Source organism: Mizuhopecten yessoensis, unplaced genomic scaffold (assembly GCF_002113885.1).
Source record: "Mizuhopecten yessoensis strain PY_sf001 unplaced genomic scaffold, ASM211388v2 scaffold9023, whole genome shotgun sequence".
Lineage (NCBI taxonomy): Eukaryota > Metazoa > Mollusca > Bivalvia > Pectinida > Pectinidae > Mizuhopecten > Mizuhopecten yessoensis.
This window is the reverse complement of record NW_018407840.1, coordinates 1,339,388-1,411,476: the sequence shown is the minus strand read 5'-3', so window position 1 is coordinate 1,411,476 and position 72,089 is coordinate 1,339,388. Positions and strand designations below refer to the sequence as shown.

Below are 72,089 nucleotides of genomic sequence, written 5' to 3'. Positions count from 1 at the left end.
ACCCAAAGTTTACCCCAAATATTGATTTTTTTTAAGAGTCATTATTTAGTTGTTCAGATGCTAAAAAGGACGTATCATCTCGGTCCAATGCCTTGCTTATATCACAAAACACAACTCTTACTTCTTTTCCCGAGTCAATGGCCCTTTCCAAATCATTTGTAATAGCCAATAATCGATTTATTGTGGAATCACCAGGGCGAAATCCAGAGTGGCATTTTGTAACTAAATTATACTCATGTACAAAATTCTTTTTGTCCTTTTTATGTACAGGAAAAAACGTTAGCTATTTTCCGAAAGTCTGGACATATGCCAGTTTATTAGATAAGTTGAAAAGGGTGCAAAAAGTCAAAGCTAATTTGTGTGCGCCCTCTTTTAATAGGCGTGAATTCATCTGGTCTACTGGACCAGTAGCTTTCAAGGTATCGAGAGATAATAAAGCATCGCAAACATCCTCAACTGTTATAATGATATTGTCTAATTTATGAAATGGATTTTGGTTAGCTGGGAGATGAGAGTGGGTGTCGTCAACAGTAGACTGGAAAGAAAAATAATCATTGAACAGTTTGGCTTTTTCACCCGTTGTTTTGAATTGGGAGCCAGCATGTACTAGAGTTGGAATTGAGTTTTGATTTATCAGAGTTGCCGATAAATGATTTTATAGTATTCCAACAAGATTTGTTGTTGGGCTATTCGTGTCACGTAAGCTAGAGGTAATTTGTTTTCTTTTTAACAATTCTACAAGCATTAGCACATCTGTTGGGTAACCGTCTGAAATTAAGCCAGTCAAAAGGGGTATTTGAAGATGGAGCAATTTTATGTGTTCTTTTTCGTTTAGGAATCAGTCTACGAGTTTTATTACACAGCCATGACGGATCACAGGGTCTAATTATTGCATACTTGATAGGTATACATTCTTTAGCAACAGTCATATATTTTTAGTAAATTTTACTAAGATTCCTCAGGGTCTTCCGATATAAAAATATCGTTCCAATGAACCTTTGTACGTTTTATGCGGTACGAATCATAGTCACCATTTTTGAACAACCAGGTGTTTCTTTTGTTTCAATTAGCACGATGGTTTGTTGTTCAATAAGTAGGCTTTAAACTTGAGGTTTTTGAAGTAAAACCAATTTTCATGATGTAATACTTACCATAACTTTAGTATGCATATACAATACCTACACCCATCGTTGTAGCCCAAAAACAAAAGATTCAAATATCCCTACCTCCCTACCGTGACGTAACCTCTATCTCGATGACAGAGCCACGGAGTGATCTCCCTTCCTCAAACCCCCTTTTATGGAGCCTAAAGGCAGCCAGGATGAGGAGGCAAGGGGAGGAATACAGGGTGGGACTCCATAAAGTTATGGTAAGTATTACATCATGAAAATTGGTTTTACTTCAAAAACCTCAATTTCATTTCAGTAATAATTACCATAACTTTAGTATGCGAATTCGTCTTACCGTAGTGGAGGCTTCGAATCCAGGCAGACCAGGCTGACGGAACAAACTCGAGACATGCTCAAGGTAGGGAAAAGGTTCAAGGAACCCCCCTAATAAAGCCCCGAAAGTAATTAAAAAATGGAAAACCTCCCCGTGAAACGAGCAGGTGTACCACCGTGGTGCCTGATAGCATACTATTTAAAATCACTGAATTACTGTGGAGGAACAGCCACAGACTGTGCAACCACCACCGGTCCAAGGGAATACAATCCATCAGAATGAGAGGCCAAGGACCGGAGATAAAAATCCGTGAAGGTAGTCTGTCCGCGCCAGAAAGCTGCGGACATGACCTCCTGAAAGGGGGACCCATTGAGGAGGGCCCATGACGCAGCAAGGGCCCTGATCTCATGAGCTCTCACCTTATACAACGCCCGAACCTGATCATCCGAGTGGTCGTAACCGTATAGTGGTTCTTGACAGATCCATCTAGACACTGACTGAGAAGAGATATCCTGTTGACCCTGCTTAATGGGCAAAAACAGACGAGATCGACCTGAGGCCAGGGCAATAAGGAATACCACCTTGTAGGTAACAAACTTCAAGGAGTCAGACGCTAAAGGCTCATAAGGTGCCCGCATCAGCGATTCGAGCACCAGTGGCAAATTCCACTGCGGAGCCAACTGCCGAACCCCCTAATCAAGGCTGAAAAAGAGGAGGACGAGCCTACCTCCGACCTACCATGAACAGAGAGAACACTAGCAATGGCCGTGCGATAACCAGCGATAGTGCCAGGGGCAAGATTGCGGTCCCTAAACAGCCAAAGAAGGAAGTCCGCAATCACCTGGACAGTAGCCTTGATCGGATCAACCTTCCTGCCGACACACCAATCACAGTAAATCTTCCATCGTGACTGGTAGACGGCAGATGAGGAAGCCCTAATTGATCGAGCGATGCGATCTGACACGTCCCTAGAAAAGCCCGCCTGAGCGAGGCCTCCTGAGATAGCTTCCACGCGTGAAGGTGGAGGATCTCCGGACGAGAGTGCATCGTCCTGGAACGAGGCTGGCGAAGGAGGTTCGCTCTGAGAGGAAGAGCCAGGGGCTCTTCCACCAGAAGCGACAAAAGCTCCGGAAACCAAGGCTGCCTCGGCCACAGGGGCGCTATCAGGAGGAGGGAACACTGATGCTCCCGAAACTTCTGCAGCACCCTGCCCACCATGTTGAAGGGTGGGAATGCATATGCATGCATTCCCTCCCAATCCAGAGACAGAGCGTCCACGGCCCAAGCCCTTGGATCTGGTACCGGAGAGACAAACGTTGGCAACTGATTGTTCAGTGAAGTGGCGAACAGGTCTATGTGAGGCCTGTCCCACACCTGACAAATTCCCACGAAAATCGAGGGATTCAGTTGCCACTCTGTCAAAACCGGCTGGCGGCGCCTGGAAAGAGTATCCGCCAGAACATTCAACCTGCCTGGCAGATGCTTGACACAAATTGTCAACTGCATTTCCTGACATAGAAGCAGAATGCGGATAGCGAGGGCACACAGGGTGTGAGACCTGGTTCCCCCCTGTCTCTCCAGATACGCGACAACCGTAGTGTTGTCCGTAGCCACACAAACCACCTTGGAATGCAGGATCTCCCGAAAAGACTGCAGAGCCAACAGAACAGCCCTCATCTCGAGCACATTGCTGTGCTCCGAGAGCTGTTCCCCAGACCACTCCCCCGACTGGCAACGCCCGTCGAGATAAGCTCCCCACCCTGTCATGGATGCATCCGTGTACAGGGTCATAGTGGGAACTGGCTTGGACAAAGGAACCCCTCGGAGAACATTGTCCTGATGAGTCCACCAGCGTGCGTACTCCTTGACCGACTGGTTCAGAGGAAGCAAGGCTTCCCAATCCCTTGAAGAAGGGACCCAGTTGGCAAGGAGAAACATCTGGAGAGGCCTGATGTGAAGTCTCCCTAAGGGGACCACATCGGCCAGGGCGTTGAGATATCCCAGAAAACTGAGAAACCAACGTACCTGGACTTGAGACCGGCCGATAAAGGTCAGAGCAAAAGCCCTGGCCTTCTCGAACTTCTCCATCGGTGGAAGGGCGATGCCCTGAACCGTATTGAAACGGTTCCCCAGAAAAACAAAATCCTGAGATGGGGAAACCTCCGACTTTTCTCTGGAAGGAATGAAGCCGACCTTGAGTAAGAGTTTCAGAACCAACCGGGTGACCTGTACCAGAGACTCTCTCACTAGGTGGAGCATGAGGGAGTCGTCGAAATAGATGTGAACATCTATTCCTCGAGAGTGCAGGAATCCCACGACCACCTGCAGCAGCTTGGTGAAAACCAAAGGTGCAGTCGTGAGCCCGAACGGCATGGCCCGGAACTGGAAGACCTTTCCGTTGCAAGTAAAACGGAGGTACTTCCGTGCCGACTTCTTGATGGGGATGTGGAAGTAGGCGTCCTTTAGATCTACTGAAGTCGCCCACATTCCCTCTCTCACGGAGGCGATAATACCCCGAGGAGTCTCCATCTTGAAGTGAGGAGAATCTACGTGCTTGTTGAAGGCACTTAGATCTATGATGGGACGCCACGCCCCGGACTTCTTCCGAACCAGAAACATTCTGGAGTAGAACCCGGGAGTGCATCCCGACATAGGAACCTCCTCGACCGCGCCCTTGGAAAGCATGGTCCTTACTTCCTCCTGGAGCGCCAGAGCCTTTTCCGGATCCCCCGGTGGAGGAAAAAAGATTGGCTCTGACGCTAAGGGCGGATCCCGCACTAGCGGAATGCCTAACCCCTCCTTGATCACAGACAAGGTCCATGCGTCTTCCGTAATTTCCTTCCACTCTGGAAGGAAAGCAGAAAGACGACCCCCCACAGGAAGATCTGGTCGAGGCAGATCGAGACCTTGCCAGGCAAGAGAATCGTCTGCTGACCCGAAGCCTAATCCTGCGGGAGAAGGACCTAAGCTTGAGCCGAGAGGACTGCATTCCTCCCGGCCAAACTCGTCGTCTGACACGACCAAGGAGGGAAGAAAAGAGTCAGGAACCCTTCTTCTTACCCCCAGGAGGGTTCTTACCCTTCTTACCCTTCCATTTGTTGCCCTTGAAGGGAGGCTTATACTTGGGCTGCGCAGAGGACTGCGAAGCCGAAGGTTTAGCCTTCTTCTTAGGAGGCGCTGACCCCTGCGAGGTACTGGCCTTCTCAGCCTGAATCCTCTTCACCAGAAGTGCAGAGGCGACCGAGTCCTCCTTCAAATCCTTCTGAACAGAAGGAAGGGCCCCTCCAAAAAGAGTGGACCCTGAGAAGGGGGCAGTCAACAGTCTGGAACGGTAAGGCTCATCGACCGGGCGATTTTTCAAAACTGAAAACCGCCTAGCCAACAAGACATTGACGAGGGATGACACCTGTAAAGCTGCCAGCGCTCTCAATGCCCCGTTCAGGGCAGAGGTCACTCTGTCCTGGATGTCGGCCTGCTCTGTCTCGGTAATCCGACCCTCAGGCAAGTCGGATACCCTATATAGACAAACCGTCAAGTAGTCTATATACGACAGAATCTGGATGGAGAGACGCAGCAGTCTCTCCATCTTGTGGTGTTCTTTGGGACCGAACACCACCTGGTCCACCGATTTACCGGGCCAAGCTGCAAGTTCCCTCGATTCCAGCTTAGCTGGTTGAGGGGCAAGCAGACCATCATGTGTGGCATAGTCAGTGGCGTGCACCTCTGACAAATCGCCAACACTGAGCTGCAACCCAGCATACCCAGGACTACGGGTTGAAGAAGAATTCTTCCCTAAAACCCGAGACTGGGCGGTGGCCAGAGCTGAAGACACAATGGTGCCTTCTGGCAGAGAGCGGTCCGACCGAGCGGACACCCGAGGAGCCACCAAAGAACCCAAAAGGGTGGTGGACTCGGGGACAGATGATGCCGAAGGTGGTGGGCAAACCTCCTCCCCAAGAATCCGGGAAACGTCAGCCCTAAGGCCCCGCATACCGGATAACACATGCTGGGCCTCAACCTCAGCAGCCTCAGGGTCTCCCTCATCCTGGAAGTCCTCCTCTGAGGGCAAGCCCTCCTGAGGACTGTCGTCAGACGACTCGGAAAGACCAGCGTCTATATCCGAACAACCAGGTGAAAGATGAACAACATCATTGTCCTCTGCCATACCCGCGCCCTCAACGTCCATAGCCTCCACACCATCCAGACCAGAAGCCTGGGGCGGAGGAAATGGGCCAGCCAGAGGGGCCAACCCGAGAGAAGGCTCCCCGTACCGGCGTTTAGGTGCAGTGCGCCTAACGGCCGTGGCTGTAGGTTTAGGCTTAGTAGCCAAAACCCTACCCTTGGACCCAGAGACCAACGAGCCTGCCCGAGAGGCAGAAGTCCTAAAGGTCCGACACACCTTCTTAGGACCGGCCGATAAGGCCCCATATCCTGGAGGATAGGGAAAAGGTCCCGCGGGCTGGGAGTGCGGGCCAGGTTCCCAGAAGAATGAAACTCGGGACCAGACCTAATAGGACCGGGTCCGGGTAACTGACCGGGAGTGTATGCCTGACCAGCATTGATGCCGGGATTAGTGAGCTGCGCGTCACTAATCCCGGTAGACACCGACAATCCCGAAAGAACAGGCCCGGCACCAAGACTGTCCCCAACGACAGCACCACCTGTAATGCCGGGATCACTGAAAGAGTCAGTGACCGGCGGCCGGTAGTCCCTACCCGAAGGCAAGCGCGAAAGCTTACGGGCGTTCCCGGCCAATTCGACCCTTGGCTGTGCCAAGCCAGGGTCAGGCTGCCCCTCCCCTACTCCAGGGAGTTCCTGGACAGGAAGGGCCACCCCCTGCTCACGAGAGGGACTTGCCGAAGCAAGACCCCCCGAGACAGGAACAGAGACAGTACCACCAGACCCCAGAGAGCTGGTGGCACGACCCCTACCTCTCTGCTTCCCTCGCTTACCGGAAGAAACAGACGAATCTGTCTTACGGTAAGTTGAGGGTAGCTTTGGAACAATGAAGTCCTTGCCCTGAGATTTTGACTGTGAACAAAGTTCACAAGGCGAAACCTCACTGCAAGGACGACACCTGGGACAGGCATCATGAGGNCCTGCTGGTTGGATATTTAGGTGGCAGAAGTTTCAAAAAATGTATGTGTGGGTTGAGCAATATATATAGATGTAATATGCATAAAAAATTAACAAATTTCAAGTCTGCTTTTGTCTGGATGAGTTTATTATGTGTGTAATTTGCTGACAATTTTGGTCGATTTTTAGGTCACCTGAGCTTTAGCTCAAGTGACCTATTGCTATCCGTTTTCGTCCGTCGTCCGTCGTCCGTTAACATTTTACATTTCAAACTTTAAGTCAAGTTCTGCTGGGCCGATTGAACTGAAAGTTGGTAGGAATGATCGCCTCATGGTCCTGACATAGTGTTGTTATTTTTCGGGTCGATCAGAAATCCAATATGGCCGNCTGAGCGTAAGCAGGAGTAGAAACTGCCATTTTTAAAGACTTTGGTATGTCTCGGCCAGGGGACAGAACCCAAAGCCTTCCTCACAGGGGCAAACGCTCAACAAATGGCCAAAAGTGAGGCATTGTCAAGGGAGACATTAGTAAAAAGAAAGTTATTTAGAAAGGAGAGAAGAGATAAGGTCCCAAATTTAGTCGCCTCTTACGATCATGCAATTGGGGGCAGCAGGTACAATTCTTACGCCCTACCTGCAGGGCAGTCGCTGTCCCGACCGAGAGATACGTGTGCCGGTGGTGTGCCACGGTCCGCCATTATCGTGGGTTAATTTCCGACCTCTGTTTATTTCGGTGACGGTTGTTTGTTTCTGCAAACGTTATTTATTTTAACCGTTTTCTTATTTATATTACTCGCTGTCCCGACCGAGAGATACCCTCCAAAGCGAACGTAAACAAAAAATGTACAAGCAGATAAAACGGGAAAATAAGGTTAAAATACGATAGTACAAAGTACGCAACGTAGAAAGAATTTCACCCGTAATATAAATCAGAAAACGGTTAAAATAAATAACGTTTGTAGAAACAAACAACCGTCACTGAAATAAACAGAGGTCGGAAATTAACCCACGATAATGGCGGACCGTGGCACACCACCGGCACACGTTGAGTAAAATAACCGGCCGTAAAAGGCACAAAAATAATTTTCAACAACAATTAGTTATATCAATAAGGGCAGATGGGTAAAAGGCACACAAACTGCGCAAAAATGAGTTGACACTCAAACCAAACCGACAAAACCTCCGTGCGTCAGCATGCAGCAGGCGCCATAAAAGGAAGAGGAAGGGAGATCACTCCGTGGCTCTGTCATCGAGATAGAGGTTACGTCACGGTAGGGAGGTAGGGATATTTGAATGTTTTGTTTTTGGGCTACAAAGATGGGTGTAGGTATTGTATATGCATACTAAAGTTATGGTAATTATTACTGAAATGAAAAGGGTAATACTAGCGCGTATTCTGTTCTGTTCAATAGAAGCATTGCTTACTAATACTGTATCTTATAGACTAGAGTTTTGTTTCAGTATGATGGCTGCCTGTCGGCCATGTTGTTTATCTAATCAGTCTCAAAAGTTGCCCTGTACAGCCAAAATATAAGGTCCAAAGGGAAGATCCCTTCGGTACTTCTTGAGAAATACCGTTAACAGGGTGATTTAAATAGCCCACCATCATCTGATGGTGGGCTAATAATACCAAAACCAGATAATTCAGTGAAGAGAAGTTTGAGTTTAGGTCGCAGCCTCTGTACATTCAGATGAACGAATGATACGTTATAATAGTTAAGCAACTCGTCAGAAAGTAGCGACGAGAAGCTAAATGTATCACTGATAGAGCTGGACTGATCGGAATTTGAGGGGCCAGGATTAGTAGCAATAACAATGAGAAGGATAGTATGACGGTGACAATAGCCTTTTCTCTTACAAAACTTAAACTACTGGAAAGTATCAAAAAGTCTGATGAGTTGAATTATTGCACACACTCTAAATATTGCACATTGTTAGCGGGTCATAAATAGATATCGACCATAAGGAACATAAAGGGATCACGGAACCAAATCAAAAATAGATAGTGGGTTTTTCCCTTTTGGGCAGAAGATTTAATAGGAAGGTGAATGNCAGAATTTTTAAATGTTTTATTTACAGTTGTGTGAGATGATATTCTTTAAAATCAGGGCAGGTAAACCAGTGTGGATAACCCCATATTTAAACAGGACAGTGGTAAACGTTAACACTATCGTCTATGGAAAATCATTTGGTTCTGCGATCCCTAAAGATATGATAACACAATATGCCAAATATTATACCAAGAAGAAGAAAAGGCGAATTTGGTGATTATAAGTTAATGTATTTTAAGGTTAGAGACATAAATCGACCTATACTTGCACGGTAAAGTTCAGTACACATAGACATTATGTAATGCTGGGACAGAACATAAAATAAGGCCGTGCAAGAATATTGTCAAACATACAAGCAACTACGTATTACATGCATAAACATATAGGTGGTAAAATATATGGTCCAACCAGGAAAAACGCAATGAGATTCAACATTATAAGAAATACAGACCCGTACACGTTCGCTGTTCCACCTTGGACGGAAACGGTACGGAAGTGCTACGCAAACGGTACGGAAGTGCTACGGAAATGGTACGCAACTGCTACGCAAACGGTACGGAAATGGTACGCAAGTGCTACGCAAACGGTACGGAAGTGTTACGTAAACGGTACGGAAGTGCTACGGATGACGCTTACAAACGGTGATTTATAAAGATAAAGGTCGATCAAATATTGGTACATGTAATATATCCACCACAAAGACCTGACGTACGCTAACAGATCAACGCGACACACCGATAATAATAGGTTATGGTCAGAAGTATTTCCACCTGCTTACCTAATAAACGACTAATTAATATTGACATTAAGTAAACATGTTACGGTTTTTTTAACGAGAAACGTAATAATTAATAAGCCTAATAATAATAGAAAATGATATAATTTCAGACTCCTGTGTTAAGGATCCAGTACCTCTATTTCTATTTTTTATATCGTCTTTTATACTTCCATACACTTTTAGATTTTTCGTAGGATTTGGAGGCCGATAATGTGCTTAATTATTAGTACATGCAAATACATGCATCGGAGATTTGAAATGTATACATGTTATACCATGTCTATTAATTAAATTTCAGTCACAGATAAACAGTTTCTTTTGTTATACATCTTTTACTTTATTATGAAAATCAGGGATGTGTAGTGGTCCACTACACATCCCTGATTGTACGTGTATTGATACGGGAGTTATTATATATATTTTTTTCAGTTTGAAAGGCAAGCTCGTGCATGTAGGAAACTATTATGAATAAGAAAAATAATATGTACTTAATATATGTAATTTTTACATTCATGATATGTACCTCTAGTATTAATAAGAATATAGGTGTTTTTTTATCGATCATAAAAATGTAGGTATCTATACTGACTTTTCTACAGGTAAATCTTACCTGGCTAAATCCTGGTAATGGAGAAACTATGACTGTCTGGCACACCCTGAGGGGTGTGTACTACAGAGGGTATAGGGGTCTGATGTCAGATAACATAGGGACTTGAGGCCAAGTCAAACTTCAATATATCTACAATATGTACATGTACGTTTGTACCTAAACAGGCGTGGATCAAGGAGGGTGTGTGCTTAGGGCGATAGGTTCCTGATGAGGGTCCAGGGGCAATTAGTCTTGGTAGAGTAGAGCAAAGTAAAAGGGTGTGGGTAGGGGCAGGGGTTTATTTAATAGATACATTTATCACTCATTTATAACATTTTTCCCTTGGGGGGAGGGGGGAGGTATACGTGCATATCTATGTGAGGATGCTCACAATCTCTTGTCTCTAGTTCCACATGAAAACGTTATGGCGTTGAGGGAAGATGATGACATTTTCCTGAAATTTCAAGTTAACGAGTCTCCATAATTAAGTAATTTTTCGTGAAACTGGTGATGGGGAATGGTACCGCACACAAAATCAAGTGAAAATGTTTGCTTTAAAGTATACGTCTCTGACCGTTGTCAGACTTTTTATAGACAACGCCACAATAGATGAGTGGCAAACAACATAACATTTTGTTTGTCTGTGCTCAATACATGTAAGTGTAAGTGCTACAATATTTCATATTTTGTCATACATGTACGTAGCCTCATCGCCTGGTTCAAGTTCAAGTTCTTGATTACTTTGAGTCGTTCGACTCACCAGTTACAAAGTAACAAAATTTGTGATATTAACTGTGCAAAATACAAAATAACATTACACAACATTACACACACTCACAACACAATTACAAGTGCAACTATACCTATTTATAATAATTAGGTTCCTCTCGATTTTGCAAATTTTATATATATCCCTAAGTTCGTTATTTCTTTTGTATTAATCACACTCAATAATCCTTTCAATTTAAATATGCTTGGCTTTTTAATAAGTTTTCAAAATAATTGCTCGCAAATCAGAATGACATGATCTTCAACATCATCTAAATTACAAACATGGCACACTCGCCTATTCAATGTTTTGATATCGCCCTTTTTCTAATTTTTAGTTATGAGGAGATTTTTTTTTTGATTTCTTTCAGATATTCTTTTTGTATGGGTTAATAAGCAGGTAGTTTTGTAGATCAAAATGATCGTAAATATATCTATAAAAAATTGCTTTGAGAATATTCTATTTTTTTCTGCACACTCTTCTCTAAAAATATCGATAAACCTTTCTTTAATTAATTAATAAATCTTGTTGTTAATATAATATTTCCAAATATACCCTAGATCAGGTTAATCCCAGCCTCTTATAAAAGGCGCTAAGTGGTACTAATTGGTCAGCTGTAAAAGGTCAATTATCTTTTTCATTGAAACATGTAAGTTCATAGGTACACTAGCCCGGAACCGCTTGACTGATTTTTGACACCTTTATAATTACCACACACAGAGAGGGCACTCCGGTAACAAACTTACAATAGACATAGACGTATCGTAATATATACGTCTCTGCTATAGACAACAAGGAATCACACTCTATTTCCTCAGGAACTCAGTCACATAATGACAATAAAGTTATCTTCAAAATGATTTTTTTTAATGATTACTTAAAACAATATCATCATTTTCAATAATCTGATATGAAAAGTTTGTTACAGACGTATTACGGTTAGTATTCAACCTTACTCGCTGTTAACAGAACTCGTGATAGATTATTTAAAACAAATAGATTAGTTTTAAAACAAATCATCTACGTGAGAAGTTAAATATCCTAATAAGGGACATATTTTTATTATTAAATTAGGAATAGGCACTGTTGTGAAATGAAATTGTGCCTGGGGCTGTCATTTCCTGATCGAGGGGCAGCCAAAGATTAATTGACATGGACTTGTTAATTGCCTTGAAATCACAGAATGTGACCTTGATCAGGTAAAGCACATCAGAATCCAATGTGACCACAGGTGAATGGTCAATCCATTATCACTGCCTAGATTCTCAGGTACATGTATGTAGATATCATATTGAAAGAAATGTATCAGTCAGCGGGTGGTCATGTTGCCCTAACAACCTTTATAACGGACACTTAAGTTGTCTATACCTTAAACAAGGGACAGGTCATTACCACAAGGCCAGCTGTATGCCTGTTATTTAAATACCCCTAAGGCCTAGCTGTTGGTGTTGGGAACACACAGTAGGCCCATGGGAGAAGAGCTGTTACGTACATGTATGTGTAAACCGTCATTTTTGTGGGTTTTTTTCCTTCAGACTATTATGATAGTTGTAATATTTTTCACGTAATGTGGTTTATAATGATTTTTTTTTTTACAATTCGTTTCGACAAATATATATTCCGTAAAATTTTCGACCGAACGTTTCACAAACGTTTTTTAAATGGAAAGATGTAGACCCAAGTGCTACGGAAACGATACGGAAGTGCTACGGAAACGCTACGGTAATGGTACGCAAGTGATACGCAAGTGCTACGCAAACGGTACGGAAATGCTACGCAAACGGTACGCTGAAAGTGGAACAGCGAACGTGTACGGGTCTGTATATACAATTACCAGAAGTGCATCATATACGGTGCACATCATTGGTACTTAATAAGTGATTAATGAGGTTTTCGTGCAAAAGAAAAAGAGTTGATTTACAATCGTTTCTTGCTCAACAACTTTATATCTAGTACGTATATCTGCAATAAGTAAAATCAAGATTTGATGTGACCGACTGACCAGGTCTCATCACACAACCCACCATAACCAGCTCCCGAGAATGAGGGAGACTATTATTATGTTAAAACTCAACGCAGATAGGGACACTAATGAAAATAAGTTTTAAGTATAACAATCCCCCATTCTGCCAAGACCCAGTCGACAAGGAGACATTCGAAAAATAGTCCGTCAGACACCGTCTATATATATACAGGTATACGTTTTACATAGTTAGATTGAGTTATTAAAAATTTGACATACAAAGAGGAATTAGATGACTATTGATAGCTCAAAAAGTAGCTTATGTGCGTAAGAGAATGTTTGTCGGTGACGTTTCATCGGTAGTACAATGCAGAAGAAGATATTAAAGCGACACAAAACATGTGACATTAGGGGAGTAATTTGTCTGTACAACTTATAACATTTATATCATGAAAATTTGGAATTCTGGTTCAAAGTAACATTTCGTTTTCATAAACACAATAGTTGAGGGAAAATACAAACAGAACAAAAACGAGAAAAAGGAAGTATACTGTTGTCTAATGTAAATATACAGGAATACGGTTCTCCAACAAAATTATCTAAGAATATATATATGAATTGAATTACCCTGTTAGCCAACCTCCTGCTTAGCACGGTTTAAAATAATAAAGGGAAGTATCATGGCGTGATTAGGTTCGGTTTATTTGAGCAATAATCTGACCTAACAAAATGATCAGAGCACAGGGTGATCTTTCGTTTTATCGAGCCTTACCCACAAACCCTACAAGTACTGCACCAGGCCTGCCAATATCAATTGATGTCATCTGTAATGTTCATATTTATGATCTCCCCAACGAAATTGCAGGAAAAAACTAGAAATGCTGATTTATAATTTATGCATTTGTAAATTAAGAATCTAGTGAATTTACCCGTGTGATTGTTGTATGAGGACGTCTAAAGAAAAAAAAAAAGTTTGGAAACACAAAACTAAGGAAGATAACTTTTATACAAAAATAGCCAGATATAAGTACTGAGCCGGCGTATCATTGTTTATCATTCTAATTACCAACGCTAAAGCACATTCTTATATAGTTGTAAGGAGACACAACGCCTTTGATAATTACATTTGGCATCAATAGATTCGGCCTGTTTACGCTGTAATCCGGTCTAGTCAGTGTGAGGTACGGATAGTGTGCTGGATGGTATTTTGTGATATATCAGGCCTTAACAATGGTCAGTGCTCTCAAAATGGCAAGCCAAATGTACCAATATCAAAGGATATCTCCGTAAATATATAATGTTGTATAATATTATTAGCATATGTATGTGCATGAAAAGAAAACAAGTTTGACAATAAGAGAGATAACTCGTATACAAATCGCCAGATCAGAACCCGGCATATCATTGTTGATCCTTCTTGTCATTCCATGTATAATAGATTAACAATAAGTTTTTAAAGCATGCAATAGTACTGTGGCACATCGGCTATAGAACAATGAATATAATTTTTTAAGCATCACATTTCCGGTTCCGGTATCGGACCCACATAACAAGTAATAAATGACTTACACTCGTTTTAATCATCGTTTAAAATGTCTTTATCACCAATCCTACATTTTTATCGGATTCACTCAATATCAGGTAGCTCGGGCTGAATATCTTACTACTCTAGTTGGCAGTCGCGGAACCGGGGATATATAATAAAAGTATGAAGGAGTACATTGGGTAATTAACGATAAATAAAATAATTCAGATGATAAATAAATGATATACCAATACAGGGAAGTCCGTTAATTACTCGGTTTGAAGCTCAGTGACATCAATGGGTTCGGCCGGTTTACTCAACAATCCTGACAAAACAGTGTTCAATACGGAAGGAATGCTAATTAATATTGTGCATCATTTGAAACCTTAGCCACACATTCAGCCAATAGTCTTAGCTCACAAAATCTTGGGCCAAACATACCAACTTCAAGTAACAAAATCGGTGAAGTCTAGATTTATAAAACTTCAACTGAAACTCAGATGCTAAATGACAATATATACATTTTGAAAAAGAGGATTGTATCATATAGTCAAGTATATTTACCCGTATAAACATTGTACAAAACATATGCACAAATGAGGACTTGTAATCTTAATATTAAAGGATGAAAAAAAAAACAGTGGCAATAGGGGAGTTAACTCTTATACAAATCGCAAAAAATACGTAAGCCGGCTTTTTAGTTACTTATGTATATCTATCGTTCTGCCTTAATATAGTTATGACAAGACAATTTTAATAACGTTTTATACAGCACATTTAGGTTAAGAGTAGTAGATATGTTTTTTCTCCTTTAAACAAATTTATTCGAGGTGAATAATGGAGCTGCTCTGTTAATCATTAACACATTTCTGTCGGTGTAAATATGAATATAAATATTTATAGCAGCGATTTTCTGGTTCCGGTACTCGAGCCATCATTACTAGTAAACGCTAACCTCACACTTATTACACTCGTCTTCCAGAATGTCACTACATCTTTTGTATATCTCCAATACAACACTATCATTGGAATCGCTCAATAACAAACAGGTAGCTCCGACCTAGTATCTTGCAACACTAGTTGGCGGTCAGTCACGGTGTTCGGTAGAGATACAGAAATAGGGAACAAATTAATTACATAATAATTGTCAGCACATTAATCACTTCGTCCGTACCTGACTTGAGATAAGAAAGTTTTTCTCACCCCTCTAATGGTCTTCATAATATTTACTGTTTCTTTAGGCATCGTACTATTCGATACAATTAGTCGATAATCAAAGTCCGGCTAGACGTAGTGCAACATGTACGACATACATATATATATCAGGTGTTATTCAAACTTATTTAATTCAACATTCTTGGAGATATATTTAGGATTTAGAGCATATAAGGAGATATACAAAACTACATTCGAATAACGTGACCGATTTGGCACAAGCCTTCTTCTCTATAGATAATATGGTCTCGATCGCGGACGTCCCTCACGCTGATTTTACCATTTGTAGTCCAAGCTTTTTATAAGTGTTTGCCTTGTGAGCTGACGTGCATGGTCTCGCAACTTGGTCAAATCTTCATTGGCTTGTAATGCCTCAAAAAATGAATAAATATGAATAATTATAAGCGTACAGTTACATTTATATGCAACAATCATAAATACATTGTTTCAATATTCAAGTTTCAAATTTAGTTTTAGTTTAGATTGTCACTTTTAACAAAACACGTAATTGAAGGAAGAAAGCAATTGATTTGAAAAATATGTATGTGTATATTTTACCATAATCTGAAACATATCGAGCGCTCACTTGTTCAACTTGATAATGTTTATATGATTGAAAGATATCATTTTTTTTCTAGAGGAATTTTATGTGAAAAATGCTTATATGTTCCAGGCATCAATAGTATGTCTTATATGTCTGTTTGAGCATTCTTCAATGGATCGTTTCTCTAAGGTTTTAAAGCCGCCATCAGAGTCATCATCACCTTTTCTAGGAGCAGACCGGATGTGCGCTGGTGTTATAGTGCAATGGACAGAAAAGATGAGAGTGGAAAGGAGAACAGCTGATGAGGACTGGGTACAACAGGACAAGGTTGGGCGGCAGACGACACAGCTGCTGACACCGTCTGAGTGATGGTTGCTTGGTTGTGGTTGGCAACATCTCCAGACTCGAAATTAGGTCTCCTGTGTCTGCCACAAGAGGTTACTTGAAACTCTTTTATCATTTATGCATGCAAAACTGAAGTAAAAAGTCTCAATTGATCGATAACAGTCTACAGATGAATGGAAATGATTTATATTTGGTGACTCCAACTTTACCATCACGATATCTGACATGTCGCAGTCGCCATCCTACATCGTCTGTCTAGTAACAAAATAACAATATTTGTTTCTTTCAGATGTACGCAGAAAAAAGGCTATTTCGTGGATATTTTAATGGTACAATTTAAAAGTTTCAATTAAGATTAAATGCATACCGGTCTTTGTTGGCTTCATATGCGAGAAGTTCCTCTCATTAAAACAGGTTGGTGGTAGACTCAATAAGAGGTCTAGCAAGTACAGTGCGAAACCGACACATTAGTCCTTCACTGCCCTACTGATATTCTCAACAGACAAATAATGAAACTTGTCTCAATCTGAAAAAGAAATGTAATTGAAATGTTTTGTACCTATATCGTTTCTTAAACAAGTATGACTACCGTATACTTTAATCAGCTTTATGTAAATTATGTGACACATCACATCCTGTATAGTAGGCTTTTCAACATCCTCCATCCCTGCAATTATATCAGGATCATCAAATCTGCTGGGAAAGTGACTAGTCCAGACCAATACCATGTCCTCTCCAAATAACTTCCCAATTTACTTAAATATGGTAGGTTTGGTCAACGTATGTGAAATAACATGGACTTTATGCTCCGGACAAACTTCGGTATTAAAATTAAACAAAAGGCCATAACTCTGTATATAGTGAAACACGAGACCTAATTATAATGCAATGCACACCTTCTGTGGGTGATGCAGATATACTTCAAGTTTGATCAAAATATCTTTAACGGTTTAAAATTTACCGGCCGGACAAGAGTTTACTGAAAATGTTGCACTTATTTGGCCTTTGACCTTGAGGTGCAGGTCATAGTGATGCACGCACACCTAAAGTTTAATAAAGATATCTTTAACCGTTTAAAAGTTATGGCCCGGAGAAGTTGCTATTAGTAGAATCAGAAGAAGAAGAAAAAGAACAAGAAGAAGAACCAGTACTAATACAATATGTTTTCCTTCATCCGAAGGGGAGACATAACAATAGGACTTTTACCTGTGAAAAGAAAAGCCCTTATAACAACAAAAGATACTGCAAACTAAAATAAAAAGTATTAGACAAATTATTGTTGAAAATTAAAAATGCAAACATCAACATATACTGCCTCCGGTATACATACATACATGCACGCTAACACAACCCACATGGATGCACGTCCGTAAATGACACTCAGCTGTTGAAAGGACATAAAATAATATACAGCCAAACCTACTGTCTACATTGATTTCTACGTCATGTCGTTGAAGCAATGCAAACATGAATATCCTGGTATACATTTTAAAGACAGTCTTTCTGTTGAATAGTGTTGGTTATCTTTGGTTGTTCTCTACCGGAGAAATTTATGAGTGTTGTTTCTGTCCTCCCCAAAAGTATGTATTAATGTGGTAGCCAAATCGTCGTATCCCCTGATATATTTGACCTAACAAATTACACTTTATAAAACTATCTAGATGTGATGTTTTTGACAAAGTTTCATCACACTTGGTAAACCTAATCGGTCAAGATATCGACCAATAAACAATTATCATAAACTCAACAAAGTTTACTATCGACAATGAACAGAGGGCTATATCATTTAAAAGTTACTTCGACTAACAGTTTCAGATATCCAATTGCTGATAATGTGTGTGCGTGAAGTCTTGGTTCATCCTATCTGAAAAATGTATAAATAATGGGAGACAACTCTACCTTTTTACGGTAATTAAATTTTCACGATTTGCAACCAGTTCAAAACATCGATCGTTTGTTGTTTGACAATTCATGTTATCAGAGACGTACATATGTATAATGTATTGTTTATTTAATTGCACATCGGTATTTATATTACACATTACGAGCAAATCACCGTGATATTGCATACACTACTGAAATGTCATAAATGAGAATGTAATATACTTCCCTTTCAAAATAGATATTATTTTCTACATATCTTCAAAAAAAATGCGTTATTTTAAGTACTTCTACATAAAAAAGTCAAACGTGTTTATCCACGGAATAAATGATCCGTTCGTATTGGTCTAGGGTTCTGAACATTGTTCATAAAATTAACATGTTTTATAGGGATATGATATTGCTAATATGATTCATTCTTTTGAACACAAGTGAAATCCTATACTAATACATCGATATATAGCTTTAATACATCATATTTGATGTACTAAACGCACGGCACGTTTATCCTCAATAGTTGCCGATTTCACGATTGACTATGTTACATTGATGGAAACAATATACAACACGTTATAACACCGGTCTTCTTGAGACAGCTGTTATAAACACGTACGGCTCATTGCCTAGGTGATGACGTACACCAATATCGCTGTCCTTCCCTTATCGTGTCCTACACATAATACGATTATCACAGAATTCGACCTTAAATTACCAATTAGTACCACAATACTCAGCGCGTATATGTTTAAGCGGTACTTTAAATTTAGCGCTATTCGCATTTTTAATGTTTTGGTCAAGCAAATTGAAGTTCCTTTATATTTTTGCTTTGCATATTATGCGAGTCCGCCGATTCATCAATGTGATTGTCTGTTAAAATGAGGAGTGTACACCGAGAAAAGTTCGCCCCAGTTTAATTTTTCGCCTTTTCGCTTTAATGAGGGCGAGTTTGTAATTACAGCAAATTAAAACAGGGCAATATATTTTTTATCGAAAAAGCTTACCGGTATTCATTACTCAGGATACGGTTTAAATTAATAGTAGAAAATATTGTTTAAGATTGTCAATATTGGTACAATATTTGCGTCAAGTGTATACACCTTCTTTGTGAGAGAAACATGATTGAGTTATAACAGATACCTAACATAGCAAGTTAAAAAAAATGCATGTTTCATAATATTAATATGTGTCAGAAATCTAAAGATACATTTCTATTAAAATGATTTTTATGCAAATGAATAAAAACGCAAATGAAAATATTTCATGAAACGTTCTATTAGTTTAATAATAATGTATTCAAATAACATGCTTTAATAAAACCACTAGTGTATGTCAAAAGGTTACCAATTATCCTTTTAAGTTAATGTTTATTGTATCATCTACCTGAAATAGCTTGGCTTTAAGTGCCATAACATATGATTTTTTTTTATTTCTACTGAAACTAATAGGTTTTAATATGTTGATTAAATTAGTGGATAAATACAAAAGAGATTACCAATGTGTTGGCTTTATTATTTATTATAGTTCTTTTATGTCGTTTTTTCTTGATTTCGTTTTCCCCATTGTTGTTTTTCATGGAGTGATTAATGGTTACTTAGGATATTTAACTGTTTACCCTCGGATACTATATTTATTCCACGAGTGAAAAAATCCGTTTTTGTTTGCCATACGTGTGAAATATATATGGTATCAAACGAAAAACCATACAATGTGTACAGAACTACCTACAACGACGAAAACGTTACCGCATCAAAAACGCTGGGGTCATTATAGCTAATTTTTGGCGCCATATGATGATATGCCTAATAACAACATTCATTTAACATTATCTACACTGAAAATCTTTGTCTTTGAATGACGTGAATAAAGAGTACTTTTCTGAATGGCCAAAATGTTATATTTGTCATTCCGATACTGCATAACAGAAAATGTACGTGTAGTTTCTTTCGTGGTATGAAGCTTTCAAATTATTTCGTTGGTACAAGCTTTCGTGGTTCTATGACACTTTCCTAGGATGTGGTTGAGTAAAGTTCTTTTCATTTATACGAAGTAGAATCTACAACATTTTCAGTCTGAACGTATTCCATCTTTGTTATTTTACTATTGTATTGTACAGAAAATAGCAATATTGTTATAGATGATTTAATATATAAAATGTATATATAAAGGCATCACATCTCTCTGAATAACATATTATAAACCATTTTTTTGACTTGAACAAATATGATACCCTATTGACAAAACCACATCAAACAACTCGCTTGATTTTGGCCAATTAAATAGCAGTAAATTATGCCCAGCTTGTTCGCCATTTACAAGCAAACTATAAGTTTAAGATCAATACATCACTAAGAAATCAACAAAAACTCTTGCAGGAAAGTGAAAACCTTGCGTTATGAGAAAAATATGAGATATTTTATATCGATTATTGTTACAAAGTTAGTTCATACAGAGACATAGGGTAGTCAATAATATGATGTGTATTTGTGTTTAAACGTAAACGGGATAAACTATGTGCTGCACTGCTTAGGTACGCTTACATTACCACACCTGTTAAACATCAAAGCACTGACTTCACATCACATTGTGGTTTTGAAGTACATTAAGGATTATGTCTTAAATAACATTTATTTGATACGGTATACCATAGACATAATGTGGCATGAACATGTGCTAACTACAAAAGGTGTGTCAAATCCTTCGCCACATGTTACTGTTGGGCATGTTGATTGGCTGCAGAGCAACTTTTTTTCTGTATAAAAAAGCAACTGTAGAAGACCTTTTGCGTAGCATTCACTGTTAGTTGAGATGCCACACCAACTACCATCCATGGGGTTTTGTATCTTCATCTGCGCTCTCTCACTGATTGCGCCATCATGTAAGTATGATCCTAATCTACTGAAATATTTTAGTATATGATATTTCAGTGACAATTCTAAAATATATACATTATTTTTGTACTTGTCTGTTTGTATATACACTATAATTCAGTACTGATGGAAACACTACTTTAAAAATCAATGGTACATGAAACAAAAAACGTTATTTGCTTTAAACGTTGTGCTAAATTTTGCTTTTGCTTTTTTAAAGTATATACTTATAGTTTTGTATGCAAGATAGTGTCCGTGCGCCAATTTATCAAAGTGCTAATCTGTTCAAATTCCATAATACGTGAAAATTCTTGTCCGCTAAAATAGGTGCTTTTATAGTAAAAATAAGAAAATATCTGTTTACTGTTTACATTTTGTCCATCATAACGTGCAGTAATTTCATATGCGAATTTATTGTTTTGCTTTGCAACGCAATTATCACACATCATTCATTGCCATGCAATGCATTGTCATGCTGCTTTTACAGCTAAATTGGATCAGAATATGATACAGAGTTATAGAACTTATTGTTGAATATGTTTTAAGATGATAATAAATTATATTCAACGTCAAGAAGCAGTTAGCTTCTATAGATTGTTTTAAAAGGGGACTACATTTATCTATATATTTGCTTATCATGGTTTAATTTTCATATGATTTCTTTTGATGATTTCCTGTGACAAAAGGTAGACTAAATTGATGCAACATATTTTCATATTTATAATAATATAAGGTAAACGTAGCAGCTTTAGTTTTATCACAGGAAAACAATATATATTATATTAAAACTGTTCCAGTTTATTTTTTTCTAAAAAAGAATAAAAATAACTCCTTGTATCATATCATTAGTGGCCGGAGACTATGCTCCTCCTCCGCAACCAGAGGGCTATGCTCCACCGTCAGCAGGTTATTTACCTCCCGCAGGAACAAAGACGAAGTGTTGTGATAATGCCATCCTAATAAATGGACGATGTGTTTGTAAACCTAACTACTCCGGTGCTAGTACACATCCATGTGACAGTAAGTCATATTTATATGTTTCGATAGTAACAAGTGTTTGCACTTGATACTGTTTCAGAATGCTTTCCTTTTATCAAAATACTATTGAAACAATTAGGTATAAGTTGACATAAACAAATATGTTCCTTTTTCATAATTATATGTCTGATCACTATTTTTACAAAATGCTGTTACATATATTGTTACTGTTTAAAAAAGAAATATATCAAAATGCAAAATGTTTTATTTGTGTTATGTTTGAAATATTTGTCTTTTCATCTTATGGTGATATAATCTGATTTTATATTATAATTTGTTGTCATTAGTTAAAGCAGTGTTATTTTTTTTCTAGTTTCCATATTATGAATTTCTTTATACGTTGGCAACTTCTATTTTCAGAACCATGTTGGGATAAATGTGGACGAAATACATACTGCAATGTGAAAACATTCCAATGTAATTGCAAAACTGGTTTCATTGGTAGTCCTTACACCGATTGCCATCGTAAGTACACTTAAGCTTGTATTACAAAAGTATCCTAAATATTTGTCAGACAGGTGTTAATTGAATTTTCTGTTTATTTTAAAAAAAAATGTGTATAAGAGTATACGTTAATGCACTACTTTCCCTTGCAGTTCCTTGTTATGGAAAATGTGTGGACAATGCCACCTGCAATAAAGATACCAACAAATGTGTGTGTAACACAGGACTCGTGGGAAATGGTGCAGTGTTATGTCACAGTAAGTTTAACTTTTGATACGAGAAGGTCTTCAACTTTATCGAAGTATATATCACTGCATGTAGACTATATTTGATTGATTTTTGTTATCATACTCCACTCCTCTAAATAAATGTTAATGACTTCTGTTCTCATATACATCCTACATCGATCAGTTTTAATGTGTGGCATATGTTCCATAACAAATACATGTTGCAATTTCATATACGTAATTAATAAGCACTTTACGAACATTTTTCTCGCGATGAACCCCATTTTTCTTTCCTTATGTTTTATATCTTTGACGTTGTTTTATAGAACCGAGCGTCGTCGTACTCACAAAAACTGTCTATACTATTTCTGAAAGCGTGGGTCAATTACAAGTTGAGGTCCTGCGAAAGGGAAGTAGTGTAGGCGTATTAACTGTGACATACGCAACCACAGATTTGACGGCTACCTATGGCGTCGATTACTCTGGCAATAAAGGTGTGGTGGTCTTTGGCAACGGCGAGAACACAAAATACATCACCTTTTACATTATTTCCGATAAGGTAAAGTATTAAGCTATCCGTTTTAAACAATGAAAGGAAATGTAACGCTCATTTGATAAGCTATTGGATTATTTATCAATGGTTATAAAAAACGGAACAATTAGATAATGTGAAATTTTATGTCACCAAGTCTGCAGTGTAATGCATTTTCAAATCTTATTCGGCCTACTGTATGAAAAGTTCATAACAACTAGAGACAAGTAAAGAAAAGTTTTCAGTCTAAACAGTTAAATGGTTGTATAGGAGTTGATACATAACGGACAAAAATACATTTTTTTTATCTCACCAGAAATATGAACAGGCCGAAAAGTTTAAAGTTACGCTGTTGTCAGTTAGTATTGGAGGCATTCTGGGAACCCCGATCGAGGCTGTGATCACAATTACAAACGACGACAGTAAGGCATTTTTCATACATATAGTAGTATACTTGACAAAGCAAATTTGCATGCAAATATGTGGTTTCAAATTTTCGGTAAATCAGTTTTTGTATCGTAACAAGGGCGATTTTTTGTGTGAAATATTTTGTTTTATTTATGTGAAATCATTTGTTTTCTACAGAACCATGTGGATCATGCGGACCTTATTCCCACTGTGATGTTCCGTCCCAAAAGTGTGTCTGTGATGACGGATATATTCTAGATCCCTATCATGGCTATCACGGAGGATGTGTCAGTAAGTTTTCATTTTCCTCAGTGAATTCCTAGTAGGACCTTTTACCAATTATAATTGCTATGTTTTCACAAAAAGGATAGATTGCTAGGCCTTTGTGCATTCTTTTGTTTCTTCCAAATGATCAATGATCAATACATTTCTTTTCTAACCATGTACGTTTAAGCACTCTAAACTTAGGATAATCCATTTCGCCGAGGGTCTAACTTCATTATGGTTTTCGAAAATAAAGACTAGGTAAAAAATCGGTTCGGTTTTTCCATCCTCAAACAATGTTGAAAAACATTATGTAAGGAAAAGCAGTTGTAAAGTTTTGACTACACTGAATGTAATACACAATAAATGATGGACGATGAAACAAAATTGTTTTAAGAGCTGGCAAACACATGCATCAATGCTCCAATGATGTTTTAATGTGTAACCTGTTAACTAGAACAACAATGAAAACCCGATTGCAAGAGAGCTGTAAGGGCAGCTGTATATATAAGTTTAAATTCTGTTTAATTACAGAACCATGTGGCGGACGCTGTTGTACTAATGCATACTGCAATAAACAAGACAATAGATGCTACTGTAACAAAGGATTCTATGGAGTACCAACAGTTAAATGTTACAGTAAGTTAAAATATTTAATGATATGTTCAAAAGAGATAAATTTCCCTGTCCCTTCGCTAAGACTCGAACCAAGGACTAATATTTTCCCGATCGGTGCTCTATCGATTTAGCTAGAAGAAAATCCGTTAACCTGAGTAAGTAACAAGCGTCTTGGTGCTTCAACGCTATGACAATTCTACCAGAAATTAAACATGTGCAGTAGGTAGCCCCTGTCATGCTACCATAACATTGTATGCAAGCATAAAATGATCGTTCTTCCTTATCTAATCGAGTTGGATAATCAATTGATATTTCTTTCATTTAAAGTGTCTTCATGTAGTTATTACTTTGTTCAAAGTTCTTCCTTGTTAATCGATTTTGTCTTTGATATCCGATTTTGATAAACTTTTCGTATGTTCTTGATCTTTTCTCTTCATTGACAGAGCCCTGTAAGGACGCATGCAAAATCAATTCTTACTGTGGAAAGTACAACAAGTGTTACTGTAATAAAGGATTTTACGGAAATCCATATGATGGATGCCATCGTAAGTACTTGTTGAATGTAGTTGAGAATCAGGTAATGTTTTCTTGTCTCGCAGTTTTGAATTGTTGTTAAGGTATCATATTAAAAAAGATATAATTTTGTATTTTGTTTTAGAAATTTTAGTTATTTTGTTGCATGTGTAAACTATTGCTAATTTATTTAGGGTGACATTCAGTTATGCTAAATATATCACAGAAATATGATCAGAAGCGTTATGTTGCTTTCATTTCATCAAATAAAATGATTGCCTGTTACGGCCTTTTCATGTTCACAGCACCATGTCACGGTCATTGTAAAATCAATGCCAGATGCGATATCCCCTCCCAAAAATGTGCTTGTAATGATGGATTCTACGGCGACCCATACAAAATCTGTGACAGTAAGTGTGAATATAATTTCTACATTTGACCATATTTTTGTTACAATGTATGCAAATTCAGATTCAACTGTTTACTTGCGTACACAATTAAAAAATCCACTCAAGAGTTTTGTAAATTTTAAGATATATCTTTACGATTCTGACACACATATACCTTTGTGGCAATATATATTCAATATGTCTTATTAAGGTCAACAATAAAAAAAACATTTACATTAGTCAAATTTGACTTTTGTTTTTACATCATGCATGTCAAGTATTCAATAAAACATTGATATCCTTATAAGTAAACTTGAATTATTTTTACAGAACCTGGTGTGGTTGTGATTGCAAGTCCTACCTACTCTGTAGTAGAAAATGTTGGTGTTGTCGTCATAACGGTGACCCGAACAGGATCCACTTATGCCGCTGTTACTGTTAAATGGGAGAGCCGCGACATCACAGCTCTTCAAGGCAGTGATTATATTGGCAAATATGGATATATCTATTTTGCTAGCGGACAGACATCCGAAACCATCAGCATCGAAATCACCGTCGACTTGGTAATTTTATAGTTTGTTAAATTGTTTGCTATAAATATTTGATTGTACTAACAAATAATACAAATGATGTGTTGGAATCAAAGAACACATAAGAAATACGCGAAACGTATGTTTACATATATATGCATCTTTCATTTTGCCAATAATTATGTATAAATTATATCAATAATAATAAGAAACAATATTAAAGACGCTAGATTCATTGATGATAAAAACCATGTTCATTAAATTGCACAAATAAATTGAAATTTATATGATACGGCTATTATTCACCAAGAACTAACCTAGTTTTACACCTTTGTAGAAATGCGTAATATACATATGTGTTCGTTATGCATTGTGAACATTGATCGTGTGCTATCAAGCAGCAGAAACAACATATATACTTTATATATAGATCTACGAAAAGGACGAGACCTTCTCTGTGTCCCTGACTCATGTCACTGCGGGTGCAGTACTTGGTAATATTTTCCAGACAATTGTTACGATCAAGAATGATGACCGTAAGTCGCTTTAAATTTTGTTTCTAACATTTAGGTACTTTCCGATAATGTACTTTTAAGCAATGCCGATGTTCCTCATGCTTAATATATAAATATAAAAAAGCAGTATATGTTTCGGAAATGTCCTATATCACAAACCTAAACGTAAACAGAATTGTTTTTAAATATGACCGTAAATGAATTGACTTTTTTCTGGTTTACTGTACGACTTACTTAAATAGTTAAGTATGAGCTAGCTTTCAATCGTTGTTGTGATTATATATAATTATTTCCTTTCTAAGAGTACTTGTTTATAACTATAGTTATTATTTTTCAATGATCTGCTGTTATCTACAAGGTTTTGCAGTAATTATTTAAAACATTTAATCACTATTTGCAAAATACGCTAGGATTGCATGGTGGAAAGATGACATTTTCATGTAAGTTGATCGGTGTAAAAAGATAAAATTTTAAATAAATAAAAGTCAGAGAAATCAATTCGAAAGAAGGAATACTTGGAGATATGTTCATATTTCTATATTACACTTCCCACTTTCGTGTTCACAGCTCCTTGTGGCGGACCATGCAAGCCATTCTCTCGATGTGACGTTCCTAGCCAGAGATGTGTGTGCATCAAAGGGTACATACCAAATTCCTATGGAGGTTGTTCACGTACGTCATTATGTTACAATATATGTCAAAGAATAGGAAAAAACTAATGCTTTTATGCAATGGTGATATATCTTACATTTTTATCTCATGTCAAAACCCCGAGTAAAACAATCACATCTGCATCTTACGAGTTAAAAGTAATTTAAAGCTATAGATTTTACCCGTACTAATATGATGTAATAGAAGTGACCAGATTTTAAAACCTGATATAGACAATATAAAAGGACATGATATGTATTAGGAGTAAAATATGTTTGATTTTGACACTACAAATTGTCATTTAAAAATATTATGTTGTTATCTTGCTGCAGTAAAACTAGATAGGTATTGCCCTGACCTGAAGGTACAACCCTTGATCAAACAACACTTATGTCACGTGGGCACACATCGCTATACATAGGAACAAGTATGACCTAACTGCAATAGCAACACTGTATGCAATAATTGTAATAGTGTGCTATTTTATTGATTAAAGTGCCGTGATATATGTAACGTTTTTTTTATGGTTACAGTGCCTTGCGGGGGAAAATGTTGTGCCAATGCTTATTGCGATGCTACTGACAACAGGTGTAAATGTAGAACTGGGTATATCGGTATAGGAACATGGAAATGCAGCAGTAAGTGTTTCTAAGCCTTTGTAAGCTTGTATTTATCGTCATGTTTTATCATCGACAAAAGTAGAAATATAAGGTGTTACGAAACAAGATATTTATAAAGAGTCATTTGTGCCTTATCACTACATTGTCCTTTTTTCCATATTAATCATAACCGTCGTAATAATAATTGGCGAGTTAATAGATATTTTATTTTATAACGTATTAGAAATGCGACAAAACAAAACAAATATACATTAAATATATATATATATTCTTCAGACTAGGAGTCTGAAGAATCTCCTAGAAGAAATGAAAGTACTAAAGACTCGTTGTTAAGAATTTTTCTTTTTATAATATACATATATATGAGACAAATTGTGATAATTGTTATGTTGAAATTCATCTCAATTTATTTCTAGTTTCAAAAAGTAACGCATATGTATAACTATCTTTGTATTAAAAGAAAAAACACACTTTGCTCAACAGAACCTTGTGATGCTGCCTGTAAAAGCTACGCTTATTGCGCCAAAGATAATAGGTGTTATTGTAGTAAAGGATACTACGGAAGTCCATACAAAGGATGTCATTGTAAGTATATTTGTTAAAATAAATTAAGGTTTAGTTCAATTCTGTTAAATTAAGATAAAGGACTGTGTAAAAAATGAATAATAACATATATATACTTATGTGTATGATTTAGCCTGTTGGTCTTCTTTAAAATGCTTGCTTGTCAATATTCAAGGAGGGAAATATAGCGGACTATTTTCGGTAAGTTAACTTCTATTGTTATAATCTAAAAAAGCTACTGCCATATACATGACTGACAAACGTGATACTGTTATTCCATCAGCGATTGTTAAGTTTAAAGTGATAATGACAACGTACTTTTGTTTCCTTATCTTTTTGTATATTCTACAGTGCCGTGCTATAATCTATGCAAAGCCAACACCGCATGTGATCTCTCGAACCATAGATGTTACTGTAAACGTGGTTATTACGGTAACCCACTCAAGGGATGTTCAAGTAGGTACACAATGAGTTCACGAACATATTGCAGCCTCCCAAAACACACACGTATACACTACACGCATGCATCTTTCACACAGGGTAGGCCGTCCTTAAATGACCATAGCTGTTGATAGGATGATAAACAATACTTAACCAAAACAAACCAAAGTACCCAGTGACTGAGTAATGTTAAGATATAAATAATTAAGATTAAATGCGCCATGATGTATTCTATTGTTCAGCTTTATTTGCATTGGATTAAGCGCGATTTAATGTTTTTTTTATTTCTTTAACTTACCACCAGAAAGCTCTATTCTTTACATCTTTATTTATGATATGTAAAGGTTAATAATTTTACTCCTCGATACAATATATGCAAGCTATTTATTGTTTTGATGCTCGATGATGTCTTTTTTATAACCACTTGTACCTTACATTTTCAGCTCCAGGGTCTTTTTCGTTTACCAAATCTGTCTACACTGTGAAGGAAAATGTCGGACTCGTCCACGTAACTATCCACAGGAAAGGATCGAGTTCACAGGGCGTCTCTGTTTATTGGAAAACTGTAGAGGGAAGCGCGAAACGCGTGTCCGACTTTGGTGACACAGGTGGTATACTCTACTTCGCAAGCGGTGAAATTGAAAAGACCATCACGATTCATATCCTCGACGATAAGGTAACATAGCTTCGAATGACACGTTCGTACATATCTTGCATGTTACAATCGTTCTTCGTTTAAGTGTGTTAATAGAAATGAAATTATGTAAAGAGAAAGTTGATGCTTTAGACAAATATTGTTGTCAATTTCTTTTTTGTCTCTCCTTTTTCGGTATTTAGGTGTCAAAAGCATTCATCTTATACGAAATGCCATTTTTCATTAAATTGTAATATGACTATATTCAGGTTTACGTGACTCCTCTTATTCAGGTTTACGAGACAGAGGAGTCATTCACTGTTTCTCTGACATTGGTAAGCGCAGGAGGTGTTCTAGGACAAGTGGTGACAGCAACCATTACTATCCAGGATGATGACGGTATGTAGGAGGTATCATATGTACCTATAATAAAACATTGTTAGAACTGTACTTTCAAATCCTCATAATAAGCAAAATTATGAAAAATGATAACTTCGTTTAAGTTTATATCTACCTATTTCATTAATTCCAATTTAGGATTTGTTCTCACTACGATATTGTCTTGCTAAATATATATACACCTTAACACTCAGGTATGTCATTGGTTTTTGCAGATACTTGCGGTGGACCATGTGGACATTATGCCCACTGTGATTTACGCATTCATAAGTGTGTTTGTGACAAGGGCTACTTGTTGGATTCCTATCATGGAGGATGTGTTCGTACGTATCACTTCACAGAAATGTAAAAATATTGACAATCGAAGGTTTAGATATATGTACTATAGCGCCAGTAAAAACTTGAAAAATGGTTAGTAGAAATTTTAAATCAAACCACTATTTTGTCAAAATGATAAAAAAAAATCCTTTGCAACTTAAACAATTTAATGCTATTCATTACAGCGCCATGTGGTGGAAGATGCTGTAATAACGCATACTGCGACAGGGGTGATAATACATGTAAATGTAAACCAGGATACCTTGGACTCGGAACTGTGGCCTGTTATAGTAAGTTGTCTGCGAAGCAATAAAGGAATTGTAGATTTAATCACCGCTGACAACAGACAATTGAGCGATTGTTACTGATATATTAATTAATGTTTATAGTGGTATCTTTTTGCAATCGACAAAAGACTTTCGAATTATGTAGTTTTTGGAAAGATTATAATTTATTATTTTTGCTTTGTCATCTATTTATATCAGTTTTGTCTCGGAAACATTATCTGCAAACAACATGCAATAATTCTGTATATTTTCAAGTTATCTTCAGAAGTAGTAAATCGATGGCAGAAATGTGTCACTATAGATAAACACGGAAGAATTTGTAGCATGTTCTATTGTATAAATGAAGCTTTTGTTAGGCCTAAATAATGATTTCATTTTCGATATATTTCATAAAGTCATTAGCGATAGTATTCCCCAAGTGCTTGTTGACAATCTTTAATACCAATTTTACAGAACCATGTCAAGGCGCATGCGTAATAAATGCTGAATGTGGACCTGATAATAAGTGTTGCTGTAAGAAAGGTTACTATGGAAACCCGTACGTAGAATGTACACGTAAGTGGGATTAAATTTATTATTAAGATTACATTATACTACAATTATCCGCTATTTAATTAAATAAATAATGAATTAAAATACAGAATTCGTCAATGTTTTTATCTAACATGCTGATATTGCAATAGGAACACCAACAGATGTTTATATTTAAGAAAGACAAATGGTTGTTTGTAATAGAGTTTAGAGCTATTTAGTTTACTGTTAATGTAAACATTCTTGGAGGGACATAATGTTAAGTTTGATACTATTTTCCAAATGAATGGGAATCTTGACTTTAGATTGTACAATCAATTTGTATACTATCATACAATAGTTGTTGTCCATTTTTGCCATCAAACATGACCTTAACATCCATCTCTTAACAATTAAGTAAACCACTTTCTACGCTGTTATTGGCAAGATAGTCTATATACATTTGATTTTGCTATAGCACTTTTAAAATGTCTGTAAAATTTCTCATACGAAAATATGTAAATCTCATAAAAGCTCAGAGTATAATGCTAATCTTGGATGATTGTGTTTTCATAAATGTATAAATGTGTGCTTTTTGTGATTTTATAGTACCATGTAGGGCTCAGTGTAAGAGAAATGCTCGATGTGACATCTCGTCCCAGCGATGCGAATGTGCTCATGGATTCTACGGGGACCCAACAGTTGGATGTGACAGTAAGACATTTAATATATTCTTTCAGTAAGCAATAATTTTTCATTCAACGAAAATAATTATCATCGTTTAAAAATCACATGAAGAGCAATCATGTAGTGATACGTACACGTTTTTGTTTTATAGAAGCAAGTACATTTGTCTTCGCGAAACCCAGTTACCAAGTCAACGAAGACGCGGGTACCATAACAGTGACAGTAAACAGGATTGGATCAACATATGGGTCTATATCTGTGAGTTGGGTAACAAAAGATTTATCCGCCGGCCACCCTCATGACTTTTTGAACAGCTACGGAGTGTTATTCTTCGCTCATGGCGTTGAGTCACGGACCATCACAATTTATCTCTTTGTCGATAAGGTAAATATAACAGACCTTATATTATCCAGATTAAAAATATTTTACGGACAATCAATCACTTCTTAATTCTTTTTAAATGGTAATAAACAGTGTTTTGTTAAATAATACCGGATAGAAATGTCCAAACGTATGAATAAAATAAAATCATAATATTATTAACTTATTAGAATCAGCATGATGGAATCAATCAACACAAACATTAAATGCCATACATTTCTTTAAATAAGCATCTATGCGACTATGAGGACAACCTTTTGTTTTCATGAAATCAATAAAAGTTTACATAATTTGGTAGTTTATGAATCGTTTTAGGTATATGAACAAGACGAGAATTTCCAGATAGTTTTGACAAAAGTGACGCCTGGAGGTGTGCTTGGAGGTTTGACAGCAACAACTGTTACTATTTTAAACGACGACAGTAAGTGTCATATTTTACTTTTCTTTCCCGATAATTTGTACGTTTACTTGAAAGTAAACAGGCAATGTTACTTATAAAACATTTATTCAAACATACAGGATAAATGCGTTGATGCATAACATAAGTAAGGTCGGAAAATGAACCGACATACAAACGCACGTATGTATATACCGTATGCATATCAGCTCTTTCAAAATTACTAGCGTTGGATGTTTCGGGGAACTTTGAAAAAGCTAGTGGGGTTTATAATTCAAATTAAAAATAATGGAAAATCATTTGATTGAAAACTAATGTATAAAAATAAACAAAACAAATTGTTTCTTATGCATAAAAGCAACGGACAGCAAATCGTTTACTGTCTAACAGATATATTATGCTATTGTAAGCTTTTATAAAATGTAAAAAATACACGAAATAATAAAAATGTAAGAAGAATTTCAGGAAATACAATCGTTTAGTTGAAACTTTCGTTAAGTAAATTAAACTGCATATTTTCAAAAGAAATTTGATACCATCAAACCGGTAATGAATATTGATGTTTGTTTTATTCACAGAGCCATGTGGAGGACCTTGTGGAATAAACGCTTACTGCGACAAACCAACACAGAAATGTGTATGTAACAAAGGTTTCATTCTGTGGCATGGAGTATGTGGCCGTGAGTATCTCTGTACTTGTTTTAGATAAAATGATAGTGGAAATACCAATAGCACTCAATGATGTTTCCCGAATATCTACCATGCCTATACCAAGACCAAATACCTAGTTCTCTACATTTTGTATTACGAATCTTTTAAACTGTCTTATTAATATGATTAATGTTATCATTAACGCTGAGTTCTTGGTATGATGTCAATTTAGTATATTATCTATAGTTCCATGTGGTGGAAAATGTTGCGCCAATGCATACTGTAGCACCAAGGACAACCAATGCTACTGTAACAGAGGCTACATCGGAACCCCAACACAGAAATGTTACAGTGAGTAAATATTATGTCCGTTAAGGATATCTTCCATAGCACGAAAATAAGGATAGAAAATGATAACAATTAATTTCTCTTGTCCTACAAAATCTAATATTTAAATATTATTATTTTATAAATCATTTGCTCCATTAAAAAGTTCGCATTAATTATTCAGTGTTTATTATTTGACACTGTCAACACAAAAGCATTTTCTAACCGTTTAACGAGGCATTTTAATAAAATATGTTGCACACGTTAATTTTGCAACCTAATTGATTGTCTTATCAGCCAACCAGTGCTAGTTACCTTCATTGCTTATACAACGAAATAAGTAAGAAGTTGAAAATGAATAGGTTTTAATGAATTGTAGATCGATAAAGGACATGTTTTAAAACGATTCTGAATATTACAGACACAATGACGTCACAGTTGTTAGATTCTCATAAAATCATATATTAAACTTAAACTGTTTTGTCTTACAGTTCCATGTAATAGAGCCTGTAAAGATTATGCCTTCTGTGGGAAAGATAACAAGTGTCATTGCAAGACGGGTTATTACGGAAATCCCTACCAGACTTGTCATCGTAAGTATACGTGTGTAATAAGAATATTGTTGGCTATGATATCGTTGGTATTACCAATATATACTTATGTGCATGTTATTCCATCAATATATAATATATATTTCTATTATTAGTTATAACGAAATTATTGTCCAATGAAGGCATTTGATCATATCAAGCCGATGTATGTTTGAAATGTATTACTTTGATTCATAAACGCTATCACAAGGAGACAAACACGAACATATCGCAGCCTCCCAAAATACACACACATACACTACACGCATGCATCTTGCACACAGGGGAGGCCGTCCTTAAATGACCTTAGCTGTTAATAGGACGTTAAACAAAATCAAACAAACAAACAAACAATCATAAACACTGGGAAATGTTGAAGTAATGCACTCCTTTGTCAAATGCAAACATTATTTTAAATGTATAACACAACTACAATATCAAGGAGAAAAATAACATGGATTGTGATCTCTGTTAGACCAACTTTTTCTATTGTTAACACAACAGTACCTTGCCACGGCCAGTGTAAGCAGAACTCAAAATGTAACACTACTACCCATCAGTGTGTTTGCCTTCCGGGATTCTTTGGTGACGGGAAGGTCGGATGTACGAGTAAGTGTTCAACCATGTTCATTATTTTCTTTGTCCATTGAGTCAGATATATTCCTTTTTATCATATATTACGTTTGTTTTTCCAATACCATGAGATTATCAGTTAATACATTGCAGTAAGATTTTGCGATTTCATTATTTGCAGAGCCAAGCGTGTTTATTATCGCCCAGTCAAGCTATGCTGTAAAAGAAAGCGTAAATGTACTAGTTGTAAACGTGAATAGAATTGGCTCTAGTTCTGGATCAGTGAAGGTTACCTGGAAAACTACGGACTTGACCGCCGAAAGTGGCCACGACTACGTTAACACCGGAGGAGTTCTTTACTTTGGAGACAAGGAAACCTCTAAGGATATTTCCATTCACATTATTGACGACAAAGTGAGCAAATTAAAATTAACATATTCGAACGTATGAATGAATGAAATAGGCAACAACTTTATCATTTGATCAAAATAACATGTTACGACATAAATTGTGTAATAAAAGTTAATTAAAAAGTAACGCTTGTTGAAGGAACGCAATAATTGTCAAGAACATTTCAAAGACCTAAAAAATCAACAAGTTTTATATAACGTGGTTTGTTTTCTTTGTTAGTTTCACGAGGCTGACGAACAGTTTGTGATCACTCTTACTGAAGTGACACAGGGAGGAGTAATTGGACTTCAGTACAAAGCGACGGTCACCATTGAGAATGATGATGGTATGTCATGAAGATATGTAACAAATAATTAGTTATAAATTGATAAGTTATGAGATGATTATGGTATATGTTGTATGGATTTTGGTTTGAATAATGTGTTTACATTTGGTAAACATAATTAATGAGATAGCCATTATACATGTTTTGCTTTGATTAGAAAATGTTCATTTAAGTCACAATATCATTGTATATGATATGTGATACTTGTAATGCAATCGTAGCTTTGTTTATGTGAAACAAATGACATTTAGGTATGCTGTCAAACACTTTCCTCCTAAATATTGTAAAAATATAGAATGGAGCAGCAGCTTAATAATCTTCAATATTATTTAATAGGGTAACATAATACACAAAAAAATATCACTTTCTCGAGTATTTTAAATGTGTGTACAGATTGTTGTAAAGAAAAATTCTCAATTCTTACTGTAACCATTATCGACAAAACAATAAAAAAATCCTGTAAGAAGGGCATTTTTTGAGGTTGAAGAGTAAAATCTGATCGTATGTTTAGAAACATATACTCAGACCGGCAATAAAATATATATTATATTTAATGCATAGTACCATGCGGAGGACCTTGCGGAATTAATGCTTTCTGCGACAAACCATCACAGAAATGTCTTTGTCTCAAAGGATTCGTTAAGTGGAATGGAGTATGTGACCGTGAGTATTTTCGTACTTGATTACAAAAGATTGATATTTGTGTTATTTTTTTCATTTATCCCATAATCAACAGATAAGTACATAAAATGTTTGATTATTTATCATGTATCTACTACTTTAAACTATTTGTTACATGTATATGAAGTTGTATTGCACAACATGTTTTATTCAATGAATATTTACCAAAACAAAAATCTTCTTACAAGAAAATAATTATTAACATCTATCTATACAAGAAATTAGACATTTCAAATACAATATAAAGAACTATCTTAGTGTTTGAAATATGAATCACTTACGCTTGTATATAATATTGAAACGACGGATTATGAATCATATTACAATATAGATTCTGTAACGCAGGTACATTTCAGTTAAAAAAAATGTAAATGTATTATGCTGTTGAAAGATATAGACATATATAATCAAAACCATCTTCATTAACTTGAATTTTACCCAGATCCGTGTGGTGGACATTGCCCGGCCTACCCACACTCTCACTGTAACTACAAGACTAACAAATGTGAGTGTGACGACAACTACTCAGGTGATGCCTACCACGGAGGATGTATATGCACTAGTGGAGGACATACCGGAGGATATGGGGAAACTCAAACCGGTGGCGATTATGGAAGTACTGGCGGAGGTGGCGGTTACGAAGCTGCGCCCGACAGTGGATATTAAACTCCATAGATAACATTTACTTTGTCAAAAAAATGAAAAATAAAATAATCATTACTAACTTATTGCATTATAACTAGTGTCTATTTGATATTTTGATAAGTAAACAAGTTCACTTGAATTCTTCTGAGCAAACAAACGCCATTGCATTGTTGAAACCATTACATATACATGTACAGTTGTGGGATCGCACAACGTTACACGGTGTGCGTACGATGTGTGCACGGCGTGTGAACGGTGTGTGCACGATGGGCGAACGATAAAAAGCTGGAAGATCATTGCTTGCGCACATGTGTGCGCACGATGGACGAACGTTGTGCGATTACAGTCGTGGTTGATTTAAATTGAGGAATGCCTTAACAATTATACGGTTTCGTGTTTATGCATATAAACTTGATTTTTACGTATGTTTCTATATTCTAGCTGCATCTATAAACTTATTTTTCTGTCTATACATTCTTATATTTAGAAATTGTGTTTTCGGTGTTTTTAAACAAACTTAATCGACACATGTACAATTACAACACAATCCCGTATACAGGTAAACATAACTACTTTGTACATGTACCTGGACCGTATTTCCCCCTCGCCTGGGACCATTACGTAACTCGTCTGATAAGGCTGGGGGTGTGTAATTCATGTGAAGGGGAGCTATAGGCAAACAAATGCAAATTACAAATACTATTCATTACGGTCATACGATATCGCATATCAGCTCTGTGTGTCAGACACTGGTCAGGTAAAACTCCGGACACTCATCAAATTGTACCTGTTCTGTTACCTTTGCTTAGAGCAAAACCTATTCTTGACTGCCTAACGGTCGCCGTATTACTGTGTGACACGCGTTGTGAAATTTTATAATCTTGATTATTGTTATGAGAAATTACAGATACACTATCACATACAAGCCTTCAGTATGTTTGTCATTCCGTAATTTTGATATACAACTGATACGAAATCGCACAGTTGTGCGGAGAGAAGCGCCCAACGGGGCGAACGATTGTTAAATCGCACAGTTGTGCGCACCCATGTGTCGACGATGTGCGGACGGTGTGTGAACGATGTATGCACTGTGTTCGCACGCTATGTTTTGTGCGTTGTACGGTCACACAACTGTACCAGAGGAAAAATGACTAGAAAACTAAAATTGGAACAAAAACGATAAAATATAGAGAAATTAGAGAATGCGATAAGGTGTTCTTGTAGTGTAAGCGTCTTCTGCTTTAACGTCTGGGTCAAATCAATAATGTCATGTCCCCAACGAGGCAACTGTGGTAATGAAACCGGTAAACCCTGTAATGAGTATAACACAGCTATCGTCATTCATATCAGTAAAGCATATTTCCAAATGGATTCATGATGGTGACCGTACAATTTGTACCTTGTCTTCAACAACTTTGGAAACCCTGATGTAGAACCTGTCGGTCAGCAGTTGACGTCATTACGAAAATGATATTCAAAGCAAGTTTTTAAAAACTGAATCTTTGTGAAACAGGCGCGATAATTAAGATGGAGTTCATAATTGGAAAAGCGAAATCGTCCGTCCCGCGTATCGTACAGTATAGATGGAAGCTAGTCGAGCGTTAGTATAGTGTTACACCTATCCAGGTATACCACTGGTCCTCTTCAAAATGGAATGTAGGGATAACGGGACAATGTATCAAAAGGACTGATTTATTTAGAGGTTTTCTAATTTGATATCAAAGATAAAAAACAAGGAAAATATGTTAATAGCTGAATTGATTAGAGTCCTGCATGAAAGTAAATAAAAAAGTAAAACTTTATCATTCATACTTTTCATCTTACGAATAAAATAATGAGACAGTTTTATAACTGACATCAGGACGGAGGTATGGCTCCGCCACATGATAATAATTAGAGACTGAAGCTCATTTAGAACGGTTTTCTTTCTGCTTATTAACATGTTTAAGTAATTGCTGTGGGCCAATGACTTTTCAATATGAATGCTTATATCCCACTTAACCGCATCTATGTTTTACATCTAAATCGATAAGTACTCTTTAAGGATATTTATTTTTCAATAGATATTGGCACTCCGAGTTAAGCATAGATTATCGAATTTCAAATGTGAGCTCACATTGCTATTTGTTAACTTATTTTTCAAATATGACGTCATCTAGATACGAAATGACACAGGAAACTTGGTACCTAGTGGAACCAGTATATGACATTTGATAACCAAATCCTAGGTGCTGCATTAGAAACATTGTTGACAAACTTGAACTGCCGAATCAACAACTGCTTCCTTGCGGCCATCTTGTGTATCATATCGATGTCAATATCGAACACATAAACATACAGATCATGGCATACCTACATATACAATTAGAGATAGAATTTACAGAACTGTCTAAATTCCACATTTATTATAACAAAAATCATATTCAGAATCACCTTTTAAATGTGTATACGCTACATGAATATGCTACAGTGTAACGTTGACATGTTCAGTGCTTGTGCATGGTTTGATAGAGTCTCCTTAGAGAACGTGTTTATATTAGCATTTCTCTTAGAATGGTCAAAGTGGGCATTGTGCACACAAACTCAACCTCAATGCACTAGAGGGTAAACGAAATAAGGAATTATGTTTAATCTTATTACAGATGGGCAAGAGTGAATCATGAGTTACACACACACTTATATAAAATAATCTATTAACATTTTATTTAACAACAAATTGCTACCTTGTAGTATTCACTTTTGTTACCCCTTATGGACGCGCGCAGAGGTATTAATGTGGGAGGGTACTTGGGTCCCCGCAGAAAACGTACAAAATGGGACAGTTCAGTTTGATCCACACAGTCTTTCTAATAATACAAATGAAATCGACTCTATTAAAACATAATTCCTTTAGATCCAACTTAACGATGTTCAAATAATTAATTATTATGTAGGGTAAAGCAATTTTGCGAGTTTTAACGTCGACTTTTTATTTGTATATCCTAATACAATGATATGATCGCATAACGCACCAAAATTGTCGTTTGCACATCGTGCATACATCATATTCACACTGTGCACCCATAATCCGCAAATAATGTGCACAACTGTGCGATTTACAATCGATCGCCCCGTTGTTTGATTAAATGTGCACATATACGCGATAGGGTAAGATCGTTTGATCGATGCTACGGAAAAAACCACCAGGAATGCTACAGTGAAATAAGATACATCGTATACGTATTTAATATCCGATTGGTATATTTTTCTTTTTTTCTTCGAAATGTTCGATTCGTTATACATTCCTATTTTGGCTGTAAAACTGTCAATAACGGGGTCGCACAGTAAGGTACAGTAATAATACACGAACGTAGTGAATGACATGGAGTTGATCGCCGATAAGAGTTTATAGATTATTTTACAGTTACCGAAACACAACTAGACCTTCCTTGCGTTAATTATGTCTGTTAATACACACCTCCTTAAACAGGTGATAAACCAAACAAATTGTACCCTTAACCTGGTAATTAACAGGTTAATGATAACAGGTAAGGCTGCTTTGTTTATATTTTATCTGCGTGTACAGTAAATGCATGTGTATGACCATATATATACAAACGTGTTGATTGAAGTAGCTTCTAAACAATTTTGACACAGGATGTGTGCATTACTGCTGTAAAATAAGATTTTCATGCAAACGCTGCTGCTAAACTATGGCACCATATTTAAATGAGGAAAAGTACAAGGTTAAACACGGAGTCGTATTTATTCACAGGGCATTCCATCAGATCTATCAACCATGATAAAAAATGCACAATTGTGCGACATCAATCGCATAGCTATCACTTAGTTGTTTGCACGCTATTATCGCCGCACAGTTTTTTATCGTGCTGATTCTGACTTTTTCGCGGTATGATGTTGGTCTATGCTGACCCATGTGCCGCCTTAACGATTTCTAAGGAAAATAAATACATTTACTATATAGAATACATTTGTAACAACAAAAGTCTTGTATTTACACATTTATTTCACGTTTATATTGTTGTTATGAGTAAACATATTTATATTAAACACGGAGTTTATGACATGACAAATATGTTTCCTTTTTGAGAATTTCCAAATACATTCTTAGACATTTCACTATGGCTGTTTGTTTTCTGTGCAGATCCTTTCTAATTTGACATAACTGATGTCGTTTCTCTGATACCGAAAAAATCACAAGTTAACTTTGACTATTTTGATAGTGAATTATTACCAAAAACAAATACAAACAAAACGATTACGGTTTGGTAGATTTACTGCGTGTCAGATAATCAGAAATTAGGTTTAACAAATCACACAGTAAATATGATAAAATTTGATATTGATGATGACTCTATTTGGATCCCTAGATTATAATATATTTGATATAAAGTATTCAAATGACGTTTGTGAATGTATAATAAACAGACAATTAACAGCAATTTCAGGGGAATATTAATACATACGGACTCGCGTGTGTAGTGGTTGTGATTGTGATGATAGTATGCGTTTATAATGTTGATTTGACTACGAAGGAAATGTTATGTTTTGTTGACATGTCGCTTCGTAATATATGTATAACAACTAATTGTTTACCACAGATTTCATTGAGCTAAAGTTACCGATGTTTATACATTCATACGCACACGGGAAACATGAAAGCCGACGAACCATGTTTTGCAATGATTATGGTTGTCATAACGATAGGCGTTTGGGCCACACGACACTTAGACACTCATTGTTTGTGATGTTCTCTTGAATAAATTAAATTATATTTTCCAGCAAATTTTGTTTACATTATATATGCAAGAATTAATTTTAGATTTAACACAGATGCCATGTACGTGTATTATTATTATTTTTTTTTCAATGGCGAGTCACTTGTTATGATCCTGCCGTAACACCATCAAAACCAACAGAATAATACTGAAAAAACCTGTAAGTTCATCTTAAAATTGATCAAAATCACGAATACCATAACAGCATACAACAAATTAAGATTAATAGGAAATATTTACATTTGGGTTGATAACAGTACTAACGCAAACTACTGTTATGATACAATAATAGCAAGTGTTTAGCTATTAGCTCACCTGGCACAAAGTGCCAAGTGAGCTTATGCCGTGGCGCGGCGTCCGTCGTCCGTCCGTCCGTCGTCCGGTGTCAATATTTTACTTTAAACGACTTCTTTTTAATAACCGAAAGGACTAGGGTGTCGATATTTGGCCAGAAGCAAACTGGGATGAAGGGCTACAAAGTTTGTTAAAATTATTGACCTTCACCCATTTTCAAGGTCACAGGGGTCAAATATGTTAAATAATTTAAACATCTTCTTCTCGATAACCAAACTTTCCAGGGAGATGATATTTGACCAGTAGCATGCCTGGGTGAAGGGCTACCAAGTTTGTTCAAATAAATGACCTTCGATTATATTCAAGGTCACAGGGGTCAATTGTCTTAAAAAAAACTTTAAACAACTTCTTCTGAATAACCAAAATGCCCAGGGTAATGATATTTGGCCTGTAGCATGCTGAGATGAAGGGCTACAAAGTTTGTTCAAATGATTGACCTTCACCCATATTCAAGGTCACAGGGGTCAAATATGTAAAAAAAACTTTAAACAACTACTTCTGAATAACCTAAATGCCCAGGGTGATTATATTAGGCCAGTTGCATACTGAGATGAAGGGCTACAAAGTTTGTTCAAATGAATGACCTTCACCTATATTCAAGGTCCCAGGGGTCAAATATGTTTAAAACATTAAACAACTTCTTCTGAAAAACCAAAATGCCCAGGGTGATTATATTTGGCGAGTAGCATGCTGAAATGAAGGGCTACAGAGTTTGTTCAAATGAATGACCTTCACCCATATTCAAAGTCACAGGGGTCAATTATGTTAAAAACTTTAAACAACTTCTTCTAAATAACCAAAATGCCAAGGGTAATTATATTTGGCCAGTAGCATGCTGGGGTAAAGGGCTATCAAGTTTGTTCGAATGAATGACCTTCACCCATATTCAAGGTCACAGGGGTCAATTATGTTAAAACCTTTAAACAACTTCTTCTAAATAACCAAAATGCCAAGGGTAATTATATTTGGCCAGTAGCATGCTGGGGTAAAGGGCTATCAAGTCTGTTCGAATGAATGAACTTCACGTATATTCAAGGTCACAGGTGTCAATTATGTTAAAAACTTTAAACAACTTCTACTGAATAACCAAAATGCCCAGGGCGATAATATTTGGCCAGTAACATGCTGAGATGAAGGGATACAAAGTTTGTTTAAATGTATGACCTTGAATCATATTCAAGGTCACAAGGAGCAAATATGTTAAAAATATTTAAACAACTTGTTCTGAATAACCAAAAGGCTCAGGATGTTGATATTTAGTCAGATCAGGGACTACTATGTTTGTTAAAGTGAATGACTTTGACTTATATTCAAGACCACAGGGGTCAAATTTGTTTAAAATCTTTAAACGACCTCTTCTGAATAACCATGGGTCCCAGGATGTTGATACTTTTGAAATTGCATACTGAGATGAAAGGCTATACAATTTGTTCAACATAATGACATGGTCGACTTTCAAAGTAACAGGGGTGAAATGTTTTAAAATCGTTTAACAGGTTCTTTTGAATGACTTTAATCATAAATACTGATATTTTGCCTGTAGCTTTATTTTAGATCACTTTTAAGGTTGCAAGTGTGAGATTTATACCAGGTGAGCGATGCAGGCCCATTGGGCCTCTTGTGTAATCAGTACTACATGTACCGTTATATGACACATGACCTCACAATGTAAACACAAGTCAACCCCCTCCGCCTTCCCCTACCAGAAAAACCCCGAGGATTTGTTTAACCGTTAAAAACAAAACATATTTATTTATAAGTTTTTAATCTCTGTTAACAACTTCGAACTGATCAACAAGACATCACACTGTTTAATTAAATTAGAGTTCTGAAAAAATCCACGGCACACTGTCTCCGTGCCACGGTAATACACGCTATGTGTGACTGGTTTTGAAGCAAGGCACATCATGTTTATGTCGGGCCACCGATATGAGTCTGCCATAAGATCCTATAACATGTCATTTTCAACAGGACAGAAACAATCGCTGTCCTCTACACTAGATTCCGTTACAAGTGGCGAAGCAGGTTAAATCATCACGGCTTGTCGGCCAGTCCCCTCAGCGACAGTAACACCAACACCAGCGCATGCACGAACAATAAAATAGTCCCGTTGTCACAGTCGGTCGACACAAGAATTCAGTGAACAGCGTCTTTTAAATCGTCATCTGGTTTCTAAGGAAACTTCACATTCGACAGAAACACTTTCAAATTTCATTCACCCAACTCGTTGACATTCAAACCACATCGTGAGCTGATGAGCTTAGCCGCTGCACAGCTGTTGTCAGTTCATACATATACACTACACGCAAGCATCTTGCACACAGGGAAGGCCGTCTTTAAATGACTTTAGCTGTGAATAGGACGTTAAACAAAACAAAACATGACAAAAGTATCGGTCAGCTACCTTCGCGAACACGAACTGACTTTTTGTAACTAAAATATTTCACTATGACTGTTTGTTTTCTGTGCAGATCCTTTCTAATTTGACATAACTGATATCGTTTCTCTGATACCGAAAAAATCACATGTTAAATTTAACTATTTTGATAGTGAATTATTACCAAAAACAAAAACAAACAAAACGATTACGGTTTGATAGATTTACTGCGTGTCAGTTAATCAGAAAGTATATATGATAAAATTTGATATTGATGATGACTCTATTTGGATCCTTAGTTTATAATATATTTGATATAAAGTATTCAAATGACATTCGTGAATGTATAATAAACAGACAATCAACAGCAATTTCAGAGGAATATTAATACAAACGGACTCGCGTGTGTAGTGGTTGTGACTGTGATGATAATATGCGTTGATGATGTTGATTTGAATATGAAGGAATGTTATGTTTTGTTGACACGTCGCTTCGTAATATATGTATACATGTAACAACTAATTGAATATATTACAGGTTATTTTTGCTTCAAATTAAGATATATTGTCAAATTCAAAGATAAGCGATGCCTTTTATCAAGCTGGTATGTAAATTGAATTATTCAAAATGTGCAAAGAGGAACTATTTGTTTATTGTTCAACTGTGTATTTCGTCACCATTGACAACGCATTATCTTTCCCGTGAAAAAGGCTGTTCAATTAATGTTTTCCTGACAGCGTATAGAGAAATACTTTTTCCGAACTTCAAATAATGAAAGTGGATGTAAAAGAACGTAAATGGAAGATTTGAAATGCACCTTTTTAACTTTTACGAGGGTATGAAACACAAACATATTCTCCGAGAAAGGCTTACGCGCATCATGGAATATGTTTGAACGGAACTGTGTTGCATACCCTCATAAATTTAAAAAGAAGAATTCCAAACCTTAAGTGTAGCCTTGTATTGTTAAACGTACCACGACTGTCATGTAAATCTATGTCAAGTTCTGTCACTTTCTTCAAGGGAGAACAGGACATGTAACAAAGAAACTGCAAATCACATTTATGAACATATATACTATATCACACGAAGAACATATTCTTTATATCAGCAGAATATTTAACGTAACGTCAGCCATGCTTGGAATGTCTAAGCATGGTAAATGCAAAAAGGTATGGGTATATGAAGCTTAAATCTTAAATAGTTAGTTTCAGAATTTTTTTAAGACAAATGGGACCTCTTTGACCCAAGGATCCCCGTCCCTCCGCCTAAAAATGTAAACAGGCATCGCTATTGCATAACCAAATCATTTTTGAACAATAACCCATACCTTGCGGTAGTTTCTTCAGATGTTTTGGGATATCATGAATTTCCATTTTGTTTTCGATTTTGTTTTTCAATGGAACAAAATGAAACAAAATACATTTTATTTGATGCAGCAATGGTTTATTAGAAATAAAACACATAAACAATAATAACAATGTCTAATATTGATGAACAAAACACAAAAAAACTGAATAATTTTCTAACAATAATACTAAAACAAACAAAAATGCCCGTTACATGAGTCAATACAATTCCGAGTGCCAATGCAACACGTTTAAGACAACGAAAAGAAAATATAGGTGACAAAAAATGAATATCTTGCGGACTTACTTATTATACAAAAAATTATAAAGATACAAAAAAATTAAACAAAAAAGAAAGACAACTCTTACATTTGTACCAATAATAATTATAAATTCCAAAAAGTCATATATACAATTTACAACATACAATATAGCACTTTGTATATACGATTCTACCACGTCTTTGATGTAACGACGGTTTTCATTGGTTAAATAGAGTGCATTATTGAGCGATATACCATGCGCGTGCCAATAACCAATGCACGTGAAATAGTGCGCACGCATGCTGTTCCGACAACCTCCCCGTATTTTATCATGAATTAACAAAAATAGCATAACTGTCAGGCGGGATCAAAATATTTGACAGGCCTGCCATTCAAAAGATTATACGGATCTATAAACCTAAAGTATGTGCGTCCGTGCAGTGAAAATGGTTTATAAATTATTGACATTTAAAATGTACAGGTCTGAAGACAAAATGGTAAAATTGTAATTACTTCTGTTTTTACTTCATTGGGTAGTTGCGTACATTTCACGATGTGTGCAGTGTGTGTATGAACTGTCAAGCGTTGATTTCATGTTTTGACGAACAATGTCGATAGCGTGCCAATGTTTGATTGATTGAAATAAACATCGTATCTGACGTCACACGTGTTCTGTTGTTTCTGGTCTGCAAAACTTCGTCTGTTTTCAAAAAGTCGAAGTGATGTCGAGCATTCGCCTACAGTGTACATACCGTGTGTGAAGAATAATGTTGCAAAATGTAACATCGGTCTGAACAGTGGTTGCAAAACACAGCTGTCCGGTGAAGTCGGTGAAGGTGAAGGTCGCGTCATGATCAGCCGGTCAGCGACTTTCCATCACGTCATGGCAACCAACTAAATATGCCAACTCATGTCAATCGTATGATGTTGTATCACTGGCTCAGGCCGAAGCGGCCTTCGTTAATATTTTTTTCCAACATTTTCTCACCCTCGTTATATATTCCACCATAATGCACGCACATATGTTGATTATTTCTTAAATATATAAAAGTAGGCTTTACCAACCATTAAAATCACTTCAAATGTAATAACCAATATAAAACAAAATTGCACATTGTGTTTGCATAACATTGTAACAAACAATGTACTTTACTGTGTCACATACTCTGTAGTCGAAACGTTATTCAAACGAAATTTATTCAAGGAAAGATAACAACATTGTCGAAATGGTAATCAGGGGCAGGTGACTCTAACACTGAAAAACGACAGTAGAAATCTTTAGTGTTTTGCTCCGGCTGGGACGGGGGTCCTTAACCTTTGTTGGTTTTAAAGATGCAGTAATACAAGAGCATTTAAATGCCACAATCATAATACAAGTTTATCGTCATCGTTTGCAACATATTCGGACGATTCTTTTGTTACCAAATATTACACAATTATAAGAAAGATTTTTTTATTTTTTTTTTATTGAAGATTTAAGCAGAAAAATATGTAAATCTCAATTTCTAATAGGAATGTTTTAATTTTGGACACGTACATTTGCATTCTTCTAAAACAAGTGTTTTCATCATACGTGCTGAAAAGTTGGCTACCAATGATATCTTTTAACATGACGAATTAAAAATATATGGTAAAGGTAGGATCAGCGCTTATGGAGATTTAACATAAGAATCGACCGCCGCTTGGAATTTCAAAACAAGAAATATATAAGAAGGTATGGGTATAGGAATCTTACATCAAACAGAGTAAGTATTGAATTAATTTTATGATAAAAGGAAACTCATTGACTTACATCTGTGTGAATGTGAAAATTGCGGTTATACAAGTCTTCCTAGAGCATTTGAATGACACAATTACTATGATATTATACCATCATTTTGTGCAGTATTTACATTTGCAACCCACTATATGAACATAACCAGCAGAAATGCCTTTAATTCGAGTATAAAAGCATAAACTCTCGTGACATAACACGTGGTTTACTTATGACGTCATATATCAACATTTGTTAATGATAGTCTTGTCGCTTCGGATAACATGGAGAATGCGCCTTCGTCTACGACTACGACTACGATTTATTATTGGCGCCAATTTTATTTAAATAGGGCTGTTCCACCAATGTCGTTTAAAAGACGACGCATATACAAAACGCAGTAAATTAATTAAGTATATAAGAACAAATTAATAAAATGAAACAAAATCTCTAAAGTAAAAATGTAAGTTTATGGATTGAACGGCCTTTTTTTTCAATTTTCATGCCGGTATGAATGAAAATCGGTTACATTCTTATTAAACATGTGCCCTAGCGGGCTTCATGAAATATGGATGTTACTGATTTGCGTTCATACAGGCATGAACATTTAAAAACGCCGTTCAATCTCCATATATTCCAACTATTATTTTGATACCAAATTGTTGAGTATTTTAGCAGAAAAGTATGTGAAATTTCATGATTAATGAGATTGGACCTGTTAATTGACACAGTTTTTCTCATATACCACTTTTGAGTTAAAACAAAAAACAAAACAAAATAAAAGCTTTCTTTCCACTTTTCTTTTTCTACATAACAAAAAGTCTTTGAGTCTTGATTTTTGGCAAGTAGGTGGTTAATGTGAATGAATATAAGTTTGGTAACCTTTAGTGACCTTGAGCTTCGTTCATGATCACAAGAATCAAATATGCTAAAATATCACGTTTGTATGGGGAGTCTGACAAAGATATATTTTATTGCTTTACTTGTTAAGAGTTGAAGACATACACTGATGTAACATTCATTTAATTTTTGTTTAATCAATGAGCAAAGCACAGAACAAATAAATATCAAGTGTAAATTAGATTTATTATTCAGATTATTTCATTGTTTTACATCTGCGTATCTTTGTCTATAACACAATATCAACCTGAAATAGCTCTCCAGAGGAAAGATAACTTTTGCAGAATACATGTTTATGAATTATCACTGCTGCATATAACTTGCATAATATAATAAAGTGTTTTGGCAGGATAAAAAGCAGAAAATAAATCGGTATTTACCATAATGAACAATTAAAATCAAATCTGCATGATAATTTAAAAAAATTCATTGGTCATGTTTGCCATGCTTAAACAGAACTTTACCGGTTTTGATATTACTGTAAAATTATGCTGTAGACAGAATATATAAAGAAAGTTTTTAAAGAAGTGAAAAATATAGACTACCATCGTAACTTTACATAGGCAATTGGCACGACTGTCAGACGCTATGGAATGTGTGTGACAAATATTGTTTTTCTGTAAGTCCACGCAAGATACCAAGTTCAAATAATGACCGACTCAGTCTCCAAGATGGAGCTCTAATGGTTCCCTTGTCTGCAGGTCGATTGTCAATGAAGGGTTCCAAAAGTCGCCAATCATATGTTAATTGCAAACACGTGCATCATCATGTGGACACTACATGAATCAAATATTATATTTGTTCAGGTATGCCCTGACATGTTGCATAACCCAGGCCCTCTTTCCCACAGATGACACTCATATTATGTGGAATCCGACAATAATATAATCTCAACAAATATATTTGGTAGCTGGTTGGTTGTCATGCAACTTGTGTAAGCGTCGTCAACAAAATTTAGTTTCTCATGAATACTAACAGTACTAGGTTCATGAAACTCCTATGCAAATGGTCTTTGTTTGATGTAGCGCTTGTTACATTTACCACATTTAATTTGTCTTTCGTCAGATATACTGATATTCTCAGCATTCAGGATTGTTAAAGATAGATATACACATAACCTGAAAATGGTTTCACTGCAATTATGATACCTATCCATACCTATATCCAGAAAATACCTCACTTGTAATGGGAGTCAGGCAAGGCTATCTTTCCCTGTTTCACTGGTTTGGAATAACATATTTGAAATATTGTTATATTCCTTCATGTTTTGTTTAATGAATTGAAAAGATAAAACAATAACCAAACGCAAATTAGTTTTATCATTCAGGTTATTGTTTTCATATATCTGCATATCTTTGTCTGTGATTTATTTTTAATTTTTGAAAATGTTGCTTGTTTCTAATTACAGGTACCACTATGCTTACATCATGTATATTAATATGACATATTATAAAAACAACACTATACACTTTCATAATATATTTTCAAAATGATATGCCCCTGTGGCATATATCTGTCATTTAAAAGAAATTGAAGTAAAGGCCAAGTATCAACCCCACCTTTTCGGATTTCGTAGAGGATATGAAGGTATAACTCCTGGTTCTTTTTGTTGGCGATAAGTGCTATCTAAGCACTAAATCATTGTATTCTCAGGTGTTAAACATGTGTTGTTTTAAATCCTTATTGTGGCCGATTTCACGGTAGAGTTTCACAAGGAAACAGCTTGTACAAACACGTACATGTCACTGCGTACGTGACGGCGTCCATTCACAAAGCCGTCTGAAAGTTATCATATCTACCTACCACTTCTATACCACTTTGTACGTTTATCACAGTCATTTAGATTAGACTACTAATTATATCACAAATATTTGTGTTCACATTTATAATTAATGTCACAGTTAATGATTTCATATTGTTAATTAGTTTCACGGTATTTGAATAAATCATTTTTTCTTAAAAATATAATGTTTCATAAACTATATAATTTGTCATTTAAGCTAATTTTACTAATAAGTGCATACCTCATCCATAAATAATTAATAAATCAACGGTTTATTCCTCGTCGTTTAAGACGTTTTCCTTTTCCTACATATATGATTGCTCCTATACAATATGGTAATTGATGCAGTAAACCAAAAGTGGTGATCACTGCCATACATATGTGCCGTTCTTCTAGCGCTCATCGGTGATGCTAGCAGTCAAAAGGTTTAAATCCACACCAATATAAACTACTCTAAAATCAAAAAGGGAGATGCGTGCCAAACCCTGTTACCCCTTATCTACAAATGAATTTCAGATATGAATATCAAGCAGATATGACGAACCTCGAATTAATATTACACAAATCTACGTCTAAAAACGATTTTAAATTAAATGAGTTAAAACTTTATGTATTGGTTCATGACACAGGAAGCAAAAACAAAACTATAAGTAAAATATCATTACATCAGTAACTAATCAGCAACAACTATTTTGCAGTAAAAGTACAAACCTAAGAAGAGATATTTTTTACTCGATTGTTGCAAAGTTAGTTCATATAAAGACAGACGGTTCAGTAATGGTATGTGTATTTGTGTTTACATGTAAAAGGTACGCTAAAATTACCACACCTGTTAAACATCAAAGCACTTACTTCATATGAAATTGTTGTTTTGAAGTACATAAATGATAAGATTATGTCTTTAATAACATTTATTTGATACGGTATACCTTGGACGTAATGTGGCATGTACATGTGCTGACTACAAAAGGTGTGTCAAATCCTTCGCCACATGTTACTGTTGGGCATGTTGATTGGCTGCAGAGCAAGTTTTTTCTGTATAAAAAGGCAACTGTAGAAGACCTTTTGCGTAGCATTCACTGTTGGTTGAGATGCCATACCAACTACCATCCATGGGGTTTTGTATCTTCATCTGCGCTCTCTCACTGATTGCGCCATCATGTAAGTATGATCCTAATCTACTGAAATATTTCAGTATATGATATTTCAGTGACATTTCTAAAATATATACATTATTTTTGTACTTTTCTGTTTGTTTATACACTATAATTCAGTACTGATGGAAACATTACTTTAGAAATCAATGGGACCTGAAACAAAAAACGTTATTTGCTTTAAACATTGTGCTAAATTTTGCTTTTGCTTTTTTAAAGTATATACTTATAGTTTTGTATGCAAGAAAGTGTGCGTGCGCCAATTTATCAAAGTGCTAATCTGTTCAAATTCCATAATACGTGAACATTCTTGTCCGCTAAAATAGGTGTTTTTATAGTAAAAATAAGAAAATATCTGTTTACTGTTTGCATTTTGTCCATCATAACGCGCAGTAATTTCATATGCGAATTTATTGTTTTGCTTTGAAACGCAATTATCACACATCATACATTGCAATGCAATGCATTGTCATGCTGCTTTTACAGCTAAATTGGATCAGAATATGATACAGAGTTATAGAACTTATTGTTGAATATGTTTTAAGATGATAATAAATTATAAACAACGTCAAGAAGCAGTTAGCTTCTATAGATTGTTTTAAAAGGGGACTACATTTATCTATATATTTGCTAATCATGGTTTAATTTTCATATGATTTCTTTTGATGATTTCCTGTGACAAAAGGTAGACTAAATTGATGCAACATATTTTCATATTTATAATAATATAAGGTAAAGGTAGCAGCTTTAGTTTTATCACAGGAAAACAATATATATTATATTAAAACTGTTCCAGTTTATTTTTTCTAAAAAATAATAAAAATAACTCCTTGTATCATATCATTAGTGGCCGGAGACTATGCTCCTCCTCCGCAACCAGAGGGCTATGCTCCACCGCCAGCAGGTTATTTACCTCCCGCAGGAACACAGACGAAGTGTTGTGATAATGCCATCCTAATAAATGGACGATGTGTTTGTAAACCTAACTACTACGGTGCTAGTACACATCCATGTGACAGTAAGTCATATGTATATGTTTCGATAGTAACAAGTGTTTGCATTTGATACTGTTTCAGAATGCTTTCCTTTTATCAAAATACTATTGAAACAATTAGGTATAAGTTGACATAAACAAATATGTTCCTTTTTCATAATTATATGTCTGATCACTATTTTTACAAAATGCTGTTACATATATTGTTACTGTTTAAAAAAGAAAAATATCAAAATGCAAAATGTTTTATTTGTGTTATGTTTGAAATATTTGTCTTTTCATCTTATGGTGATATAATCTGATTTTATATTATAATTTGTTGTCATTAGTTAAAGTAGTGTTATTTTTCTTCTAGTTTTCATATTATGAATTTCTTTATACGTTGGCAACTTCTATTTTCAGAACCATGTTGGGATAAATGTGGACGAAATACATACTGCAATGTGAAAACATTCCAATGTAATTGCAAAACTGGTTTCATTGGAAGTCCTTACACCGATTGCCATCGTAAGTACACGTAAGCTTGTATTACAATAGTATCCTAAATATTTGTCAGACAGGTGTTAATTGAATTTTCTGTTTATTTAAAAAAAAAAAAAAAAATTGTTAATGCACTACTTTCCCTTGCAGTTCCTTGCTATGGAAAATGTGTAGACAATGCCACCTGCAATAAAGATACCAACAAATGTGTGTGTAACACAGGACTCGTGGGAAATGGTGCAGTGTTATGTCACAGTAAGTTTAACTTTTGATACGAAAAGGTCTTCAACTTTATCGAAGTATATATCACTGCATGTAGACTATATTTGATTGATTTTTGTTATCATATGACTCCTTTAATAAATGTTAATGACTTCTGTTCTCATATACATCCTACATCGATCAGTTTTAATGTGTGGCATATGTTCCATGACAAATACATGTTGCAATTTCATATACGTAATTAATAAGCACTTTACGAACATTTGTCTCGCGATGAACCCCATTTTTCTTTCCTTATGTTTTATATCTTTGACGTTGTTTTATAGAACCGAGCGTCGTCGTACTCACAAAAACTGTCTATACTGTTTCTGAAAGCGTGGGTCAATTACAAGTTGAGGTCCTGCGAAAGGGAAGTAGTGTAGGCGTATTAACTGTGACATACGCAACCACAGATTTGACAGCTTCCTATGGTGTCGATTACTCTGGCAATAAAGGTGTGGTGGTCTTTGGCAACGGCGAGAACACAAAATACATCACCTTTTACATTATTTCCGATAAGGTAAAGTATTAAGCTATCCGTTTTAAACAATGAGAGGAAATGTAACGCTCATTTGATAAGCTTTTGGTTTATTTATCAATGGTTATAAAAAACGGAACATTTAGATAATGTGAAATTTTATGCCACCAAGTCTGCAGTGTAATGTTTTTTCAAATCTTATTCGGCCTACTGTATGAAAAGTTCATAACAACTTGAGACAAGTAAAGAAAAGTTTTCAGTCTAAACAGTTAAATGGTTGTATAGGAGTTGATACATAACGGACAAAAATACATATTTTTATCTCAACAGAAATATGAACAGGCCGAAAAATTTAAAGTTACGCTGTTGTCAGTTAGTATTGGAGGCATTCTGGGAACCCCAATCGAGGCTGTGATCACAATTACAAACGACGACAGTAAGGCATTTTTCATACATATAGTAGTATACTTGACAAAGCAAATTTGCATGCAAATATGTGGTTTCAAATTTTCGTTAAATCAGTTTTTGTATCGTAACAAGGGCGATCTTTTGTGTGAAATATTTTGTTTTATTTATGTGAAGTAATTTGTTTTCTACAGAACCATGTGGATCATGCGGACCTTATTCCCACTGTGATGTTCCGTCCCAAAAGTGTGTCTGCGATGACGGATATATTCTAGATCCCTATCATGGCTATCACGGAGGATGTGTCAGTAAGTTTTCATTTTCCTCAGTGAATTCCTAGTAGGACCTTTTACCAATTATAATTGCTATGTTTTCACAAAAAGGATAGATTGCTAGGCCTTTGTGCATTCTTTTGTTTCTTCCAAATGATCAATGATCAATAGATTTCTTTTCAACCATGTACGTTTAAGCATTCTAAACTTAGGATAATCCATTTCGACGAGGGGCTAACTTCATTATGGTTTTCGAAAATAAAGACTAGGTAAAAAATCGGTTCGATTTTTCCATCCTCAAACAATGTTGAAAAACATTATGTAAGGAAAAGCAGTTGTAAAGTTTTGACTACACTGAATGTAATACACAATAAATGATGGACGATGAATCAAATTGTTTTAAGAGCTGGCAAACACATGCATCAATGCGCTCCAATGATGTTTTAATGTGTAACCTGTTAACTAGAACAACAATGAAAACTCGATTGCAAGAGAGCTGTAAGGGCAGCTGTATATATAAGTTTAAATTCTGTTTAATTACAGAACCATGTGGCGGACGCTGTTGTACTAATGCATACTGCAATAAACAAGACAATAGATGCTACTGTAACAAAGGATTCTATGGAGTACCAACAATTAAATGTTACAGTAAGTTAAAATATTTAATGATATGTTCAAAAGAGATAAATTTCCCTGTCCCTTCGCTAAGACTCGAACCAAGGACTAATATTTTCCCGATCGGTGCTCTATCGATTTAGCTAGAAGAAAATCCGTTAACCTGAGTAAGTAACAAGCGTCTTGGTGCTTCAACGCTATGACAATTCTACCAGAAATTAAACATGTGCAGTAGGTAGCCCCCTGTCATGCTACCATAACATTGTATGCAAGCATAAAATGATCGTTCTTCCTTATCTAATCGAGTTGGATAATCAATTGATATTTCTTTCATTTAAAGTGTCTTCATGTAGTTATTACTTTGTTCAAAGTTCTTCCTTGTTAATCGATTTTGTCTTTGATATCCGATTTTGATAAACTTTTCGTATGTTCTTGATCTTTTCTCTTCATTGACAGAGCCCTGTAAGGACGCATGCAAAATCAATTCTTACTGTGGAAAGTACAACAAGTGTTACTGTAATAAAGGATTTTACGGAAATCCATATGATGGATGCCATCGTAAGTACTTGTTGAATGTAGTTGAGAATCAGGTAATGTTTTCTTGTCTCGCAGTTTTGAATTGTTGTTAAGGTATCATATTAAAAAAGATATAATTTTGTATTTTGTTTTAGAAATTTTAGTTATTTTGTTGCATGTGTAAACTATTGCTAATTTATTTAGGGTGACATTCAGTTATGCTAAATATATCACAGAAATATGATCAGAAGCGTTATGTTGCTTTCATTTCATCAAATAAAATGATTGCCTGTTACGGCCTTTTCATGTTCACAGCACCATGTCACGGTCATTGTAAAATCAATGCCAGATGCGATATCCCCTCCCAAAAATGTGCTTGTAATGATGGATTCTACGGCGACCCATACAAAATCTGTGACAGTAAGTGTGAATATAATTTCTACATTTGACCATATTTTTGTTACAATGTATGCAAATTCAGATTCAACTGTTTACTTGCGTACATAATTAAAAAATCCACTCAAGAGTTTTGTAAAGATTTAAGATACATCTTTACGATTCTGACACACATATACCTTTCGGCAATATATATTCAATACGTCTTATTAAGGTCAACAAAAAAAACAACAACTTTACATTAGTCAAATTTGACTTTTGTTTTTACATCATGCATGTCAAGTATTCAATAAAACATTGATATCCTTATAAGTAAACTTGAATTATTTTTACAGAACCTGGTGTGGTTGTGATTGCAAGTCCTACCTACTCTGTAGTAGAAAATGTTGGTGTTGTCGTCATAACGGTGACCCGAACTGGATCCACTTATGCCGCTGTTACTGTTAAATGGGAGAGCCGTGGCATCACAGCTCTTCAAGGCAGTGATTATATTGGCAAATATGGATATATCTATTTTGCTAGCGGACAGACATCCGAAACCATCAGCATCGAAATCACCGTCGACTTGGTAATTTTATAGTTTGTTAAATTATTTGTTATAAATATTTGATTGTACTAACAAATAATACAAATGATGTGTTGGAATCAAAGAACACATAAGAAATACGCGAAACCTACGTTTACATATATATGCATCTTTCATTTTGCCAATAATTATGTATAAATTATATCAATAATAATAAGAATCAATATTAAAGACGCTAGATTCATTGATGATAAAAAAACCTGTTCATGAAATTGCACAAATAAATTGAAATTTATATGATACGGCTATTATACACCAAGAACTAACCTAGTTTTACACCTTTGTAGAAATGCGTAATATACATATGTGTTCGTTATGCATTGTGAACATTGATCGTGTGCTATCAAGCAGCAGAAACAACATATATACTTTATATATAGATCTACGAAAAGGACGAGACCTTCTCTGTGTCCCTGACTCATGTCACTGCGGGTGCAGTACTTGGTAATATTTTCCAGACAATTGTTACGATCAAGAATGATGACCGTAAGTCGCTTTTTAATTTTGTTTCTAACATTTAGGTACTTTCCGATAATGTACTTTTAAACAATGCCGATGTTCCTCATGCTTAATATATAAATATAAAAAAGCAGTATATGTTTCGGAAATGTCCTATATCACAAACCTAAACGTAAACAGAATTGTTTGTAAATATGACCGTAAATGAATCGACTTTTTTCTGGTTTACTGTACGACTTACTTAAATAGTTAAGTATGAGCTAGCTTACAATCGTTGTTGTGATTATATATAATTATTTCCTTTCTAAGAGTACTTGTTTTTAACTATAGTTATTATTTTTCAATGATCTGCTGTTATCTACAAGGTTTTGCAGTAATTATTAAAAACATTTAATCACTATTTGCAAAATACGCTAGGATTGCATGGTGGAAAGATGACATTTTCATTTAAGTTGATCGGTGTAAAAAGATAAAATTTTAAATAAATAAAAGTCAGAGAAATCAATTTGAAAGAAGGAATACTTGGAGATATGTTCATATTTCTATATTACACTTCCCACTTTCGTGTTCACAGCTCCTTGTGGCGGACCATGCAAGCCATTCTCTCGATGTGACGTTCCTAGCCAGAGATGTGTGTGCATCAAAGGGTACATACCAAATCCCTATGGAGGTTGTTCACGTACGTCATTATGTTACAATATATGTCAAAGAATAGGAAAAAACTAATGCTTTTATGCCATGGTGATATATCTTACATTTTTATCTCATGTCAAAACCCCGAGTAAAACAATCACATCTGCATCTTACGAGTAAAAAGTAATTTAAAGCTATAGATTTTACCCGTACTAATATGATGTAATTGAAGTGACCAGATTTTAAAACCTGATATAGACAATATAAAAGGACATGATATGTATTAGGAGTAAAATATGTTTGATTGTGACACAACAAATTGTCATTTAAAAATATTATGTTGTTATCTTGCTGCAGTAAAACTAGATAGGCATTGCCCTGACCTGAAGGTACAACCCTTGATCAAACAACACTTATGTCACGTGGGCACACATCGCTATACATAGGAACAAGTATGACCTAACTGCAATAGCAACACTGTATGCAATAATTGTAATAGTGTGCTATTTCATTGATTAAAGTGCCGTGATATATGTAACGTTGTTTTTTATGGTTACAGTGCCTTGCGGGGGAAAATGTTGTGCCAATGCTTATTGCGATGCTACTGACAACAGGTGTAAATGTAGAACTGGGTATATCGGTATAGGAACATGGAAATGCAGCAGTAAGTGTTTCTAAGCCTTTGTAAGCTTGTATGTATCGTCATGTTTTATCATCGACAAAAGTAGAAATATAAGGTGTTACGAAACAAGATATTTATAAAGAGTCATTTGTGCCTTATCACTACATTGTCCTTTTTCCATATTAATCATAACCGTCGTAATAATAATTGGCGAGTTAATAGATATTTTATTTTATAACGTATTCGAAATGCGACAAAACAGAACAAATATACATTAAATATATATATATATTCTTCAGACTAGAAGTCTGAAGAATCTCCTAGAAGAAATGAAAGTACTAAAGTCTCGTAGTTAAGAATTTTTCTTTTTATAATATACATATATATGAGACAAATTGTGATAATTGTTATGTTGAAATTCATCTCAATTTATTTTTAGTTTCAAAAAGTAACGCATATGTATAACTATCTTTGTATTAAAAGAAAGAATCTCCTAGAAGAAATGAAAGTACTAAAGTCTCGTTGTTAAGAATTTTTCTTTTTATAATATACATATATATGAGACAAATTGTGATAATTGTTATGTTGAAATTCATCTCAATTTATTTTTAGTTTCAAAAAGTAACGCATATGTATAACTATCTTTGTATTAAAAGAAAAAATCTCCTAGAAGAAATGAAAGTACTAAAGTCTCGTTGTTAAGAATTTTTCTTTTTATAATATACATATATATGAGACAAATTGTGATAATTGTTATGTTGAAATTCATCTCAATTTATTTTTAGTTTCAAAAAGTAACGCATATGTATAACTATCTTTGTATTAAAAGAAAAAAAACACTTTGCTCAACAGAACCTTGTGATGCTGCCTGTAAAAGCTACGCTTATTGCGCCAAAGATAATAGGTGTTATTGTAGTAAAGGATACTACGGAAGTCCATACAAAGGATGTCATTGTAAGTATATTTGTTAAAATAAATTAAGGTTTAGTTCAATTCTGTTAAATTAAGATAAAGGACTGTGTAAAAAATGAATAATAACATATATATACTTATGTGTATGATTTAGCCTGTTGGTCTTCTTTAAAATGCTTGCTTGTCAATATTCAAGGAGGGAAATATAGCGGACTATTTTCGGTAAGTTAACTTCTATTGCTATAATCTAAAAAAACAACTGTCATATACATAACTGACAAACGGGATACTGTTATTCCATCAGCGAATTGTTAAGTTTAAAGTGATAATGACAACGTACTTTTGTTTCCTTATATTTTTGTATATTCTACAGTGCCGTGCCATAATCTATGCAAAGCCAACACCGCATGTGATCTCTTGAACCATAGATGTTACTGTAAACGTGGTTATTACGGTAACCCACTCAAGGGATGTTCAGGTAGGTACACAATGAGTTCACGAACATATCGCAGCCTCCCAAAACACACACGCATGCATCTTTCACACAGGGGAGGCCGTCCTTAAATGACCATAGCTGTTGATAGGACGATTAACAATACTAAACCAAAACAAACCAAAGTACACAGTGACTGAGTATTAAGATATGAATAATTAAGATTAAATGCGCCATGACTAATTTCTTATTGAAGTATTTTATTGTTCAGCTTATTTGCATTGGATAAAGCGCGATATAATGGTTTTCTTTCTTTAACTTTCGACCAGAAAGCTCTATCCTTTACATCTTTATTGATGATATGTAAAGGTTAATAATTTTACTCCTCGATACAATATATGCAAGCTATATATTGTTTTGATGCTCGATGATGTCTTTTGATAACCACTTGTACCTTAATTTTTCAGTTGCGGGGTCTTTTGTGTTTACCAAATCTGTCTACACTGTGAAGGAAAATGTCGGACTCGTCCACGTAACTATCAAAAGGACGGGATCGAGTTCACAGGGCGTCTCTGTTTATTGGAAAACTGTAGAGGGAAGCGCGAAACGCGTGACCGACTTTGGTGACACAGGTGGTATAATCTACTTCGCAAGCGGTGAAAATGAAAAGACCATCACGATTCATATCCTCGACGATAAGGTAACATAGCTTCGAATGATACGTTCGTACATATCTTGCATGTTACAATCGTTCTTCGTTTAAGTATTCTAATAATAAATGAAATTATGTAAAGAGAAAGTTGATGCTTTAGACAAATATCGTTGTCAATTCCTTTTTGTCTTTCCTTTTTTGGTATTAAGGTGTCAAAAACATTCATCCTATACGAAATGCCATTTTTCATTAAATTGTAATATGACTTTATTCAGGTTTACGTGACTCCTCTTATTCAGGTTTACGAGACAGATGAGTCATTCACTGTTACTCTGACATTGGTAAGCGCAGGAGGTGTTCTAGGACAGGTGGTGACAGCAACCATTACTATCCAGGATGATGACGGTATGTAGCAGGTAGCATATGTACCTATACTAAAACATTGTTAGAACTGTACTTTCAAATCATCATAATAAGCAAAATTATGAAAAATGATGACTTCGTTTAAGTTTATATCTACCTATTTCATTAATTCCAATTTAGGGTTTGTTCTCACTACGATATTGTCTTGCTAAATATATATACACCTCAACACTCAGGTATGTCATTGGTTTTTGCAGATACTTGCGGTGGACCATGTGGACATTATGCCCACTGTGATTTACGCATTCATAAGTGTGTTTGTGACAAGGGCTACTTGTTGGATTCCTATCATGGAGGATGTGTTCGTACGTATCACTTCAAAGAAATGTAAAAATATTGACAATCGAAGGTTTAGATATATGTAATATAGCGCCAGTAGAAACTTGAAAAATGGTTAGTAGAAATTTTAAATCAAACCACTATTTTGTCAAAATGATAAAAAAATCCTTTGCAACTTAAACAATTTAATGCTATATTCATTACAGCGCCATGTGGTGGAAGATGCTGTAATAACGCATACTGCGACAGGGGTGATAATACATGTAAATGTAAACCAGGATACCTTGGACTCGGAACTGTGGCCTGTTATAGTAAGTTATCTGCGAAGCAATAAAGGAATTGTAGATTTAATCACCGCTGACAACAGACAATTTAGCGATTGTTACTGATATATTAATTAATGTTTATAGTGGTATCTTTTTGCAATCGACAAAAGACTTTCGAATTATGTAGTTTTTGGAAAGATTATAATTTATTATTTTTCCTTTGTCATCTATTTATATCAGTTTTGTCTCGGAAACATTATCTGCAAACAACATGCAATAATTCTGTATATTTTCAAGTTATCTTCAGAAGTAGTAAATCGATGGCAGAAATGTGTCACTATAGATAAACACGGAAGAATTTGTAGCATGTTCTATTGTATAAATGAAGCTTTTGTTAGGCCTAAATAATGATTTCATTTTCGATATATTTCATAAAGTCATTAGCGATAGTATTCCCCAAGTGCTTGTTGACAATCTTTAATACCAATTTTACAGAACCATGTCAAGGCGCATGCGTAATAAATGCTGAATGTGGACCTGATAATAAGTGTTGCTGTAAGAAAGGTTACTATGGAAACCCGTACGTAGAATGTACACGTAAGTGGGATTAAATTTATTATTAAGATTACATTATACTACAANGACATAATGTTAAGTTTGATACTATTTTTCAAATGAATGGGAATCCTGACTTTAGATTGTACAATCAATTTGTATACTATCATACAATAGTTGTTGTCCATTTTTGCCATCAAACATGACCTTAACATCCATCTCTTAACAATTAAGTAAACCACTTTCTACGCTGTTATTGGCAAGATAGTCTATATACATTTGATTTTGCTATAGCACTTTTAAAATGTCTGTAAAATTTCTCATACGAAAATATGTAAATCTCATAAAAGCTCAGAGTATAATGCTAATCTTGGATGATTGTGTTTTCATAAATGTATAAATGTGTGCTTTTTGTGATTTTATAGTACCATGTAGGGCTCAGTGTAAGAGAAATGCTCGATGTGACATCTCGTCCCAGCGATGCGAATGTGCTCACGGATTCTACGGGGACCCAACAGTTGGATGTGACAGTAAGACATTTAATATATTCTTTCAGTAAGAAATACTTCAATGAAAATAATTATCATCGTTTAAAAATCACATAAAGAGCAATCATGTAGTGATACGTACACGTTTTTGTTTTATAGAAGCAAGTACATTTGTGTTCGCGAAACCCAGTTACCAAGTCAACGAAGACGCGGGTACCATAACAGTGACAGTAAAAAGGATTGGATCAACATATGGGTCTATATCTGTGAGTTGGGTAACAAAAGATTTATCCGCCGGCCACCCTCATGACTTTTTCAACAGCTACGGAGTGTTATTCTTCGCTCATGGCGTTGAGTCACGGACCATCACAATTTATCTCTTTGTCGATAAGGTAAATATAACAGACCTTATATTATCCAGATTGAAAATATTTTACGGACATTCAATCAATTCTTAATTCTTTTTAAATGGTAATAAACAGTGTTTTGTTAAATAATACAGGATAGAAATGTCCAAACGTATGAATAAGATAAAATCATAATATTATTAACTTATTAGAATCAGCATGATGGAATCAATCAACACAAACATTAAATGCCATACATTTCTTTAAATAAGCATTCATTCGACTATAAGGACAACCTTTGGTTTTTATGAAATCAATAAAAGTTTACATAATTTGGTAGTTCATGAATCGTTTTAGGTATATGAACAAGACGAGAATTTCCAGATAGTTTTGACAAAAGTGACGCCTGGAGGTGTGCTTGGAGGTTTGACAGCAACAACTGTTACTATTTTAAACGACGACAGTAAGTGTTATATTTTACTTTTCTTTTCCGAGAATTTGTACGTTTACTTGAAAGTAAACAGACAATGTTACTTATAAAACATTTATTCAAACATACAGGATAAATGCGTTGATGCATAACATAAGTAAGGTCGGAAAATGAACCGACATACACTATACCGTATGCATATCAGCTCTTTCAAAATTACTAGCGTTGGATGTTTCGGGGAACTTTGAAAAAGCTAGTGGGGTTTATAATTCAAATGTTAAAAAAAAAATGTATAAAAATAAACAAAACAAATTGTTTTTTATGTACAGTATAAAAGCAATGGACAGCAAATCGTTTGCTGGCTAGCAGATATATTATGCTATTGTAAGCTTTTATAACATGTAAAAAAACCAAGAAATAATAAAAATGTAAGAAGAATTTCAGGAAATACAATCGTTTAGTTGAAACTTTCGTTAAATAAATTACACTGCATATTTTCAAAAGAAATTTGATACCATCAAACCGGTAATGAATATTGATGTTTGTTTTATTCACAGAACCATGTGGAGGACCTTGTGGAATAAACGCTTACTGCGACAAACCAACACAGAAATGTGTATGTAACAAAGGTTTCATTCTGTGGCATGGAGTATGTGGCCGTGAGTATATTTGTACTTGTTTTAGATAAAATGATAGTGGAAATACCAATGGCACTCATTGTTTCCCGAATATCGACCATGCCTCTACCATGACCAAATACCTAATTCTCTACATTTTGTATTACGAATCTTTTAAACTGTCTTATTAATACGATAAATGTTATCATTAACGCTGAGTTCTTGGTATGATGTCAACTTATTATATTATCTATAGTTCCATGTGGTGGAAAATGCTGCGCCAATGCATACTGTAGCAGCAAGGACAACCAATGTTACTGTAACAGAGGCTACATCGGAACCCCAACACAGAAATGTTACAGTGAGTAAATATTATGTCCGTTAAGGATATCTTCCATAGCACGAAAAAAATAAGGATAGAAAATAATAACGATTAATTTCTCTTGTCCTACAGAATCTAATATTTAAATATTATTATTTTACAAATCATATGCTCCATTAAACAGTTAGCATCAATTAATCAGTGTTTATTATTTCACACTGTCAACACAATTTTGTTTGTTTTATTTTGTTTAACGTCCTATTAACAGCTAAGGTCATTTAAGGACGGCCTCCCCTGTGTGCAAGATGCATGCGTGTAGTGTATGTGTGTGTATTTTGGGAGGCTGCGATATGTTCGTGTTTGTCTTCTTGTAATAGCGCGGAACTGATGCCGACTTTATAGTGCTACCTCACTGAAACATACTGCCGAAGACACCCAGCAGGACGCCCCACCCGGTCACATTATACTGACAACGGGCGAACCAGTCGTCCCACTCCTAATTTGCTGAGCGTTAAGCAGGAGTAGAAACTGCCATTTTTAAAGACTTTGGTATGTCTCGGCCAGGGGACAGAACCCAAAGCTTTCCTCACAGGGGCGAACACTCAACAAATGGCCAAAAGTGAGGCATTGTCAAGGGAGACATTAGGAAAAAGAAAGTTATTTAGAAAGGAGAGAAGAGATAAGGTCCCACATTTAGTCGCCTCTTACGATCATGCAATTGGGGGCAGCAGGTACAATTCTTACGCCCTTCCTGCAGGGCAGCTGTCAACACAAAAATATTTTCTTACAGTTTAACCACGCATTTGAACGCAATATGTTGCACATGTTAATTTGGCATACTAATTGAATGTCTTATTAGCCAACCAGTGCTAGTTAACTTCATTGCTTATGCAACGAAATAAGTAAGATTTTGAAATGAATAAGTTTTAATGAATTGTAGATCGACAAAGGACATGTTTTAAAACGATTCTGAATATTACAGACAAAATGACGTCACATTTGTTATGTTCTAATAAAATCATATATTGAACTTAAACTGTTTTGTCTTACAGTTCCATGTAATAGAGCCTGTAAAGATTATGCCTTCTGTGGGAAAGATAACAAGTGTCATTGCAAGACGGGTTATTACGGAAATCCCTACCAGACTTGTCATCGTAAGTATACGTGTGTAATAAGAATATTGTTGGCTATGATATCGTTGGTATTACCAATATATACTTATGTGCATGTTATTCCATCAATATATACATATATATTACTATTATTAGTTATAACGAAAGTATTGTCCAATGAAGGCATTTGATCATATCAAACCAATGTGTGTTGGAAATGTATTACTTTGATTCATAAACACTGGGAAATGTTGAAGCAATGCACTCCTTTGTCAAATGCAAACATTATTTTAAATATATATAACAGCTAAAATATCAAGGAGAATAATAACATGGATGTTGATCTCTGTTAGCTCAACATTTCTATTGTTAACACAACAGTACCTTGCCACGGCCAGTGTAAGCAGAACTCCAAATGTGACACTACTACCCATCAGTGTGTTTGCCTCCCGGGATTCTTTGGTGATGGGAAGGTCGGATGTTCGAGTAAGTGATCAACCATTACTTTTTTGTCCATTGAGTTAGATATATTCCTTTTGATCATATATTACGTTTGTTTTTCCAATACCATGAGATTATCAGTTAATACATTGCAGTAAGATTTTGCAATTTCATTATTTGCAGAGCCAAGCGTGTTTATTATCGCCCAGTCAAGCTATGCTGTAAAAGAAAGCGTAAATGTACTAGTTGTAAACGTGAATAGGATTGGCTCTAGTTCTGGATCAGTGAAGGTTACCTGGAAAACTACGGATCTGACCGCCGAAAGTGGCCACGACTACGTCAACACCGGAGGAGTTCTTTACTTTGGAGACAAGGAAACCTCTAAGGATATTTCCATTCACATTATTGACGACAAAGTGAGCAAATTACAATTAACATATTCGAACGTATGAATGAATGAAATAGGCAACAACTTTATAATTTGATCAAAATAACATGTTACGACATAAATTGTGTAATAAACGTTAATTACAAAGTAACGCTTGTTGAAGGAACGCAATAATTGTCAAGAACATTTCAAAGACCTAAAAAATCAACCAGTTTTATATAACGTGATTTGTTTTCTTTGTTAGTTTTACGAGGCTGACGAACAGTTTGTGATCACTCTTACTGAAGTGACACAGGGAGGAGTAATTGGACTTCAGTACAAAGCGACGGTCACCATTGAGAATGATGATGGTATGTCATGAAGATATGTAACAAATATTTACTTATAAATTGATAAGTTATGAGATGATTATGGTATATGTTGTATTGATTTTGGTTGGAATGTGTATACATTTGGTAAACAAAATTAATAAGATAGCCATTATACATGTTTTGCTTTGATTAGAAAATGTTCATTTAAGTCACAATATCATTGTATATGTTATGTGGTACTTGTAATGCAATCGTAGTTTTGTTTATGTGAAACGAATGACATTTAGGTATGCTGTCAAACACTTTCCTTCTAAATATTGTAAAAATATAGAATGGAGCAGCAGCTTAATAATCTTAAATATTATTTAATAGGGTAATATAATTAACATAACACAAAAAACTATCACTTTCTCGAGTATTTTAAATGTGTGTACAGATTGTTGTAAAGAAAAGTTCTCAATTCTTACTGTAACCATTATCGACAAAACAACAAAAAATCCTTTAAGAAGGGCATTTTTTGAGGTTGAAGAGTAAAATCTGATCGTATGTTTTGAAATATATACTCAGACCGGCAATAAAATATATATTATATTTAATGCATAGAACCATGCGGAGGACCTTGCGGAATTAATGCTTTCTGCGACAAACCATCACAGAAATGTCTTTGTCTCAAAGGATTCGTTAAGTGGAATGGAGTATGTGAGCGTGAGTATTTTCGTACTTGATTACAAAAGATTGATATTTGTGTTATTTTATTTATTTATCCCATAATCAACAGATAAGTACATAAAATGTTTGATTATTTATCATGTATCTACTACTATAAACTATTTGTTACATGTATATGAAGTTGTATTGCACAACATATTTTACTCAATGAATATTTACCAAAACAAAAATCTTCTTACAAGAAAATAATTATTAACATCTATCTATACAAGAAATTAGACATTTCAAATACAATATAAAGAATTATCTTAGTGTTTGAAATATGAATCACTTACGCTTGTATATAATATTGAAACGACGGATTATGATTCATATTACAATATAGATTCTGTAACGCAGGTACATTTCAGTTAAAAAAAAATGTAAATGTATTATGCTGTTGAAAGATATAGACATATATAATCAAAACCATCTTCATTAACTTGAATTTAACCCAGATCCGTGTGGTGGACATTGCCCGGCCTACCCACACTCTCACTGTAACTACAAGACTAACAAATGTGAGTGTGACGACAACTACTCAGGTGATGCCTACCACGGAGGATGTATATGCACTAGTGGAGGACATACCGGAGGATATGGGGAAACTCAAACCGGTGGCGATTATGGAAGTACTGGCGGAGGTGGCGGTTACGAAGCTGCGCCCGACAGTGGATATTAAACTCCATAGATAACATTTACTTTGTCAAAAAAATGAAAAATAAAATAATCATTACTAACTTATTGCATTATAACTAGTGTCTGTGTGATATTTTGATAAAGTAAACAAGTTCACTTGAATTCTTCTGAGCAAGCAAACGCCATTGCATTGTTGAAACCAGTACATATACATGTACAGTTGTGGGATCGCACAACGTTACACGGTGTGCGGTGTGCGCACGATGTGTGCACGGTGTGTGAACGGTGTGTGCACGATGGGCGAACGATAAAAAGCTAGACGATCATTGCTTGCGCACATGTGTGCGCACGATGGACGAACGTTGTTCGATTACAATCGTGGTTGATTTAAATTGAGGAATGCCTTAACAATTATACGGTTTCGTGTTTATACATATAAACTTGATTTGTACGTATGTTTCTATATTCTAGCTGCATCTATAAACTTGTTTTTCTGTCTATACATTCTTATATTTAGAAATTGTGTTTTCGGTGTTTTTAAACAAACTTAATCGGCACATGTACAATTACAACACAATCCCGTATACAGGTAAACATAACTACTTTGTACATGTACCTGGACCGTATTTTCCCCCGCCTGGGGCCATTACGTAACTCGTCGGGTAAGGCTGGGGGTGTGAAAATTCATGTGAAGGGGAGCTATAGGCAAACAAATGCAAATAACAAATACTATTCATTACGGTCATACGATATCGCATATCAGCTCTGTGTGTCAGACACTGGTCAGGTAAAACTCCGGAAACTCATCAAATTGTACCTGTACTGTTACCTTTGCTTAGAGCAAAACCTATTCTTGACTGCCTAACGGTCGCCGTAATACTGTGTAACACGCGTTGTGAAATTGTATAATCTTGATTATTGTTATGAGAAATTACAGATACACTATCACATACAAGCCTTCCGTATTTTTGTCATTCCGTAATTTTGATATCAACTGATACCAAATCGCACAGTTGTGCGGAGAGAAGCACCCAACGGGTCGAACGATTGTTAAATCGCACAGTTGTGCGCACCCATGTGTCGACGATGTGCGGACGGTGTGTGAACGATGTATGCGCGGTGTGCGCACGCTATTTTTGGTGCGTTGTACGGTCACACAACTGTACCAGAGGAAAAATGACTAAAAAACTAAAATTGGAACAAAAACGATAAAATATGGAGAAATTAGAGAATGCGATAAGGTGTTCTTGTAGTGTAAGCATCTTCTGCTTTAACGTCTGGGTCAAGTCAATAATGTCATGTCCCAAAAGAGGCAACTGTGGTAATGAAACCGGTAAACCCTGTAATGAGTATAACACAGCTATCGTCATTCATATCAGTAAAGCATATTTCCAAATGGAATCATGATGGTGACCGTACAATTTGTACCTTGTCTTCAACAACTTTGGAAACCCTGATGTAGAACCTGTCGGTCAGCAGTTGACGTCATTACGAAAATGATATTCAAAGCAAAAAAAATGAATCTTTGTGAAACAGGCGCGATAATTAAGATGGAGTTCATAATTGGAAAAGCGAAATCGTCCCGCGTATCTTACAGTATAGATGGAAGCCATTCCAGCGTTAGTATAGTGTTACCCCTATCCAGGTATACCACTGGTCCTCTTCAAAATGAAATGTAGGGATAACGGGACAATGTATCAAAAGGACTGATTGATTTAGAGGTTTTCTAATTTGATATCAAAGATAAAAAACAAGGAAAATATTTTAATAGCTGAATTGATTAAAGTCCTGCATGAAAGTAAATAAAAAAGTAAAACTTCATCATTCATACTTTTTATCTTACGAATAAAAAAAATGAGACAGTTTTATAACTGACATCAGGACGGAGGTATGGCTCCCTCACATGATAATAATTAGCGACTGAAGCTCATTTAGAACAGTTTTCTTTCTGCTTATTAACATGTTTAAGTAATTGCTGTGGACCAATGGCTTTTCAATATGAATGCGTATATCCCACTTAACCGCATCTATGTTTTACATCTAAATATAAGTACTCTTTAAGGATATTTATTTATTTCGAACACAAACATACAGATCATGGCATACCTACATATACAATTAGAGATAGAATTTTCAGAACTGTCTAAATTCCACATTTATTATAACAAAATTATATTCAGAATCACCTTTTAAAGGTGTATACGCTACATGAATATGCTACAGTGTAACGTTGACATGTTCAGTATTAGCTGTCGATGCTCTTTTCTGTCAGTGTATTGGATATTCAAACGTGCCTTTTTCTAGTTTTATTTAAAAAGGTGAACAGTTTCGATGTGAATTTTTCGTTTGTATCGCACAAAAAGGAGAAAGGATCCAGCACGGATTTTTATCATCCTGATTATCAGCTTTTGACGTAAGATCGTCGAAAATTTCTGACAATTTTTCTATCAATTTCAATCGCATGCTGTTGGTAATGGGATAAATCCTTAGAATAGAACAGGGTTTCTAAATGTAAGGTTCAAATAACTACAAACACAGATTACTGTATGTACATGTACCTGCTTGTGCATGGTTTGATAGAGTCTCCTTAGAGAACGTGTTTATATTAGCATTTCTCTTAGATTGGTCAAAGTGGGCATTGTGCACACAAACTCAACCTCAATGCACTAAAGGGGAAAAACGAAATAAGGAATTATGTTTAATGATATTACAGATGGGCAAGAGTGAATCACGAGTTACATAAACACTTATATAAAATAATCTATAAACATTTTATTTAACAACAAATTGCTACCTTGTAATATTCACTTTGTACGCCTTATGGACGCGCGCAGAGGTATTAAGGTGGGAGGGCACTTGGGTTCTCGCAGAAAACGTACAAAATCGGACAGTTCAGTTTGATCCACACAGTCTTTCTAATAATACAAATGAAATCAACTCGATTAAAACATAATTCCTTTAGATCCAACTTAACGATGTTCAAATAATTAATTATTATGTAGGGTACAGCAATTTTGCGAGTTTTAACGTCGACTTTTAATTTGTATATCCTAATACAATGATACGATCGCATAACGCACCAAAATTGTCGTTTGCACATCGTGCATACATCATATTCACACTGTGCACCCATAATCCGCAAATAATGCGCACAACTGTGCGATTTACAATCGATCGCCCCGTTGTTCGATTAAATGTGCACATATACGCGATAGGGTAAGATCTCTAGCAAAATTTCTAAATACATTCTTAGACGTTTCACTATGGCTGTTTGTTTTCTGTGCAGATCCTTTCTAATTTGACATAACTCATGTCGTTTCTCTGATACCGACAAACTCACAAGTTAACTTTGACTATTTTGATAGTGAATTATTACCAAAAACAAAAACAAACAAAACGATTACGGTTTGATAGATTTACTGCGTGTCAGATAATCAGAAATTAGGTTTAACAAATTACACAGTAAATATGATAAAATTTGATATTGATGATGACTCTATTTGGATCCTTAGATTATAATATATTTGATATAAAGTATTTAGATGACATTCGTGAATGTATAATAAACAGACAATCAACAGCAATTTCAGAGGAATATTAATACATACGGACTCGCGTGTGTAGTGGTTGTGATTGTGATGATAATTTGCGTTTATGATGTTGATTTGAATATGAAGGAATGTTATGTTTTGTTGACACGTCGCTTCGTAATATATGTATACATGTAACAACTAATTGAATATATTACAGGTTATTTTTGCTTCAAATTAAGATATATTGTCAAATTCAAAGATAATCAATGCCTTTTATCCTGCTTGTATGTAAATTGAATTATTTAAAATGTGCAAAGAGGAACTATTTGTTTATTGTTCAACTGTGTTTTTCGTCACCATTGACAACGCATTATCTTTCCCGTGAAAAAGGCTGTTCAATTAATGATGGTTTTCTGACAGCGTATAGAGAAATACTTTCTCTTAATTTCAAATAATGAAAGTGGATGTAAAAGACCGTAAATGTAGGATTTGAAATGCATCTTTTTAACATTTATGAGGGAATGAAACATAGTTCCGTTCAAACATATTCTCCGAGAAAGGCTTACGCGCAGCATGGAATATTTTTGAACGGAACTGTGTTGCATACCCTCATAAATGTTAAAAAAAGAATTTCAAACCTTAAGTGTAGCCTTGTATTGTAAATCGTACCACGACTATCATGTAAATCTATGTCAAGTTCTGTCATTTTCTTCAAGGGAGAACAGGACATGTAACAAAGAAACTGCAAATCACATTTATGAATATAAGTTGGTACATGTATTTATATCCCACGAAGAACATATTCTTTATATCAGCAGAATATTTAACATAACGTCAGCCATGCTTGGAGTGTCTAAGCAAGGTCAATGCAAAAAGGTATGGGTATATGAAGCTTAAATCTTAAATAGTTAGTTTCAGATTTGTTTTATGACAAATGGGACCTCTTTGACTTAGGATCCCCGTCCCTCCGCCTAAAAATGTAATGAGGCATTGGGTTTTTTCTACGCGCATCGCTATTGCATAACCAAATCATTTCTGAACAATGACCCATGCCCTGCGGTAGTTTCTTCAGATGTTTTGGGATATCATAAAATTTCGATTTTGTTTTCGATTCTGTTTTTCAATGGAACAAAATGAAACAAAATACATTTGATTTGATGCAGCAATGGTTTATTAGAAATAAAACACAT

The 72,089-nt window shown here is 35.6% G+C and overlaps 2 protein-coding genes across 2 annotated transcripts; both read left to right on the top strand.

The window, feature by feature from the left end:
* Positions 1-20,972: 20,972 nt before the first annotated feature.
* On the top strand, positions 20,973-36,704 carry LOC110457098. Its single transcript, XM_021508198.1, has 32 exons — positions 20,973-21,053; positions 21,895-22,065; positions 22,444-22,548; positions 22,680-22,784; positions 23,081-23,313; positions 23,603-23,708; positions 23,872-23,985; positions 24,493-24,597; positions 25,020-25,121; positions 25,395-25,499; positions 25,809-26,041; positions 26,439-26,544; positions 27,091-27,195; positions 27,708-27,812; positions 28,278-28,379; positions 28,710-28,814; positions 29,243-29,475; positions 29,727-29,832; positions 30,048-30,155; positions 30,336-30,440; positions 30,891-30,992; positions 31,557-31,661; positions 31,786-32,018; positions 32,331-32,436; positions 32,991-33,092; positions 33,310-33,414; positions 33,882-33,983; positions 34,485-34,589; positions 34,735-34,967; positions 35,184-35,289; positions 35,851-35,952; positions 36,413-36,704. Exons 1-32 carry the CDS (start codon positions 20,984-20,986, stop codon positions 36,634-36,636), a joined length of 4,149 nt encoding a protein of 1,382 aa, XP_021363873.1. The 5' UTR covers positions 20,973-20,983; the 3' UTR covers positions 36,637-36,704.
* Positions 36,705-51,252: 14,548 nt separating this feature from the next.
* Positions 51,253-67,477, top strand: LOC110457104. Its single transcript, XM_021508205.1, has 32 exons — positions 51,253-51,333; positions 52,174-52,344; positions 52,723-52,827; positions 52,951-53,055; positions 53,349-53,581; positions 53,870-53,975; positions 54,139-54,252; positions 54,760-54,864; positions 55,288-55,389; positions 55,663-55,767; positions 56,079-56,311; positions 56,710-56,815; positions 57,363-57,467; positions 57,981-58,085; positions 58,896-58,997; positions 59,329-59,433; positions 59,856-60,088; positions 60,340-60,445; positions 60,661-60,768; positions 60,949-61,053; positions 61,504-61,605; positions 61,989-62,093; positions 62,211-62,443; positions 62,756-62,861; positions 63,386-63,487; positions 63,702-63,806; positions 64,820-64,921; positions 65,261-65,365; positions 65,504-65,736; positions 65,953-66,058; positions 66,623-66,724; positions 67,186-67,477. Exons 1-32 carry the CDS (start codon positions 51,264-51,266, stop codon positions 67,407-67,409), a joined length of 4,149 nt encoding a protein of 1,382 aa, XP_021363880.1. The 5' UTR covers positions 51,253-51,263; the 3' UTR covers positions 67,410-67,477.
* Positions 67,478-72,089: the final 4,612 nt, after the last annotated feature.

Coding starts and splice junctions, on each gene's coding strand:
- LOC110457098 (XM_021508198.1), top strand. CDS start 20,984: ATGCCACACCAACTACCATCCATGGGGTTTTGTATCTTCATCTGCGCT. Junction 22,066..22,443: donor TAGTACACATCCATGTGACA/GTAAGTCATATT, acceptor TTCTATTTTCAG/AACCATGTTGGGATAAATGT. Junction 30,993..31,556: donor CCCGTACGTAGAATGTACAC/GTAAGTGGGATT, acceptor GTGATTTTATAG/TACCATGTAGGGCTCAGTGT.
- LOC110457104 (XM_021508205.1), top strand. CDS start 51,264: ATGCCATACCAACTACCATCCATGGGGTTTTGTATCTTCATCTGCGCT. Junction 52,345..52,722: donor TAGTACACATCCATGTGACA/GTAAGTCATATG, acceptor TTCTATTTTCAG/AACCATGTTGGGATAAATGT. Junction 53,976..54,138: donor CACAATTACAAACGACGACA/GTAAGGCATTTT, acceptor TGTTTTCTACAG/AACCATGTGGATCATGCGGA.